The sequence below is a fragment of the Schistocerca cancellata genome, chromosome 6 (assembly GCF_023864275.1).
Source record: "Schistocerca cancellata isolate TAMUIC-IGC-003103 chromosome 6, iqSchCanc2.1, whole genome shotgun sequence".
Taxonomy (NCBI): Eukaryota; Metazoa; Arthropoda; class Insecta; order Orthoptera; family Acrididae; genus Schistocerca; species Schistocerca cancellata.
Window position 1 is genome coordinate 484,507,430 of NC_064631.1, and position 54,089 is coordinate 484,561,518.

Sequence of the window (54,089 nt, forward strand, 5' to 3'; positions counted from 1 at the left end):
ATTCTTATGGTGAAGAGAATACTGCATGTGATTCATGATTCATAAAAGTTCCTATTAGCAACCATCTCTTCTCATAGGTAGAAAAAATTGAGAACATAGAGTTGGCCATATTGACAAACATCCCAAACAGTCTTGCCAGTCGGATTTTCGTAGTACAGTACATTGAAATGTTGCTACATTCGAAGACGAACAATACGGAATTTGTATTTACTGCGTTGGATAATGTATGAAAATGCAGTGGTCGAAACTCGGGGCGGAGAAAAAATTTCGTCTTCCACCGTTTTTTTTTTTTTTTTTTATTTATTTACTGACGCAGAGGTTTTGGCACCAGTATTTATCTTTGTGCCTGAAAAGCATGCATGTTCGACGGCAGAAGTTAGTTGTGGCGGCACCTACCAACATTTTTCAGAACTTCTGCTTGCTTTGCACTCGATTCTAAGCCGCAGGTGGTTTTTTGGATTACAAAAACCGGAAAAAAGTGCGGCTTAGATTCGAGTAAATACGGTACTGTTAAGATATGAAATGTTGTTATGAGTGATATTACTTGCTTAATGATTATGTATAAAATACCGCATGTTCGATCTGAGGGGGAGGGATATGTAGTGATTCGAGACTTTCTGTGTAAATTCTACAACCACTCTGCCTTCTACCATCCCGAACACATGAAATTCTAGATACGAGTGTGGAATGGTAAAATCCTACCTACTGCGCATCACGTTTGTGAGTGCAGGTTTAAAATCAGTCGCAGGAAGAAAGTAGATGTGGCGGTCGAACAACACTGACAAGTACCTGTCAGGCAATCCATACAGGTTTTAGTGTGTGTGTGTGTGTGTGTGTGTGTGTGTGTGTGTGTGTGTGTGTAAGGTAGAACCATGGAGTTTTTATGCGGTGCTCTGTGCTTATTGTGTCATTGAATATTATTATGTGAAACAAGAACAGTTGAAAAAGTACTCTTGTAGACTCTTGACTCGGCCTTGTTAGAGGCAAGACGTTTTTCAGTCTCTTTTTCTGAAAGTCATGGTGTCTAAGCAGACTTTCTTTCAAATGTAAATCAATTTGTTTCTAACATACAACTGTATGAACAACTGTATGAGAGACTTGCTGGAAGTTACATGTTTTTTGAAAGTGAGAATTTTTTATTGTGCTTGAAAGTCAAATACATAGTTGATCGACGAAAAGTAAACTTTGTATGGCTACTTATTTCACAAGTAGAAAAAGGCTTGAAAGTTCCTGTACCTAGCATTATTCGACGGAGAAGAAGTCAAGAGAGATTCCAGCAGCCGGCTATCCAGTAGAAAAGAGTGGCTGCAAACCCCAAGTAAGTCATCTCGTAAAGAAGTGGAATGTGGTTTGGGAAAATAAATCGGTATAACTCAGACCCACACTCACACTAAGTCGTCAAAACGTTAGAAGTGTACCATTTTAACTAGTACATGATTTCACTATCTTTATATATTCCAAACATGCATAATATACACTTTTAGATAATTTGCTAACAGATATTACAGAATTACATTTAAACACTGAAGAATAATGAACATTGATTTATATTCTGTACATCATGAAGAGAATGGCCAAAGCTAGTCAATCTCGTTTTTATTTAGCTTGCTGCTGCCATACTATGCTACTCAAACAGCCACCTCACAGAATGCTTAACTTATTTAATTTAAACAAATTGGAACAATGGGACAAATCTTTTTTTGGTGAACATTCAGAGTTTTTAGCTTTAATGCAGTCAGATCTTAGCCATATTGCTCTGTGTTCAGAGGCATGTGGCGATACAATTCACCTAACCATCATGTGAATTCCAGGTTGCACCCACACGACGACCTGCTGGGCACCACCTGTCACATCCTCTTGCAACTTCTTTTCTAATCTACCCAAACCTCTCTTACCTCCATGAAAAAGTAACTAACAGCTCCAAAAGCTAGAATAGTGTGTGTACTTTCATGTTTATCTTATCAGCAGTTCTATTTATTTTGCTTATTGAAAGTAATAATGGAAGGTGGGTAGATGAAATTAGAGAACACGCAGGAGCAGCATGAATGTACGCCACTGAAGCCCGTAATGTAGGCTCTTCCTTCTGTCCCATGATGTACAGGTGCCCTCAAGACTCCACAGCTCATCCAACAGGCACGTGTAGGTGGTAGGCTGCACACCATGCAACTGTATTTCTGTGTGTTCATGACGCGTTCTGCTGTGTGCACACAGCTGTTCTCCTTCAAGGGAAGGATCTTATGATTATTCACATACGAGACATAATTAATGCTTTCATCTCCACCTATTTGTTAGGCAAGTAGGCACTGGAAACCTAACATTTTCTGGATGTCTTCCACCAGACATGCTTTGTGGTTTACCAACAATAAACAGTGTACAAGTTCATCAGAATTTTGAGCCAAGTTCAGGACCTGCTATGCTTCAAATATGAATTTAAAATGTGTAAGATAAACACAGCACACCATTTTCAATTGCACCAGGCACTTGAAAGCGGTTGCATTATGAAATTGCACTCTGCTCAACAGCAGGTATTACATCAGAATGAACATGATAGTATCAACATACACATATATAAGGTGCTTTCAATAAGTAGGGCAGCACATTTTTTTCTGAAAGCAAGTTTGTTTTCTTCAGGATTCTATTACACCATATTATTCCTCACTATTAGCTACAAAACCTTATTTTTCAACATAACCTCCATTAAATGTGATGGCCTTACTCCACCCTACCAGGAGGGTCCCAAACTCCCCATCATCCATGTACTGTTTCTCACAGAGTGTACCCTTCATTGGGCCAAACAAGTGGAAGTTGCTCTTTATGACCTTCTGTTAGTAGGTGGCACTGATGACTCTACGAATACACTACAATCCCCTTCGTATCATTCCCATATGGTCTGTGAAGAGAAGATTAAATTTATTAGTGTGCACAGACACATTCTTCCCATGCTCAGTACATGAATGAAACGGGAAAAAGCGCTAAATGGGAAGTGCCCTCCGTCATACATTTCACAGTAGCTTGCAAAGTACAGATGTAGACTACCACCTTGGCACAAATTTGTAAGATCCTTATTTCCTTGCAGATAACATCTCTTTTTCAGGCACTTGATAGGACTGAACTCTTGAGTTACTTCTTGTTGCCAAAATACTGACAATACAGAACACACAGTGTGACTTGTGGATCTTGCCAACATAACCAACAGATTATGTGCCAGTCAGTAGATGAAGGTGAGAAACCCAAGGGCAATTATCGTGTCTCTTACATCTCATGAGACAGGACAAAATACAATCCTTTCTTCATGCCAAAGTGAATTTTTGAGATGTCTAGGTTGTATAATTTGAATCTGGATAAAATTGCCCTTACATGCTGCCATATCAGAAGTGTGTACCACGACTACATTTCTTGTGAACAGGATTACTAGCTTTCTTCAGTCAAGTGCATTTTCAATGTAACCTGTAAAAAAAAAATGAATAAACCTGTGTCGATTTCCGCTCATGTGTCGCAAATCACAACTGTGTATATTAATGTAGTCTCTGGCAGAAAGTTTAGGTTTTGAAATCAGAATACCCAAGTAATCTGGTGAAATAATGTAATTTCACAGTATCTGCTACATACAGATATAATACTATTCCAAAAACAAAAAATAATAAATAAAATGTGAAAAGTCACTGGAACCTTGTAATATACAAGAATATTCTCAGTAAATTTACAGGTGCTGTATAAATCTTTGTCATAAAATGGTCACATCACATACTTTCTCTAATTGCATAACAATTTCACTGTCTTTATATAACACCTTTGTAAATGACTCGCACTCCAACAGAAAACTAATGAAATATCTGCAATAGAATCATCTTTCTTTCTTTCTTTGCCATTATCACACAAATGTTCACGTTAAACAAAACTTTCTCTTGGATTTAATCGTAAATAATTTCACTGCCTACCATCAAAGGAAGTGTTCACTGATGAGCAAAATTTAAGTGTTATATATAGTCCGTATTTACATATTGCATCTTGTTTTTCCATGTCACACAGCAAATTAAAACTTATCACAAAGCTTTTAAAACAGTTGTACCAAAATAACATGCTTGAAACTCAACATGCACAGCTATTACTACTCCACATGTATGCATTTCATGCTGTGGAGGAATGTTCACTTGCATGTCAACAATAAGAAAATTTACTCAAAATTAAAAAATATAGATTTCATAACACAATTTAATACAATAGACAACATCAATATATTCAATTTAAAATATGTACTCTAGTTACTGATGCTTTTAGTACCCACACACTATACAAAACTTTTGTGTTTTGCATATAGTCTTGTTTCATCAGAATCACCATTGTAATTTACCTAACACAATAAAACCAGCAGCAAACACTGCTTGAAGTGTTTATTGTCTATTTCATGAACATATTAAAACTTAAATAAGATTCTTCTGGTACCTTTCTGCACACAAGGTCTTAACTAATTTTGATGGCCCCATCTCAAGTTCACACACAATACGATCTTCACACTTGCCAATAAAACTAATAGGATTGTCATTAAAACACATAGTCAGGTCCAGCCATATCAATAGCCCAACGAAACTTGTCACGCTGTGTTCTGTTGTATATCTTCTCAATAGGAACACCAAACTTTTTGCACCTGTGGAAAGAAAACTCACATTGTAAGTTAACTTAATTTCTGAAATAAAAATTTTGCCTTTAATCGAAGTCTGGATACATACCATGCCACACTTATACGCGGATCAAGATAATTAAGCTTGGATGTTCCCAAAGCAATTTCCTTATTTTCTTCCTTGTCTGTTGCCTGAACTTCTAACTTGGACAACTGTTCTTTAATTCTGTCTAGAGCTTTTTTCCTCTTATCCATGTCTCTGGGGTGGAAAAAAAAAAAAACAATCAAATTCAGCAGTATTCCAGAGAAAATTCAAAATGTTCAAATTTTAATATCATAATTAATAATAATGTTGTTCCAGAAGTGATTAGCTCAATGTTACAAACAAAAACTACTAACATCTTGTTTTTGGCCGATTCAAAATTTTTGTACTCTCTTTTTGCCTGCTTATACTGCCTTTCTGCTTCCTCCAATTGTTCCTTTTTGGCTTCAATTTTGTTCTTCAGATTCTCCATACTTTTAGCATGTGTTTTTGGAACAGATCTTTGATGGTTACAAAGTATTGCCACTGCACGGTTTGCACGATTGTATGCCAAAATCTGTTGAAAATATTATCCTGGTTAAAACAACTACTACTTCAGTAAAACATAACAAGAGCAAAACTTTTGCAACTATGAAATTCATAAAACGAAAGGAACTGCACTTTCATCATTTTACATAACATTTTTACTGAAACAATGCAGAACAATAAATTAAATAATGTTCTCAGGATCATATAGGATATAATTTACAAGTGTGACTGTCTAACAAAACATTAATACGTCTGAAGAAAAAAGTTAACTGTGCATAGTTTTATAAGGAGAGTACTTCTTAAAAAAATTTTATGAAGGCATACCTTTTCAGCAACTGTGAAATCAGGATTAGTCAACTGTTTAAGCTGTTCTTGCAATGTGATAGAAGCATTGTATGTTCGGAAAACTTTGGCAGTTAATCCTTCCATTAGCTCATTCAGATGTTTGTTCAATATTGAAGTCTGAAACAAAAACATCAATAGATAGCTTTTCTACAAATAAATATCTGTTGATAAAATACTGTTTAAAACTGTTCTCTTTGCTGATACTTTACAATGCAAGATGGCAGAAAGAAAGCTTACAAATTGACACTAACATTTCCCCATGATAAATGCTGCTGCTCCCCCCCCCCTCCCCCCTTTCGCTCGCCTCAATTAGTACTTTCCTTGGAGGCCCCTAAAGAAAGTTTGAGCATGTCATGAGGTACAGAATTCAAAATCATCAGTGAAAAGGTTGAGAATGATAAGTGGGCAAGCCAACACATACAAAAATCGATGTAGAGTAGTCACAAAACAATCAGTTGCTAAATCAAAGAAACATCTCCTATGTCTTTTTAATCTCTTCAGCATGAGTAGTGACTGGCGTAAAATGAATTACACGAGTGGCCAACCTATCTTTCCAATTTTGGTAATTACCAAGGAAAAAATTACAACTAACCTCCCTAGTCCCTATGTAGCACATATGCTATATACAAATTTTATTTTTTACTAGCTCACGGAATCAATCAAACTTACTGGGGCTAATTGTAGCACTTACTTTACACCATGAGCTTTCACCACATCACTTGTTTTTATCTCTGCATATTCCCAGTAGGTAGCAGCATCTGCTTAAAGAAACTGTTTATCACAGTATCAGTCCATATTTGAAAAATAAAGGGAGTTTCTGTTTGTTTCCAGTAATTTTGGACTACAACGTATTTCGATAATGCTGTAATATGCTAATATAGCCTACACTATTGAATAAGTGATTGTTTATTTCATCACAGCAATATGGCAATATATTGTTTTTGATGTAGCAGTGGGACTACATTTGCCAATTTCTAATATATAAAAGGCAATGTTCTGACTGATGGACTGACTGACTAACTGAGACTCATTATTGCCCAGCCCAAACTGCTAAGGATAGAAACTTAAAGTTTGGAGAAGGAATAGATCTTATACTGTAGGTATCATTTAAGAAGGGATTGTCCAAAATTCCACTCCTAAAGGGGTGAAATATGGGTGTAAGGCTTTCTGAAAGGGACTTTTGATGCCAGAACTACAAAAATTGGTACTTGGTTTCTCTGTCAGAAAATAAAAAAAAAAATGCTTCATCATTTTTGGAAATGCAACCACTAAGGAGGTCAAATATCTTAAAAAAAAAAAAGTAAAAAATTTTTAAGGCTATATCTATGACAATTGGTATTTGACCTATCCGTTAGAAATAAAAAAAATACATGTTCTATTGTTTCTGAAAGATCAACCCCCATGGGACTGCAACAGGGGATGAAAATTTTTAAGAAAATATTTTGTTATATTAAAAAATTTTAAAGTTAAATTTATGAAAACTGGTATCTCACTTCTCGGTTAGAGATAAAGAAATATTTGTTAGGGAGTGAAAATTGCTATGAAAATATCTCTATGAGAATGCAAAAAGCATGATTAACAAAAACTTTGGACTCCAGCCACTAGAATCGCATTTTGGTCAGAAGTACATTCAGAAGACACCACACTTATAAGGCCTTAATTAGCGTGAAAAGCTTCGGTGATGCAATTTGTCAACACACAAAAATTTGATTCAATAAAGACAAAAACAAAAAAAATCTCTGCAGGCCATACAGTCTAAACAAACAAAGCAGCAGGTGCTAAGCTTGTGAATTATATTTTCTCATTCCAGAGACGCTGTTTATATTATTTTTAGGTTTCTGCTACATCTTAGTGCAGCTTATGATCTTACATTTTTCTAAACTTGTGTTCAAAGTGTTTTTTCATGGGCAAATTTTAATAACCTTCACAGAAATTTCCACAAAGATAAATCTACAAGAAGATGACCATAAGAAAAAGAAAATGACCTTAGAAATGAAATGTAAAATCACTGAAAAATGTTAATGTGGTGTGCGAGTTGCTAATTTAGCATGCACACACAGTCGGTCTAAATCAACTATTTGTCCTGTCCTCAAGAACAAGGACAAGATTAAGGAGATAGACGCTTCAAAAGGAGTGACAAGAGAAAACAAAGGTTTCGTATTCTGGATGATGTCGAAATGTTGCTCCTTATATGGGTAAATGAAAAGCAATTACAAGGCAACACTATTAATGAGAACATCATTTGTGAGAAGGTAGAATGATTTTCGCCAACCCTGTTAAGAAGACGCCAGGATCGTCAGCGGCCGAAGAAGTGTTTAAGAGATGTCATGGGTGGTTTGAGAAGATTAAGAGAAGAATCGGCATTCACTGCATTGTGAGGTACGACGAAGCAGCCAGCTCCAACACAAAGGCAGCCGAGAACTTAATCAGCAACTTAAAGATGTTCGTAGATTCTGAGGGTTATCTGCCGCAACACGTTTTTGATTGTGACAAGACGAGTCTGTGCTGGAAAAGAATGCCGAAGCGTACCTTTATAACAGCAGAGGAGAAGGTATTGCCTGGCCATAAGCCAAGTCACAAGCCAATAAAGACAATCTCGCACTGTTATTCTGTGCCAGTGCAAGCAGTGATTTGAAAACTAAACCGTTGCTTGTTTGCCATTCAGACACTCTACGAGCCTTCAAGAAGTGTAATGTGCAGAAGAGCAGGTTATATGTGATGTGTAGGTCCTACAACAAGGCTTGGGGGACATGTGATCTTTTTTGTGATTGAATCAATGAAGTGTTTGGTCCTTCAGTGAAAAAATATTTGTTAGAGATGAATATGTCTTGCTTGTTATCGACAATGCTCCTGTCTATTCTCCAGGCCTACAAGACCACCACCTTGCCAAATTTAAATTCATCAAGATCCAAATTCTGCCTTCCAAAACCACTCCATTACTCCAGTCTATGGACCAGCAGACTGTTTCTTACTTCAAGAAGCTCTACACTAAAGCACTCTTTAAGCATTGCTTTGAGTTGACTGAAGCTACCAATCTCACTCTCAGAGAGTTTTGGAAATAACACTTCAACATCACTGCCTGCATCGATGTGATCGAAAAGGCTTTGGAAGAGGTTACCAAGAGAACTCACTCCCACTTGGAGAAGCTTTGGCCGGAGTGCACTGTCTAATGCGACTCGTTGAGGCATTTGAGTCAGTACCTGCGTAGCCTGTAGTCAACGAGATTGTGTCTTTGACCAAGAGCATGGGACTAGAAGTGAATAACAATTATGTTGATGAGCTTGTGGAAGATCACAGCCAAGAAATGGCCATCAAAGAGCTTATGCAGTTGCAGTGTGTTTCACAACAGGAAGTTGTGGAGAGGAGTTCTTCAGAGGAAGAGGAGGAGGAGGAGGAGGAGGAGAGGGCGGTAACCGCAAAACAGCGATCTTCTGACACAAGAGAAATCCTGAAAGCAAGGGAGTCAGTTATCGTTCACTGAAAATCATCACCCCAATAAAGCAGTGACTACGCGCACTACAAATTTATTTAACAACAATGCTGTGTCACATTTTCACTAAGTGTTGAAGCACCGCCAGAAACAAATGACTATGGATAGCTTTTTTAAAAAAATAATTTGTTATGTATTGTGAACAATAAAGTACATATGTGTAATTGGCATAAATAAGATAATACTTTTGGTACTTTTTCTGCATAGAATGCATTAACGTATTTTAAATTGGATAAATTTTTTCGCCTAACCTGTGTTTCACACTACGGGTAAGAGTCTGGAACAAATTATGCTTGCTATGTGCGATTCCATTGTATTTTGAACATGTTCTAAAATTTTTGTGAACACACTATCTTTTTTTAAAAAATTTGGTATTTCATTCTTATTTTGCCCAAGAACAATGCAATGAGCATTAATATACACTTTTCCTTCATAAGACTCAAGATCAGAACAGAGAAGGTAAATAAAAATCAAATCTTTAAATTTCAATAAGAGGTCAACTTCAATCATCATTATGTGGAACACACTATACTTACGTTAAGTCTATCAAACAAATCATCCCCAGTGGATTTGTTTTCCATGAAGAGTTGCAAATTCTTAAATACTCGTTTCTCAACAGACACTTCATTGTAATATCTTATGGAATCCTTACCGAGGAAATCAAATACTACCACACATTCCTTCCCTGAAATAAAGAAAGCAAATCAAATAACAAGATCCAGAAATGTACGTTATTTTTATATAAAATTTTAGTCGGGATAGCGGACTTTATTTCTGAGACATTGGATAACACAGATACACATTTGCAATCATCATCTCCCAAAACATAATAAAATAATTTTAAGGTGTATTATGCATTACACCATATATGACTTCAGTTTGTGTTAGAAGTTACTTTTATTATTCATTACATTATTTACATAAATGGGTAAATGATCAACAATATTTATGACTGAGTAGTTCACTCCTTTCTGTGCTACATTAAGGCCAAGCTAGTATAGTGTTTATATCCACTTCTAGTATAATATTTATAAATCTTGCTATTGTTTTCAACTGTGATTGACTGTTGAAAGCAAACTTCAAAAGGGATAATACCAAACTGTTTAAAGAGCTGTGTACAAGAGGTTCTTGAGTGGGAATCACCCATTATCCTTATTAAATGTTTCTGCACAGCAAACTCTCTAAATGACATTTTACATCAGAGGATGATGCCATAAGTCATAGTGAATCAAAATAGAAAAGTAATCTTCACACTTTTATCTCCAAATGTGATACCATTCATAACGCTGAAGTTGCAGAACTTAGACCTCGAAGGCCTGTAATGTGTCAGTTCTAGTACAGGCCCTTATCAATAACATAAACAATTAATAATGTGACATTACTTGGTGTTGTGTGTCACAGAGGACAGAATCAACCACTTATGAGCTGAACAATATTGGAAATTAGTCTGTCACCAGAACACCCACCACTCAACTAATAACATTATGCACCATGCTCTTGTAAATCACTGTTGAATGTTTTCCTTGATTACAGGTTAACATTTAGATCTGCAGAACTAAAATGTGTTTGGTGCTCTGTTACAGCTGCATGTTAAATGCTCTCTACACCACAAAAAGAGCACAGAATACTGTCTAATTGCATCTATAATCTAAAAAATTGTGACTAACTTAGAATTATGAGCAGTGCTGGGATGATCATAGCAATCATCATTGCCTGTTACATTATTGGTGCCATAAAGCATGACCAAGTGTTCGCAGCTGGTGACAAAGACAGCACTGTGATGCGTTGCGTATTGCAGAGATGGAGCACACTACTCAGTATCTGTGGTTACTTGAATTCAGTTTTGTGATTTCCTCGAAGCATTTGTCAAATGAAGACAACACTCACCATCCTTCTCTTCATGCAAAGATATGTGTTCAACACGTAGTGAACAGCAACCGACTGTGTCTGCTTGATCTTCATCCTTCTCGTTACCAGCCCTAAGTGCCAGCTGAAATAGTATGCACACATTTTACTAAAAATGGTCACACCTCAGGAGATAAATTTTTGATGAAGTGTGTTACTATACCTTATCAATGAAATATAAAGCAACAGCTCTTTGTCTGATACGCATTTCCTTTGATTTCCAGTCTTCACGATATTCTGCCCGAATCTTCTCAATACTTTTTGCAAGCTTTCGGGCTGTCTCATATTTCTGCCAATCTTTTTCACCTTTCAATTTTGAAGATGGGTTCAGCATGATGTATTTCACTTGTCCTTGTACATTTTCAGTCCAACTTGCGAGCCATGTAACCTAAGACACAATATTGTTATTTAAAATAATGAAATGACCATATCATGCTACACAGATTATGAACCAAAACCAAGAAAAATAAATATATCAACAGAAACAATCAACTTTAAAAATTTGCCGTGATAAGATAGATAAAAACTATACTCACCACATGGCAGCAGGACAACGCACATATAAATTACTTAAATTTGCAAGCTTTTGGAGCCAGTAGCTCTTTCTTCTGGCAGAAGGTTTGAAGGGGAAGTATGACAGATGAAAGAAAAGGACAGGTGATTTAAGACAGGGGAAAGTTGGGAAAAAGACGTTCAGAACCCTTGGTCAGCAGAGACTTACCGGACTAGATGAGAAGGCTGATTGTTGGGGACTGCACCAGACATGACTTGAAAACCTGGGAGCTTAAAAGTGGAAGACAGAGTAATACAAAAGACAGAGATTACTGCCAAAACATCATGCATCAATTAATAACAGCAGAAAGCTACATGAAATGTATGCAACGGAGGTGTGGAGAGGAGAGGAGAGGGGTGGGGTGGGTGGGAAACAGGCAGGTCAGAAAATGAAAGATATAGAAAATTGGAAGTGAGTGAAGAAAGAAATAGTTGCTGTTAAGAAATGTTGGGACAAAAGAAATGAATTAAGATAAATTAAGGCCAGGAGGGTGGTGAGAACCCACGACACGTTATGCCAATTCCCACCTGCGAACTTCTGAGAAACTGGCATCTGAGGGAAGAATCCAGATGGCACATGTGGTGAAACAGGCACCATGATAATGACTGTCATATTGTATAACATGCTCTGCTACAAGATATTGTGGGTTACCAGTATACACTCTCTGCCTATGCCCATCCAGCCTAACTGATAATTTGGTGGTGGTCATGCTGATGTAAAAGGCCAAACAATGTTTACATTACCACTAGTGTATGACGTGTCATTTCAGAGGTGGCTCTCCCTTTGATAGTATATGTTTTGCCAGTTACAGGGCTGGTATACATGGTTGGAGGAGGGTGCCTAGGGCAAGTCCTACAGCAGTAATGGCCACAGTGGCACGAGATATAGGCTAGGGAAATGGGTGTAGAAGCAGCATAGCATCTGACAAGATTATTACAGATGGGGAGGGTGACTAAAAGCTATTCTCGGTGTAGTGGGCAAAATGTCGGACAGAACAGACCTCATTTTAGGGCACGATTTTAGGAAATTATAGCCTCGAAGCTGTTGATTAACACATTCAAGGCCAGGATAAAACAGAGCAACAAGAAGTGTACCCCTAAGTTGTTTTTTGGAGAGTTCAGTAATACCCTGATTGAATGTGATTCCCTGGGAAATCTGCTTTTGAACTAGGCTGGTGGGGTAACTATGTTCAGTGAAGGCTGAAGTGAGAATGTGGTGTGTTGCTGTAAAAGAGGCTGCTTCTGAAAAAACATGTTTGCGTCGAATACCCCAGGGCTGTATAGGTGGGAATGTTTGACAAGGAAAGGATGGGAACTGTCAAAATATAAGTACTACTGTTTGTTCGGAGATTTAATGTGAAAAGTATGTGTAGCTGACTTTTGCTAAGGACGAGATCACCAAAAGAAAAGTGGTATGGGACTCAGAATAGAACTATGCGAAATTTAACTGAAGGTATTTATAGATGCCAGGAATTTTAACAGGTCAGCCTCACCATGAGCCCACATGGCAAAGATGTCCTCAATGTATCTAAACCAAACAACCAAGTCATATACCATCTATTATGTAAATACTGTTTGGCCTTTTACATTGGCATGACTGCCACTAAGTTATCAATTAGGATGAATGGACATAGGCAGAGTGTGTATATTGGCAACACACAACATCCTCTTACAAAGCATGCTCTACAACACAAGTCTTGACCTTGGTGCCTGTTTACTCATTTGCCACCTGGCCTCCTCCCCAGACACCAGTTTCTCAGAACCATGCAGGTGAGAATTGGTGTTCAGTATTCAGTTTATTCACCACTGACCACTTACAGTGGAATAGGTCTGAACATTAAATATGCAACTAACAATAACTTTACGGTAAAGTTTTTACAATTTAATTCCACTTTCTTTAGGAATATTCTTATATACTAATGTCAATGATTATTTCAAAATATTCTGTTATTTTATAAAATGGGTGTTTCAGTAACCAGTCATAAATCTTACATTTGAAAATATTACTGGGCAGTGACTGAGCAGATGCTGGAAGTTTATTGACGACTTTTAAACTCATTATTTTGTGTGAGGCTGCAGTCTTTGTGGGTCTGTGTCTTGGTATGTCGAAGTCCAGTTTGCCTCTAGTGTTGTGGGGATGTATGTTCTCTCCTGGTCTTGAACTCATTTAAGTTGCTTTTGACAAAGCAGTGCTGTGTAGATTCACAACAGTTAATGTCATGTGCTTGATAAAGAGGGAGGCGGCAGTGTTCCTTAGGCTTAACTTTGCTCATTATTCTGATTACTCTTTTTTGAAGTTTCAGAATGTCACTGACAGAGGAAGAATGTCCCCATAACAATATGCCATAGGAAATGAGAGATTGAAACAGGCCAAAATATACCACCTTTAGATACTCATCAGTGACTACACCTGTCAGTCTCCAGATGAGATAACACACTCTTGCTATTCTCTTGCAGATATGGCTAATATGTTCCTCCCAGTTTGATTCTGCATCAATGTGGAATCCCAACAATTTTACTAATTTACTTTCAACAGCTGTAGTTAAACCCAGAATTAGTTCTTGTGTTTTATCACGATTACATAGGAGTTCATTAGAAGAAAACCAATTCATTACTAGTTCTAGTTTTTCCTGTGTTGCCTGATGCAGTTCTGTTGTGTCATGGCGTGTATTGAGCAGTGTTGTGCCATCTGCATAACACACAATTTAATTTGCTCCTAGATGGTAAGGTAAGTCATTAATTGCAATGATGAACAGAAAAGGACCAAGGACCGAGCCCTGAGGCACTCCAGTCTCCACTTCCTTCAGCAAGGAGATGTATTTTTAATTGATACAAACTGTTTCCTGATTCGATTACATCCAAAGATGGTTTGTGAATGCCATAAAATTCCAGTTTTGCAAGTAGGATGTTAAATGGTACGCAGTCGAAGGCTTTGCTAAGATCACAAAGTACAACTGATACTAGATCCTAATTTTCGAATACAGTTAACATCTGATTAACAGCTTCAATGACAGCAGTAGTGGTATTTTTACCATGTTGATATGCAAACTGTCTGTTCGAGAGGAGATCACGCTTTTCAAAATAGTTATTTAGTTGGCTGTACATTAGATATTCAAAAGCTTTAGAGAAAATTGTTACAATAGAAACTGGTTGATAGTTATGGAGCAGATGCTTATCTCCCTTTTTAAAGACTGGTATCACTTTAGGAGTTTTGATTGCATCTGGGGGAAACTCCAGATTCTAAACACATATTAAAAATGAAAGAAAGAGGTTGACAGATAAAGTGTATTATTTTTTCATTACATACTTAGAGAACCAATAACAGTCCATACTTTTAGAGATGGTGAACTTTGCCACAGCTTTTACAATATCCTCTGGGGTGACAACATTCCAGTGGAAAGTATACCTCCTATGAGGCACAGCACCAAGATGGTCTAGTGCACAACTGTCATTTTGCTTGATTTTGTTTTTCAGCTCACTCACTGAGGTTAGGAAGTAATTATTTACTTCTTCTGGGACCAGCATTGCATCTTGTGTGCGGGTTTGTGAATTATATTGGTTGATGATGTCCCATGCTGCTTTACTTTTGTTGGGAGCACTTTCAGTGTTACAATACGCCCTAGGTTCTCGTCACCCAGCTGGCCTTAATTTATGTAAATGCTGTTGGTCTCAACATTCCTCTGCAATACTATTCCTTTCCAGTTTTCTAGATCTTTTATTTTCTGACCTTTCTATCCCCCCCCCCCCCCTCCAGCTCCTCATCCTCCTCCAGGGTCACATAATATATGCATGAGGTTTTGGCAGTAATTTCTGTCTTGTGTATTATACTATCTTTTATCTTTTAAACTCTTAGGTTTTCAAATCTCGTCCAGTGCAATACCCAAAAATCAGTCTTTCCTTTTTGTCCTGTCCAGCAAGTCACCTTTGAACCAGGGTTGTAAATTTAAATTAATTTATATTTATGTACTCCTGCCACCACTTGGTGAATAGATTTTTTATCTATCCAATTACAAGAAAAATAAACACTACCTAACAATTCCAACTAAACAATTACAGAGCAAATGGGGGAAAAAAATTCAGTTTATAAATACTTTAGGATTAAAGGAGGCCATTCACCAAAAAGCAAAAGTGGCGCGCCCACGCACCTAAACCCCTACATGGCTTGACTAACAGTGTCAATGTTATTGAAGATGATGTGGGGATATGAATTGGAAGAGGGTTGCGGAGCAAGGGGAAAGTGTTGGGTGGACGGTGCAGGGACAGTGGGTTATCTGAGACTGAAGCCAGGATGATACAGGGTTTGAGGATTGATGCAAGGATAACTCCCATCTACGTAGCTCAGACAAGCTGGTGTTGGAGGGAAGAATCTGAAATCTCACAAGTTTTCTTTACTGTGTGTGTGCCTATCAAAAAATTCAGTGCTGCTGCTTTTCAATGCATAGTCTCCTTTAATCCTATAGTATTTACATTCTACACGAACTTTCCTACAACATATTCAGTCTACCTCTGTTGGACACAATACTTATATTGTTTATACAGGTTGACTCTTACATAGAAGATTACAGCAATCAGCACTGGAACATAATGGCCTGGATTCCTCATCGTAAGTAACCGAAACATCTCCATTTTAAAATTTATTTACATCACTTAAAATCGTTGTGAGGCACAATTACAGTTAAAAAGACACTGTGTCTCACATCTTGTTTTGGTTGTAGGGCACCACCACCCCAAGGAAATTCCATCAGTTGGTGAAACAAAAGGCAAAATCTAATGTAAAACGTGAACTACCTGTCTGAAAATTACCATGTTGGTTCGAAACCAGTAACGGCGCTGTTTAAATAAATAAATAGCATTGTAAAAAGGGACTGGTTGCTGTAATCTTCTATGTAAGAGTCAACCTGTGTTTCGTACACAGCCACCAGCTCAAAATGTCAGTTTTTGACAAAATAGCACTTACATTGTTGTCGTGTCTTACTTCCTTCCATTTGTGACCCTCTGGAGGCTTTGGCACAACAGCATCCTTACTGCAGTTAATAATTACATCTTCAGGCATTACTCTCCTTTTAAGCATACCCATTTTTGGATGCTCACCCCGTCCTCTGAAAAGCCCTGGAGGCTCAATTTTAAAATTTCCTATCTTTTCCTTATGTCCATCACATACACAGAAACCATAAATCTTTGTAATCTCTTCATTCTGTTCTTTAATTTTCTGCAGGAGAAGAACATGGTTTGATTAAAATAGAAAAAGTATGTAAAAATTTGAACTGTAAACCTTCTAAGATCACTTCAAATATTATGTGAAACAACTTACCTTTTTCTCTTCCTTGCTCATATTTTTTCTTTCCTCAGATTTTGCAACAAAATAAGCATGCATGTGCTTAAAATTGCATTTTGATAAATCTGTTATCTTCGCCCGTTCCTTTTCTGTCATTACCTTACGCCAGTCTTTGAAAAAGTTCTTGTTGAATACTTCTTTGGTAGTATAGTCATGGTCTAACATACGAGCATAGAATGTAGCAACCTCTTCTGCTTCCTCAGAGAGCGCCATTTCTTCACCTGTACCAGAAAGCAAAAACTACTAAGTACCAAATAAGGACAAGAATAATCAAGATTTAAAGACCAGGCAAATGAAACCAAAAAGCTGTGATATCACATACCATCATAATAAAACTTAACATCAGGTGGCAACCTTTCATATGGTGGCGCAAATACAGGTCCTTTGTGTTCCAGGAATGTCCACTTCCTACCATCCGTATGCTTTTCCTCTTCCCACCTAACAAACAATAGCTGGCTTTATGGTTACTGTTGACGTGACATCTTAAATTTACTTTAAAATATATGTTTGCAGAAGATAATGCATGTTGCAAAAAATCTTCACAACAAAAATCACTCCAAAGATGAAAAAACAGGAACTCATTGTTGATATGGATCTCATGTGACTTGCTGCATCTCCATCAATAGCAAATTAAATAAGAACTAGTTTGAATATTAAATTCAGTATAGTAGTGCCAATCAGACTTTCAAAATTCTTTATTATAAAATATGTACTTAAAGAATCTTCCAAATTTCCTTATGCGGCAGAAATGATTATGACATGGAAATGTTCAAGTACCACACAACAGCATGTGCACTTTTAAATTATGTTAACACTGTGACAGCAGAAATAACATTAAAAGACAAGTACGCAATCATCAAAAGCTTGCTGTACACAGTTCAAATGTTTCCACACTAATTCATCTATAAACTTTATATTAGCCTTTTCCTTGAATTAAAAATGTAATATACCATTGTTTCCCCCTGAGATTTGAAATTTAGATTTTAAAAAACATTGCCCTACAAATGATTTCCACTAATTTAATGAATCGGCCAACTACCCATTAAACAGCAGAAAAGCTGAGCTTGTAATAACACAAATCAGCATAATAATATAAGTGTCACAACTGAGAGGAAGAGGGTAGAGAGTTACTGCTTGCTGTTTCATTAATCAACAATAACAAAATCTAAGCCAACACGTTAATTCTTACTCACTCCATTGAATGCTTTGAAAACTAGTCACCACCAGTAACAGAAACATACCACTAACTTCTTAAAGTTAGAATAAACTGTTATATAATCTTTTGCTAGTGATATTCAAAAACAACAGGAAGACTACAGTTTCCTTCACACTCTGATATAGAAGAAATAACAACAAAATATAGAACACAAGACAGTACTGGATTCACTTTAACATACACAGGTGGTACAGAAATTGCTGCTGTCACATGTTTGTATGTCCTCACTACAAGACAAGATATCTTGTGTCTTTTAGAATGTAAACCAATCAAATTTCTTAAAAAATTTGCAGAAAAATTGCAAAATACCATTTTGCAAACAAGAAAAACAGTTCTTCTCATTGTATACAATCAACACACAGTTGAAAACTAGAAGTGATGTGGAATCCATGCTTCTTGGCAGCCATATTAATAACACTTGACTGCACTGCCATCTGGTGGCAAAATTTTCTGAAGATAAAACAGTACTGCCAACTACTGAGCAACATGTCACATACCATTTCCAGACCTCTTGTTGCTCTTCCTCCTTTTTCTTTTTTCTTGGTGACTCAGGAAGCTTGTCTTCTGTTTTAACTTTCGGTTCTTTCACCTTTTTCTTTTTCTTCTGTTCAGGGAATAAAAAATGATGTAGAATTTTAATTCTCGCACACATAATAAACCATAGAACACAAATACACAATCACATAGGACAACACATAAGGGTACAAAATGTTACAGGCTGCAGCCATTTCCTTAAGGTAAGTCGCAGGGTAGAGGTTAAAAACCAATTGACAGGAAGACCACCCACTTAATAACTAGTGTTAAGTGGCATACAGGCAGAAACTACTGAAGACTAATTAACTAATTCATCTTTGGGCACAATAAGTAAGTGAATGAATTTGATAAGTACATTTCCATGGGTCCCAAATCCAGTTTTCTGTGAAGCAATTTTCCAAAACCGTTTCTTGTTGGTCATGCAAATATTCCACTACAGATTTTGGAATTGCAGGTCTGGCTAAGGGTTTTAAGTGCCCATAATTTATATTTGCCTTATGTAAACTATCTAATGTAAAAACATCTTTCAGGTAAATCCCAGAGTGCAGGTCATGGAAAATGTTAACCACTCAAAGTATTATCTTTGTTTGTACCCATTACCTTGTAGAAAATTTAATTTGTCTTAAGGTCTACAAAGTTATATCTTTAAAAAAAAAACTTTGAAGAGCTCATCTATAAAACCATGGTAGTGACCTCAGCTTATGCTGTGTCACTACATTCATCTTGATACTCTGTTCAGAATTGCATCACTGCAAATTGTGTCATCGTAACTAACACTCTCTTAAGTGTTACTTTTGTGAATTGATGCTTAACAGTGATGCCCACACCAATTGCAGACAGAAAACATTTCATTGTTTTAGACCTTTTCACAAAAAACTAAAATTACTTTGTAACAAAAAGCAGTCCAATGGTGAACTTACACAATAAATTGCAACACATTACCCACATACTGTCACTTCATAATGTACACAAAACATGAACTGCAATTAGTTTTTTTTTTTTTTTTAATGAACTTACTGGTTTGAAGTCTTCTTCCTCTTCACTTTCAGCTTCTCGTTTCTTTTTTTCTTTTTTAACCTTTTTGCGGGCTGAAAGTGGCATATCATCTTCCGAGTCCTCAACCTTACGCTTTATAGCTGGAGAAGCGCGTGAAGCCTGAATAATGACAAACAACTTACTTGTAAAACCAATATATCAGAATGATTCATGTAATCCATCCTCAAAAAACTATTTGCACATTTAACATCACCTCATGCAACATATGCAAACACAAACTAGTTAAGTGTTCCTTCATAATGACACACAAAGCAACAAATTAGTTTTGATAACAAAATACTTTCATTCTTCAAAAGCACAAACAAAAACAGTAAAGTTAAAAAATCAAAATGAACCCTAAGAATACACTAACTTTCTATTGTATTTAAACAGGACCCTCTAGATGTTTAGAAAGATTGAACGTTTAAAGTTTTTAAGTTTACAAAATACACAAAATGTTGATGAAAGGAAAGCTATAGAATTAAAAAAAGAAGGTGGAATGAATGGGTGTATTGATGTTTGTAAGATGACTTCAGTAAATAATGATACAAATGGAAATTAATTTAAATTTCATCTGTTATGGCACAAATCTTATGTACTGTTCCTTCTGGTCCCATTTGTACACCACCATCATTGTCTATACAGCTCACGCACTGAACAATTCACAACTCCAAATTTTGTTGTATTCAATGCTGTTATTTAACACAGTTCACAGGTTGTTTCTGTGCCATTAAACAGACAATATACTTTCATAGATCATTTCAGATTTGTTTTCATTAGTAAGTTCAAGCTAAGTACACACGTTTATTTTTAGTGCCTAAGAGCTTTTATATAAATGTTAATAACTTTATAATTGTAATGAATTATCAATGCTTTACAGCTGTCAGTCAAACTGTGAAACAGCCTTCAAACAATCAGGAAAAAACCATTCACTATATATACTCACAATTAATGTCACTACTATGACGTCACTCATCCTACTTGCTCACTGGAGTTGCAAGTTATAGTTTCAAACCTTGTTCAGGCAAGCCAAATCAATGTGTATGATACCTGTTTTTTATTTTAATGCCTTAGATAGACCCCAATATTATTTTTTTTAAGACTGCATATCCTTTTTCTTGTAAACAATCTGCCCAAAATTTAATTAATTCACTTCTGACTTTATTCCTGAAACTGAGCCGAGCTATTAATTGTTTATGAAGCACTTTTTCTTGATTTTTCTCTCGATGAACTTCAAACAGTTTCTTTTGGAATTGCAAAAAAACGAAACAGAAATCTGTTGCCTGGAAATGACTTTTTAGCATGTTCCATTGTTGATATTTTGCACTCCAAAACTGCATTCAGAGAGATTTCAAATTTGTGTCACTACTCCATGTTACGTGTAAGTGACATAGGACCTACACACAGGTTTCCATAAGCAATTACAATGGAGTGTCAGACATATTTTTTCATTGTCTGGTGAGTCGCAGGCCAGATGAGAATGAGATAGCTCACACTGCCACGGTAAACAATATATCAACTGTATTAACGATATTAACTGGCTGGTGGAAGCAACATGGTAGATTGCCTGTGGCACTTTGGAAACTCAACTACCAGGTAAAGGAGCCCAAATGGAAGTCACCCATGGAAAAAAACAAATGTATGTCCATTGTACAATCACCATGGAGTAAAAACGAAAACTCTTTCTCATAACTATACTTGATATGAAGACAAAAAAACTGAACTAAAATAATCCAAGAAATTGAGGAAAAAGCATAATAGTTTAAAAACGAGTTTTGATTCATTAGAACAGGAGGGTCATCAGAGAAACTCTCTTTCTGAAAGTGTTGGTAAAATAAAGGAAAGCTGTATGAAATTAAATTAGCATTTGTGAACACAGCGAAATTAAGTTTCCAACAAAACAGTACATAGATGTTCAAATACAGGCTGGGATACTGAATGGTAGAATACAATAACAAAGGCAGAAAGTTGTGCACATAAATTAGAACAATGTGTATCACAGTGGCTGAGCATGCAAGGCTTTGTCATAAAAAATGTAATTTTAAACATCTGCACAAGCAAGACGTTTTGACACAATTGGCCTAGTCTTTGGTAGTAATTCATTAACAAACCATAAGGTTTAATGTTCCATCATTCAAATACAAATAGTTTAGAGTCATATTTATTAACAATAAACAAAATCTGTGTACACATGTTAACAGTTCTTCACTTTTATTTTCCCTGATAATCATTAAACATTCACAGTCTCATGTTAAATGATTATTGTGTAAGTGCTGCAGAACTCCTTGAGCGAACAGGTACTTAAGGCCATGTAACTACATACCTGCATACAACTCCCTCCAGTGTAATGTCTCTAGTGCTAAAAAATTCTGAAGAGACCCTGTTTATCACTCCTTTAACTCTTACTACAGACTACCCCCCCCCCCCCCATTCCTCTCCAGAATGAAAGCTCAAAAGTTTATCTCCTGTGCCTTAGTTTACTACATGTTACTCAATGAGTCCCAAACTTTTTCCACGAACATTTTACATATTTTTATTCCTGCCAATCATTTTTGCAAGGTGTGCCAACAGTATGTGGCTGGCATGCAATTAGAAAGACACAGAAAGCAAGAAAGAAGTAGAAATAGAAAGAGAGAGAGAGGGGGGGGGGTGGGGTACATAAATATGCTTCAACTATCTCTACAAAACAGAACTCGTACCATGACATGCCATTACACTGACTGTACCTAAACTTTTTACTGTTTGATATTGCTATTTCAGCAATATGATTTTATATTAGCATGTTTAAGTACAGAGATCTCACAATGGTGATCACTGACAGAAACCAGTCACCTTTCACTGTAATTTTGAAATACTTGGTTGCTATCATCCTCAACAGTGACAGTGGTCATCCTGCACAGTCAGAATGTCACATTTTACCATACGTTTTAGCATGTTCATGCGTACCAACAAGGCAAATATGCACAAGTGCATGTAAGCATGCACATATGCAGATGGTATACAGGCTGCATCTTTAATAAAATACGGTTTTACAGTACAGTATTACACTAAAAAAGATCATTTTGCACAAAGTAATACTCCAATTGCTCTGCTTCACAACGCAATAGTCATACCAAGCATACACAACACAGGTTAATTACAATTTATTCCACCCCACAGTGAATAAAATGAAGTAAATGGGAAAAAATATACCTGTACATTACACAAATGAAAGGAATCACAAAACTCTGCAAACAATACATGCAAACTAAACAATCACTTTCTTAAATGGAAATAAAAAGATGGATGCTGAACAAAACTATGGGGAAGTATCTAGTATTACACACACACACACACACACACACACACACACACACACACACACACAAAACAACTAAGAATGACATACCATCCCTGAAAGAGGAGTCTTTCCAGCGCGAGCCCACTGAAACGGGTAAATGGTTGCTCATAAGTTTTTACATCAAAACTGCTCTAAAACTTATCAATATATTTTCATCTGTAGTTTCTAGAAGGTCATAGCAGACCACTATCCACAAATGAACAAATTATGTGAAGTTAAATAAATTCTATCCTTTAATATACAGAGAGGAGGATAAAAAATGTATGACACAAACACCAACTCTAAAGACAACTTCCATATGTTTTTAATTAGACAATGCAAAATACCATAACACAGTATCTCAAAAAAATATAATTTTCAAAGTCCATAACTGTATCAACAAACCTATGTGTCACCCTGAATTCAGTGCCAAGCTGGAAGGCAAATTGTTACTAAATCTGTGTTATGACTCTTGTAAATGACTTGGCGTAAGTGCGAAAGAACTTTTACACAAGATGTTTATCACACTAACCATATACAGAAAATAAGCAGTTCACATAACTTCTTGGTAATTCATACTGTTGTGCCTATGGCTACTCCATTTCTCGTAGAACTAGAATGACGTGTGGGGCTTGCGTTATTTAACAGTTGTCAGATCACTGGTTAACATTAAGATAATTTTTGGGTGGTATATGTATTTTAGCAGTCTAACCTTTAGTATCATTGCAGGTATGTTCAACTAGTTTATTTACAAATGCTGCTGAGCTCCCCAGCACACCAAATACCTTGGTACAAAGGAAGAGAGAGATTACAAAATTCCTTGTCAAGGATATTAAATCAAATTTCAACAAACAATAATTAAAAATCTACATACAAATTGGTAAAAAACAACAACAACAACAACAACAACAACAACAACCACCACCACCACCACCACCACTGCCAGCAAATATTAATGGCTGTCTCAGCTCTCTGCTTTTTTGACGATGCTGTTTACATTAGACGTAACAAAGTGAAAAAATGTTACCCTACAAATGGCATTCTATTTGACCACTACAGTAACTGGATTGTGGCATATTTTCAATTATGATTAAAAAGAAAAATCAGCTGTTCAGTCACCTTTGAATAATCTACTTTGAGATTACTTCAGCAGATCTACAAATCAACATTACTTCACTGTTCACATATTGACAAACACAGTCATATTCTTTTAAAATGAATTTGTATTTTCTTTCGACAACATAAATGATGAAATCCACAAACAGGATACAAGAACTATTTGCCTAGTGTTGCAGATTGGGATTTTTCAGGAAATCAAACAATGGAAAAATCTTTGATAAAATAACAACAATATAAAAAGTATAGATGTCTATTAACAACATACAGGCGTTGAGTGACAGACAGTGACATTGAAAAAAGACCACTAGATATCATCCAGCAAGTCCTTCATCACATGTAGACAGACAGACAGACACACAGGCAGGCAGGCAGGCAGACAAATTCACAACTAGCATACATGAGGCCACTGCCATCTTCAGACCCTAATGTGGTAGCCCCTGGACATTACAATGGTCATTTCTGTATGAGCTGTGAATGTATATTTGTGTTTTATTTTGCCTACGCCTGATGAAGGACTTAAGTCTGATAGCTTAGTAATATCAGACATTTCCTTTTTCAACATGCCTACCTGTTACTCAACACTTCCTCTGAAGTGGTGAGGAGATATAGATATCTTTTTCATATTTTTGAGAAACCAGGAAATATTACTTGATAACTGAGGATGCATCACAAAGTTAAACTGAAAAGAGCTTTACAGACATTGATGATTAAAGAATTTGGCTGTACATTTTTACGAAGAGAATGGCTTTTATAGCACCCCAGACAAACAAAACTGACAGTACTGTACAAGCCAAATGATATAGAGAAGGCTGTATGATTTCAACAGGAAACTGTATACAAAAAGTTAATATTGTAATGAACCAAGAACTTTGACTGGGTAGGACAAACTGGATAAAGCTTAGGCTTGCTGCAGTGACTAATTGGTAGATATTATTATGATGAATAGAGAGTAGTAGACTTCTGCAGCAACATTTGGCAATTTCTCACTGTCACTTTTTTATCATATAATAAAACCATGTCGTGTAATGAGAACAAATTTTCATATGCATCACTGCATATTAGCATAAGAAAGAATTATGGAATTTAATTAAAAAACTAGTTTTTCTGGTGAAAAAGCAATGAGCACAAGAGAAAAAAAGATAGTGCACCAAAACATTAATGCAAATGGGAAAGCATAGTTAGGTTTCAGCATATTTATATTTTGTTGTACATTTACCTCACTGTAGACACAGAATTTAGAAACCAGATGTTTAGCAGTGCCGAGAACTTCAAAATTATAATGCTCATAGGGAGCAATAATTCAAGTGAAATGTATATACATGATTTGAAACAACTAATCCATTCCAATACACTACACTCATGACTTGACTTGGTACTTTTCATGAATGTTGCTGGGAGCAGAGGTATCAACAGAAGTCGTAATGTACTGACTCATTTTCACTCTATGCTGACTTATGTTAGCAGACAGTACCCTTTGCAGTAACATTTTATAGTAGTGTCTCCAGTGGCGACTGCTGTGAAAGAGCACATGAACACCTTAACTTTCGATACTTTTAGATTTATTGGTTATTTTTCTTTGGATGGTGTCAAACATAATGCAGGTGTGGTAATCTGAAACGCATGGCACTAAATCTATCACACTGTGCTACATATTGCTCCTCTAGACCTAGTGAAACTTGGCACCAGGGTCTCAAAGCACACCTTCATTTGTGCCTGTTTTAATGAAGTTCTGCACACGTCCAAATACATACAGATTTAATAAGCAATGTGCATGGTTCACTGCTAACTCTTACCACTCAACTAAAAGTTTATGTCAATACCACCTGGTCGTAGCACATTGCAGCAGACTTTTGTCTACATTCGCTTCACAGATACAGTTAGGCGGTAGCACACTCCACAGGTACACAAATTCACTCACTATGTAGTAAAATTACATCAGACATCAGTATACGTTATAATTATACTGACAGAAAAACCTATTTTGTTGGATTCTAAATGAGAGATAGCACAGTAAGTTCTGGACTTTTATCACAGAGTAATTCATTTGAGGCACTGAGCATTTATTCATGCTTCTGACGTGTTGATCTTATGGTGGGTCAGGTTTATCTGTACTGCAGTTATTGTAGGTCCACATTGTACATATATCTGAACATCCATGAAAAGCTGCCTCACCAGTTTCTCTGATATTCACTTAAATGTGGAGGGTCAAAGATGATGTGCTTTTGGCACTTATGGCTCTCAGTGCCTCATTTGTATCCTAGTCATGTGACCTTGTTGGCAGATAGCACTACTAGAATTTAATCATTTCCACAAAAAAAGTTTGTGTTTGGAGTTGGTTGTCTACTTTGCAGAGCAATGAAAGCTTAAACATTATTTCCATTATTTTGTTCTTGGCGTAAGAGTACTCAATTATGTACAAAACAACAGAATTCCACAAAACAATTCTTCCTTTTTTCAGGCATGTTATGCATATTGTTATTATTATTATTATTATTATTGACAGTGGCCGAAATTGTGTAAGTATGTCGATAAGCATAACTTTTAAATATCAGCTACTATTAATTTTGCACCCTCTTATTTATCTGATTTTAAAAATTTGTGAACAACCAGAACATATATCTACAAGGTGCCACGGAGTATCTGTTTTTCATGCAGCAAAAATGTTCAATTTTGACTACATAAAATACTTCAAATGACTGTTACCTCTGCTTCCATAGAAGCACTGATGAATTTTTGTTTTAAATGCTGCCTTCCTTGCAAGAGTAAGTGTTTGTGGGAGGCAGGGATTACTTTCAGCAACAGTGACGTGCCCAGTTATGTTGTGCTTACAGTAAAATCCAATAAACAGAGAAGATTGCTTCATACCTTTGGGCTTGAACCACTAGCATGCTATTTATAGCTATAGATAAGGTAAGGTATTAGCATACAAGAATGTGTTCATAAATAATGTGTAACTGATACGAGGAACAAAACTAAAGACACAATGCAGTACATAATTTTGAAGTTTTTGATACCAATGAAGACGAACCAAAACTAAGTTGTCAGTATGAATTTTCTACCAAAATGAGCATACCATCCCACAATTATTTCAGAATAGAATATCAAAGCGCAATGTTTTGGTAGAATGGTAGTATCATAAGAAAGAGATGGGGTATTAAGAAAATATTACAAAAATATTGACACACACGGTTAAGAATGGGGGCCCAAATGAAGGAGTCCAGCAATAATAGTGAAAAACAGATTCGTCAAATATTAGCTGCCAAATAGTATGAAGAAGTCTGTTCTCAGCGTCGTCCCTGGAACAACATATTTCCCTTAAACGAATGAAATTTTTAAAATTGTTTGCATCCATTTCAACCTCATGGCAGAATTTTTTCTTAGTAAATCTACCCTCAGCCCAATTGGTTTGAACACAATGGTGGTTTACTAGGAACAGACCTACTGGACTAATTCTTACTTAACACCCTATATTTTCTAGAATAAAAGTTATCAATACAGAAGAACAAGCCACTGGTATGTACAAAAATAACAGAAAAATAGCAAGAAAAACTAATATTTTTCACACCTTCAAGCAACTACTGCAAAAAAGTTATTCATTTCAGTGGCAGAGATTGGTTTGATAAAAAATGTTTCACAACTGTTTCAAGCCAAATGTTTATGCTTTTGGGCACACATTCTTGGGGAGTATGGAAACAGTAAAAATAACAGATAAATTCAAAGAATGTTGCCAGTAACAAAGCGCCTTACCAGTGGCACATCATCCTCTGTATCTTCTTCACTTTTCACAGAGTAATAGCTATTATCCTCAATTTTAATATTATCTAATTCTGTCTTGATATAAGTGTTGCTATGGTCCATATTACTCAATGAAGTCTCTTCAAGCAGGCTGTTTTCATTGGTAATACCATCACCATCACCACCACTAGCTTCACCATCTTCAAATTCGGGTTCCTCTTTAAAATCTTCAACAGGCTGATATTCTGGGACCGATTGATAGCCATCAGTCATTTCAGCTGACTCTTCAGGAACCTCATCCTTAATTTTTACCTCAATTTGTTGTTCTATCCTTTCAACTTTTTCTTTCTTTTCCTTGTGGTGCTCGCCTTCCTTACTTTTAACTGCAAGAAACAATAATAAGAGTACTTAAAAACATCATTTTGTCTTGTTCACATGGTTAAATTTGGAGATAAAAATTCAAAATTAAAGATCAAAGATCTAGTTAGCTGGAAAACTGAATATCATGAAATTTTTAACAGTAAAAAGCATTTCATCAATTATGAAAACCTCAAAATAAAGAAGCCTCCTATATAAAGAAAGAATATATTTGATGTAAGAGTAAACGGAATGGGTTTCCACTGCTCAAATAAATAGGATTCAAATAATGACAAACTTCAACATAATCAATTATATTTCGGCACTGGTCACTAAAACCTACTGAACAGAGTCTCTGTCTATTCTTCTTTGAGTGCAGTAAACTGTGAGAAAAATAAAGTGTATGACCTTTCATGACAAAAAATTTTAACCACTGCCCACTTTTATTGCTTTTTTCACATCTCTCTCTTCATCACAATATGCCCAGTGCTCCATTATGAATTACACCACTTATTCTGTAATTCCCCCCCATGAACCATGGACCTTGCCGCTGGTGGGGAGGCTTGCGTGCCTCAGCGATACAGATGGCCGAACCGTAGGTGCTACCACAACGGAGGGGTATCTGTTGAGAGGCCAGACAAACATGTGGTTCCTGAAGAGGGGCAGCAGCCTTTTCAGTAGTTGCAGGGGCAACAGTCTGGATGATTGACTGATCTGGCCTTGTAACATTAACCAAAACGGCCTTGCTGTGCTGGTACTGCGAACGGCTGAAAGCAAGGGGAAACTACAGCCGTAATTTTTCCCGAGGACATGCAGCTCTACTGTATGATTAAATGATGATGGCGTCCTCTTGGGTAAAATATTCCGGAGGTAAAATAGTCCCCCATTCGGATCTCCGGGCGGGGACTACTCAGGAGGACGTCGTTATCAGGATAAAGAAAACTGGCGTTCTACGGATCGGAGCGTGGAATGTCAGATCCCTTAATCGGGCAGGTAGGTTAGAAAATTTGAAAAGGGAAATGGATAGGTTAAAGTTAGACATAGTGGGAATTAGTGAAGTTCGGTGGCAGGAGGAACAAGACTTTTGGTCAGGTGATTACAGGGTTATAAATACAAAATCAAATAGGGGTAATGCAGGAGTAGGTTTAATAATGAATAAAAAAATAGGAGTGCGGGTTAGCTACTACAAACAGCATAGTGAACGCATTATTGTGGCCAAGATAGACACAAAGCCCATGCCTACTACAGTAGTACAAGTTTATATGCCAACTACCTCTGCAGATGATGAAGAAATAGATGAAATGTATGACGAGATAAAAGAAATTATTCAGGTAGTGAAAGGAGACGAAAATTTAATAGTCATGGGTGACTGGAATTCGTCAGTAGGAAGAGGGAGAGAAGGAAACATAGTAGGTGAATATGGATTGGGGGGAAGGAATGAAAGAGGAAGCCGCCTTGTAGAATTTTGCACAGAGCACAACTTAATCATAGCCAACACTTGGTTCAAGAATCATAAAAGAAGGTTGTATACGTGGAAGAATCCTGGAGATACTAATAGGTATCAGATAGATTATATAATGGTAAGACAGAGATTTAGGAACCAGGTTTTAAATTGTAAGACATTTCCTGGGGCAGATGTGGATTCTGACCACAATCTACTGGTTATGAACTGCAGATTGAAACTGAAGAAACTGCAAAAAGGTGGGAATTTAAGGAGATGGGACCTGGATAAACTGAAAGAACCAGAGGTTGTAGAGAGTTTCAGGGAGAGCATAAGGGAACAATTGACAGGAATGGGGGAAAGAAATACAGTAGAAGAAGAATGGGTAGCTCTGAGAGATGAAGTAGTGAAGGCAGCAGAGGATCAAGTAGGTAAAAAGACGAGGGCTAATAGAAATCCTTGGGTAACAGAAGAAATATTGAATTTAATTGATGAAAGGAGAAAATACAAAAATGCAGTAAATGAAGCAGGCAAAAAGGAATACAGACGTCTCAAAAATGATATCGACAGGAAGTGCAAAATGGCTAAGCAGGGATGGCTAGAGGACAAATGTAAGGATGTAGAGGCTTGTCTCACTAGGGGTAAGATAGATACTGCCTACAGGAAAATTAAAGAGACCTTTGGAGAGAAGAGAACCACTTGTATGAATATCAAGAGCTCAGATGGCAACCCAGTTCTAAGCAAAGAAGGGAAGGCAGAAAGGTGGAAGGAGTATATAGAGGGTTTATACAAGGGCGATGTACTTGAGGACAGTATTATGGAAATGGAAGAGGATGTAGATGAAGACAAAATGGGAGATAAGATACTGCGTGAAGAGTTTGACAGAGCACTGAAAGACCTGAGTCGAAACAAGGCCCCGGGAGTAGACAACATTCCATTTGAACTACTGATGGCCTCGGGAGAGCCATTCATGACAAAACTCTACCATCTGGTGAGCACGATGTATGAGACAGGCGAAATACCCTCAGACTTCAAGAAGAATATAGTAATTCCAATCCCAAAGAAAGCAGGTGTTGACAGATGTGAAAATTACCGAACTATCAGTTTAATAAGTCACAGCTGCAAAATACTAACGCGAATTCTTTACAGACGAATGGAAAAACTGGTAGAAGCCGACTTAGGGGAAGATCAGTTTGGATTCCGTAGAAATGTTGGAACACGTGAGGCAATACTGACCTTACGACTTATCTTGGAAGAAAGATTAAGGAAAGGCAAACCTACGTTTCTAGCATTTGTAGACTTAGAGAAAGCTTTTGACAATGTTAACTGGAATACTCTCTTTCAAATTCTGAAGGTGGCAGGGGTAAAATACAGGGAGCGAAAGGCTATTTACAGTTTGTACAGAAACCAGATGGCAGTTATAAGAGTCGAGGGGCATGAAAGGGAAGCAGTGGTTGGGAAAGGAGTAAGACAGGGTTGTAGCCTCTCCCCGATGTTATTCAATCTGTATATTGAGCAAGCAGTAAAGGAAACAAAAGAAAAATTCGGAGTAGGTATTAAAATTCATGGAGAAGAAGTAAAAACTTTGAGGTTCGCCGATGACATTGTAATTCTGTCAGAGACAGCAAAGGACTTGGAAGAGCAGTTGAACGGAATGGACAGTGTCTTGAAAGGAGGATATAAGATGAACATCAACAAAAGCAAAACGAGGATAATGGAATGTAGTCAAATTAAGTCGGGTGATGCTGAGGGAATTAGATTAGGAAATGAGACACTTAAAGTAGTAAAGGAGTTTTGCTATTTAGGGAGTAAAATAACCGATGATGGTCGAAGTAGAGAGGATATAAAATGTAGACTGGCAATGGCAAGGAAAGCGTTTCTCAAGAAGAGGAATTTGTTAACATCGAGTATAGATTTAAGTGTCAGGAAGTCGTTTCTGAAAGTATTTGTATGGAGTGTAGCCATGTATGGAAGTGAAACATGGACGATAACTAGTTTGGACAAGAAGAGAATAGAAGCTTTCGAAATGTGGTGCTACAGAAGAATGCTGAAGATAAGGTGGGTAGATCACGTAACTAATGAGGAAGTATTGAATAGGATTGGGGAGAAGAGAAGTTTGTGGCACAACTTGACTAGAAGAAGGGATCGGTTGGTAGGACATGTTTTGAGGCATCAAGGGATCACAAATTTAGCATTGGAGGGTAGTGTGGAGGGTAAAAATCGTAGAGGGAGACCAAGAGATGAATACACTAAGCAGATTCAGAAGGATGTAGGTTGCAGTAGATACTGGGAGATGAAGAAGCTTGCACAGGATAGAGTAGCATGGAGAGCTGCATCAAACCAGTCTCAGGACTGAAGACCACAACAACAACAACATTCTGTAATTCACTTACCACACGTTTATGATCAACCAATGGAAAATTGAGAGTGCAATAATGAAAATGTTCACTTTTCACTGTTAAAGGCATAGCTGAACATGTGAGCTTTTGGCCACAAGGCCTTCTTCTACAGTACACACACACACACACACACACACACACACACAAACCACTGTCTCTGGCCACAGACACATTGGGCTATCTCCACTGAAGAAAGAGGAAGGGATGGGGAGATCTGTCAAGACATACTCAACGAGCCATCTACAATGAAATGACAAAAGTCATGGGATGGCAATATACTCATACACAGATGGTGCTAGCATCGTGCACACAAGGGGTAAAAGGGCAGTGCATTGGCAGAGCTGTCATTTGTGATTCATGTGAAAAGGTTTCCGATTATGGGCACACAACAGGAATTAACAGACTCTGAATGCAGAGTAGTAGTTGGAGCTAGACACATGGGACATTCAGTTTGAGAAAGCAGGGAATTCAATATTCCAAGAGAGTGCTGAGAATACTAAATTTCAGGCATCACCTCTCACCATGTAAAACACAATGGTCAACAACTGAGAGCAGCAGTGTTTGAGTACAGTGATCAGTGCAAACAGAGAAGCAACACAGCGTGAAATACCCACAGAGATCAGTGTGGGATGATGAACATATCCATTAGGACAAGTGGTGAAATCTAGCATTAATGGGCTATGGCAGCAGTCAACTGATGTGCATGCTTTTGCCAACAGCACAACATCGTTTGCAGCGCCCCTCCTGGGCTCATGACCATATCATCTGGACCCTAGACGACTGGAAAACTATGACCTGGTCAGATGAGTCCAGATTTCTGTTGGTAAGAGCTGACTGAAGGGTTCAAGTGTTGCACAGACCCCACAAAGCCACGAATCCAAGCTGTCAACTAGGCAATGGGCAAACTGGTAGTGGCTCCATTATGGTGTGGGCTGTGTTTACGTGGAATGGAATGGGTCCACTGATCCAACTGAACTGATCACTGACTGGAAAAGGTTATGTTCAGCTACAAGGAGACCATTTGCAGCCATTCATGGACTTCCATGTTCCCAAACAATGGAGGAATTTTTATGGATGAAAATGCTCCATGTCACTGGGCCACAATCGTTCACGAATGGTTTGAAGAACTGGACAATTCGACCGAATGAATTGGTTACCCTGATACCCGTCATGAAACTCATTGAAAATTTATGGGACATAATCGAGATGTCAGTTTGTTCACAAAATTCTGCACCGGCAACACTTTCACAATTATAGATGGCTATAGAGGCAGCAAGGCTCAAAATTTCTGCAGAAGACTTCGAACGACTTGTTGAATCCATGCCAAACCGAGTTGCTGCACTATACTGGGCAAAAGGATGTCTGACATGATATTAGGATCCATCCCACGACTTTCATCACCTCAGTGTAGATATTTTCTATGGATGTACATAAATCAAAGAAAACCTGATTACAATGGCCATCTGTATTGAACAAGCACACTCCTATAAATAGTAGTGACCGGATAGTGGTCATTTCGCACTTCATTTGACAGTCAACCTATTAACAGGGGCTAGAAAATTTCCCTTTTTTGCGATAAATACTACAACATAGATGTGAATTCTGCCTCAAAATATGGAAATGCAAAATTATCTAATATACATTATTTTAGAACGAATTGTATCCAAATGAACTATTTTACCAGATATAGTTTGATATAGCTTTATTTTCTGCACATAAAATATAAAAAATGCAACCAATTTTCAGTTACTGGTATCATACAACATCTGGCAAAACCCAATTTGGAAATATAATGTGCATAAGAACCTGCTTGCAAAATAAAAAAAATGCACAAACGCAATGATTATCAATGTGCTAGATGATCTGGTGCCACGGCAGCTGTGGATGATTGAAAGGTTTATTTAAGATATACACGGTAATGCTATTAGACAACAAACAAAACAAAAGATGCACACAAATACACTTTATTGCTCTTCAAAATAGTCTCCACCCGCTACAACATGCTTCTGACAATGTTCGTGCAGCTTCTGGAAACTATCAGCAAAGGCCTCCTGTGGAATCGATCACAGAATGGTTGTCACACGATCTTTGATGGCATTCATGCTCGCACAACATTCACCTTTCATGGCCGCCTTCAAGCGGGGAAACAGGAAGAAGTCCGCAGAAGGCAGATCAGGGGAGTACGGAGGGTGTTCGAGAACAGTCACCATTTTCTGCATCAGGAATTGGCACACACGGATCGCACAGTGTACAGGGGCATTGTCATGAAGCAACATTCATTTTCTAGTCCTGTGCAACTCCAAGCGAACCTGCCGGAAACGCTGTAGTGATAAAGTTCGAAACAGACATAAAATGCAGCGTTAATGGTTTGACCTGCATGAACAAATTCCTTGTGGATGATGCCGTTGAAAGAAGGCGATCAACAGTGTTTTACCACAAAATGGTGGTATTTTTGTTTACTCCATCTCCACCAAGAGAAAACACATGTGCTCCATCAAACAAAAACAGGGCACAGAGTAACATCACTACTATGGGTCTAAGTCCAAGAAGCATGCCATTTGTGTTTTCTTTTGGTCATGGTGACGTGTATTTATGAGGTAATAGTGAGTTACGTAGCGCAACTTAATATACCAACACAAAGAGCCCAACATTTACACCACAAAAAACAACTTTAATACCATCAACAACAGAACTCACCAGACACCAAATTCCTTATGAATGACATATCAGTATCATATAACACAGAAAACACAAAAACACTGGAGACTCAGTGGCCAGAGACAGTGGCCGTGTGTGTGTGTGTGTGTGTGTGTGTGTGTGTGTGTGCGTGTGTGTGTGTGCGTGTGTGTGTGTGCGTGTGTGTGTGTGGGCGCGCGCGCGCGCGCGCGCCTTTGAATGTGTGTATATGTTTTCAGTTTTGGAAAAATGACTTTTTTTGCCCCAAAGCTTAAATGATTAGTAGTGTTTTTCATTGTACCTATCTGGGGCCCAACGCCTTCTCTACATGGTTAGTAGCAATCTACCCTTTTCATATTATTGTTATTTCATGCTGGACTTTCCATTGTCAAGTCATATGAATGTGATACTTTCATGACAGTAAATAAAAAAAAACATACTATTCAATAGATAATTACAATTATTCGTGATGTAAAACATAGTCATAATGTTAAACACGTGCAAGATATATACTTTGCCCCACTTTCTCTGTGCAGTGCACTGATAAGACAATCTGAATACTGAAGATAAAAAAGTCCTTCTGCACTGGAAGAGGAGGGAAAAACTAATTCTTCAACATTCAAAAACTTTGAGGTATCCTCCCAAAATGATTCCATGAAATGAGGAGTAGGAAACATCCTTCTGCCAAAAATTTATTATTTGAGAAGGCACCTGAAAAGACGCTGTAGGTTGAGGTTGACGACCTGTAATACTTGTGACCAGATCAGTTCAAAAAGTCACATTTAACTGAAGGGAATGTGTCTGTGAAATGCCACAAGAACAACACTTCGGTATTACTGACACAGGCATATGAATCCAGTAACATTTCCAGTTTTGATGAAATTAGGGCATTTCATAACTTCAATCCCCCATAAATGTACTCTTTTCAAGGACAGAAACTATGTAAGGGAACAGAGAGCAAGAAAAACATTACATATGAGTGTTGTGCGACAATACTGATGAAAATGAAAAGCTGTTTCCATTAAAAACTGTAACCAGGCATTTTAGAAACATAAAAACTCTGTCACAGAGTTAAACAGCAATTTTTCCCACGTGGAATGTTTCCCTCTATTATATTCAATGCCTGGATTATTGTAGACATTTTTGGAATATTAGGATAATTCCATGTCAACTAACCTACGCTTCCCTCCTCAACCATCATGAATTTTGTTGAACATTTACACATGTCCTCATGAATATTAGTGAAGTTTAATGTTCGTCAAACCAATTCTGGCTGAGTAACAGCCACTTTTTTGACTCCACGTGTGAATTCACGCAAAGCGAGCGTGAATTTCTGGCAAATTTGAGTTGTCATCTCTCAAGCAATATTTTGTCGAAAGAAACTAAACATCTTGAAAAACTTTATGCATTTTGTTACAAATAATAATGAAATGAATTTTACAAGCCATATTCAGCCAGAAAATCGTAGGCAAAATTGTCCAAAAAATTCAAAGTTTGGCTTTTAATAACTCAGCGACTGAAGGTATGATGAATGTGAAACTTGGTATCGCGTAACCTAACAATGTAAGGTTCTCAAATATACAGTTTCATTTACGTATCATTTTTCCAATGCTAAATAAATTAAGTGAAAAGTTGAAGATTTTGTAAGGAGGTCAGAATGTAATGTTTTGGACTGATTTTGCAAAAAACTGTGTTCTATAGAACTTATTTCATTATTCAATGTGGGCTATCAATGCTAAATAATTTGAATCAAAGTTGGGCGCAGGAAATGCGATGCAAAAAAAAAAATGTAAACTTCGGATTCTTATATCTCAGAGTTCACACATGTTGAACATGAAAATTAATACACAATAGATCACTAGCACAAATATGTGGAATACAACATTTCATTCATCTACTACTTTCCAATGGTCTACAAATTTGCCAAAAAGATGACTTCTGTGAAATGGTGAAAATAGGACTCATTTGACACTTCTTTTACCAACACAGTTTTTATTAAAGCTACAAAACTAGTCTCATTCTAGACAACATGTTTTAAGGAGCCCCCTCCCCTGATTCATGGGTTTAATTTCAAATATGTGATAACAATGCTACACAAATTTGGGGCAAAGTAACTGGAAAAATCGCACTATGAATAAAGTCTTAACTTCGGTTTTTGATATTTTTTTGATTAACGGCTTGATAAACATGAAGCTGTGGACAACAACAACTTGTGAACATAAAATTTTCCAATATAAAATGTCATTCATGTACTACTATCCACATTTCTACAAAACCAATTCAAACTTAATTTTTGTAAAAATTACAAAAATAGATCACATTTAATTTGCTTCCAGAAAATTTGTTTTCCATACCTGTTTTTTTCAAACTAATCACAGTCAGAAAGAGCATGCTTTCAAGCAGCCGGAAAATCATGCTCGATTTTTCAATGTATGCTAACAATACCTGAAAATGACCGACAAATTCGAGAGTTGTACGTCGTTTTTATTTTTAAGTTGATAAGTAACAGCTCACTATATAGTGCTGGTCCATGGTGAAGTTTTCACTACCATTTCACAAATGTGAATCAGCAAACTCATCACCATAGGGGTCATGCCCAATAGCTGTGCAGTACCAGCCACGGGTGTGTTTCTTCATCCGCATTCCCAAGCCTGTAATCTGCTTTCTTAATTTAGGTTCCAAAGCCTTATGGTACCTGGCCTATTTACAAAGCCATTTGCTGAGTACCTGAAATCCTCTGTTCATTGTCTGACGACTACTGATAATTTACTCCAGCCGTTTCCATGGTAGACAGCATGTGAAATACGATCACGGCATTATCTCTAAACAATGTCATCACGGACCAATGCAATACAGTAAGATACCACTCGTCAATAATACACAGCAGAACATGGTCAACAGGTTGTTGAAATGTAGCCTGTTATTTTGGTTCATTCCCTCAAATTTGTCCATCATTTTCTAAAAGCAAGTTGAATTTTACTTACTTTTATTTTTAGAAAAATTAAGTTTGAACTGATCTTTTGGAAATTTGGAAAGAAGTATGTGAATGATATTTTATACTGGGTAACCTTACATTGCAAAGTTGTTGAGTCTAAAGTTTCATGTTTATGATTACTTTAATCAGTAAGCTATAAGAAGCCAAAGATAAAACTTTATTCACAGCATGGTTTTTCTGGCTACTTTGCCTCAATTTACGGAGCATTATTAGGCCTGGATGTAAAAATTAATCCCATTGTTTGGGGGGGGGGGGCGCTTGAAAGACATTAGTTAGAAGGACATTAGTTTTGACGCTTTAATAGAAAATTGTATTTATAAATTTATAAATGAAGTGTGGAATGTATCCCATTTTAATCATTTCATACAGATCATCATCTTGTTGATGAATTTGTAGATCATTAGACAAAAGTAACTAAATGAAATTTTGTATCCCAAATCCTCCTGCTTCTGACCTATTGGATATTAAGTTTCATGATCAGCACGTGTTTACTCTATGAGATGTAAAAATTCAAAATTTATATTTCTTCCGTGCCACAATTTGCGTGTCCATGATTCAAATTATCTAGCATTGATAGCTCACACTGGGTAAGCAAAAATTTTTTTGGTCTTTTTTTTTTTTGTTAAAACAATGGTCTTTTAACGAGTCCAGTTTGGAAAGAGTAATAGAACACAGTTCTTTTGCAAAATCAGATCAAAAAGACCACATTTTTCACCTACTTACCAAATCTACTTTCCATTTAATTTATTCCATACTGGAAAGTGGTACAAAAAGAAAACTTTATTTCTGACAACCTTGTGTTGTTGGATTACATACCAAGTTTCATGTTCATCATACCTTTAGTCCCTGAGATATATATGAAGCCAAACATTGAAATTTTCTGGGCAATTTTGCCTACAATTTTCTGGCTGAACATGACTCGCAAAATTCTTTACATTATTTTTTATGAGAATGCATAAAGTGGTACAAGAGGGCCTAATTTCATTTCATCAACAAAATTTTGCCCGAGATAACAGCTCAAATCCACCAGAAATTTACATTCACTCTGCACATGGAGTAAAACAAGCGGCTGTATCTCAGCCAGTATTGCTGCGACAAATGTTAAACTATATCAGTGTTCATGGGAGACGTGTGAATGTTCAATAAAATTTCAGTGAAATCTGTGATAGACAAGCAGGAAAAGGTTCTGAAATTAATGGAATGACCTACTGTATAGTAGTTTATTGTAAAGTTGAAGCAGAGACAGACACATTGTTCTTATTACTGACAGTTAATCTGCACATCCAAACGCAACATCATTTGCTCTTTCCCTTGCAAACTGCCCAAGTCACTTATACTTCTGGACCTCAGCATAATTCACCCCATGAAAGCAAGAGTATGGCTGCTGTGCAGAAATCAATTTCATTCCTCAAAAGAAAGACAGACCTGAAAAATTAACATTTTACAGACCACACACGTTACTGCGTGGAATGCTTTGATTCAACACATGGCATTGAACTGTTTCTCTTGAAGACTACATGTCCAATAAGTTCTGCTGTAACCGTGCATGGACTTGATACTGTTACCAGCTATTTTTACTTATTTCGGTCAGTTTTTGCAGCATTACGTGATTACATATACTCCATAGCTCTGAAAAATGATTTGTCCAAAATCCAGAAAAGTTTTCTTGTTAATATGCTTTCCATGTCTCAGCATGTGTAATACTATTTGAGTTACCTTGACTCCTTAAATTATTTTCATTCTGTCAACGGTTGAGGTTTTCGTAACCACATAAGAAGTGTTGCCTGTTAGCACTCGTATCAGGGTCTTGGTCTGATAGTCATTTAATAATTTTTCTGGTGGTTTACCACATGGGCATAGTCAAAGATTCACCCTCTATTGGCAGTGAACTAAAGTTGAGCCACTTGTGCTGGCAAAACATCAAACAATCCACTAAACAACCAACAGCCAAATACCCTAAGATGGCATCAACAGGCAACAAGTCAATATCTGCATACCATTATCTTCATCCTAGTGTTATCTTCAAATCAAGATACTGGTAGTGACTTTACATGCAACAAAATAGTTGTCCCCAGATACGTGTTAGAAAGGCTTTCACTGTAAATGAACCCACCCTCAATGAATCCTCTCATATATATTGTAGATTTTTTAAATACTAATCAAAATTATGTGTCAGTAATAAAAAGTTTTTGCAATAAATACCTTTGTCCTTTTGGTCCTTTTCTTTACTTCTGTGTTTCTCCTTGTCACTGTGCTTCTTATCAGAGCTAGAGCTAACTTTTTCCTTACTTGAACTACTGTGCCTTTCTTTATCCTTGCTAGAGGAGGAACTGTGCTTATCTCTGTCCTTCTCCTTGTCGCGATGAGAAGAACTGCTATGCCGATCCTTGTCCTTATCTTTACTCGAGCTGTTGCTGCTGTGTTTGTCTTTGTCTTTGCTGTGTTATCAAACATATGAAATCAGTATTAAAATAATGCGCTATTTGCAAATAATCTGTAAGAGATCAGCATACAATATATGTTGATCATTAAGTTGAAAATGAAACTTAAGTTAGTAAGTAAACACACTGAAAATCCTGATTTTCAAAAGGTGGCTTTTCTTGGTATAACTGTTGAAGCAAAAGCAGTCTGCAAGACCCTGTGGGCGGTTTCTACATTTAGTATCCAGAGGGGATGGAATTTGACTTTTAATTTAAAATATCTCATAACAGCATTTCAAAACAGTTTTGTCACAGTCTCAGAGAAACCAATATTGAGAAAATAGAGGCCTTCAGGGTTTCCAATTAAAATCTGTTAAATACAAGAACAGTCTAGAACATAAATCAAACATACAAATACATACAACCCCCATTAAAAATACCCACATTTATAATTAGTAATATTTATCTTCTACCTTGTCACCATGTAATAACCGCATAGCTAAAAATTAAATACCATTATATGTTCATAAAAGTATTCATATTGATTATAAAATATGAAACTTGCCCCAAAATAGTACTTACATCAATCATTACCTGGAGTCACAAATAATAAAAAAGAAACCAAAGACTTTGACTTATGGTCATTATATGTAATTAGAAATTTATATTTCTTAAGAAATATGTCTCCCCCCATGAACAATGGACCTTGCCACTGGTGGGGAGGCTTGCATGCCTCAACGATACAGGTAGCTGTACCACAGGTGCAAACACAACAGAAGGGTGTCTGTTGAGAGGCCAGACGAACATATGGTTCCTGAAGAAGGGCAGCAGCCTTTTCAGTAGTTGCAAAAGCAATAGTCTGGATGATTGACTGATCTGGCCTTGTAACATTAACCAAAACAGCCTTGCTGTGCTGGTACTGTCAGCAGCTGAAAGCAATGGGAAACTACAGCCATAATTTTTCCCGAGGGCATGCAGCTTTGTTGTATGGTTAAATGATGATAGCATCCTCTTGGGTAAAATATTCTGGAGATAAAATAGTCCCCCATTCGTATCTCCAGATGGGTACTACTCAGGATGATGATATCAGGAGAAACAAAACTGGCGTTCCATGGATCGAAGAATGGAATGTCAGATCCCTTAATTGCAAGTTAGGTTAGAAAATTTAAAAAGGGAAATGCATATGTTACAGTTAGATCTAGTGAGAATTTGTGAAGTTCAGTGACAACAGGAACAAGACTTTAGGTCAGGTGAACACATGGTTATAAATACAAAATCAAATAGCGGTAATGCAGAAAAAGGTTTAATAACAAATGAAAAAAATAGGAGCACGGCTAAGCTACTATGAACAGCATAGTCAATGCAATATCGTAGCCAAGATAGACACGAAGCCCACGCCTAGCACAGTAGTACAAGTTTATATGCCTACTAGCTCTGCAGATGAAGAGATTAAAGACATGGATAATGAGATAAAATAAATCATTCAGATAGTGAGCGGAGACGGAAATTTAATAGTCATAGTGGACTGGAATTCAATAGCAGGAAAAGAAAGAGAAAGAAAGAGAAGGAAAAATAGTAGATGAATATGGAATGGGGTTATGGAATCAAAGAGGAAGCCGCCTGGTAGAATTTTGCTCAGAGTATAACTTAATCATAGCTAACACTTGGTTTAAGAATCATGAAAGGAGGTTGTATGTGAGGAAGAGAATTGGAGACACTGGAAGGTTTTAGATAGATTATATAATGGTAAGACAGAGTTAGGAACCAGGTTTGTAAGATATTTCCAGGGGCACTCGGACCACAATTTATTGGTTATGAACTGTAGACTAAAACTGAAGAAACTGCAAAAAGGTAGGAATTTAAGGAGATGGGAACTGCGTAAACTGAAAGAACCAAAGGTTGTAGGGAGTTTCAGAGAGAGCATTTGAGAACGATTGACAAGAACAGGGGAAGGAAACACAGTAGAAGAAGAATGGGTAGCTGTTGTTGTCGTTGTTGTGGTCTTCAGTCCTGAGACTGGTTTGATGCAGATCTCCATGCTACTATATCCTGTGCAAGCTTCTTCATCTCCCAGTACCTACTGCAACCTACATCCTTCTGAATCTGCTTAGTGTATTCATCTCTTGGTCTCCCCCTACGATTTTTACCCTCCACGCTGCCCTCCAATACTAAATTGGTGATCCCTTGATGCCTCAGAACATGTCCTACCAGCTGATCCCTTCTTCTGGTCAAGTTGTGCCACAAACTTCTCTTCTCCCCAATCCTATTCAATACTTCCTCATTAGTTATGTGATCTACCCATCTAATCTTCAGCATTCTTCTGTAGCACCACATTTCCAAAGCTTCTATTCTCTTCTTGTCCAAACTAGTTATCGTCCATGTTTCACTTCCATACATGGCTACACTCCATACAAATACTTTCAGAAATGACTTCCTGACACTTAAATCTATACTCGATGTTAACAAATTTCTCTTCTTCAGAAACGCTTTCCTTGCCATTGCCAGTCTACATTTTATATCCTCTCTACTTCGTCCATCATCAGTTATTTTGCTCCCCAAATAGCAAAACTCCTTTACTACTTTAAGCTTTCAGAGATGAAATAGTGGAAGGCGGTAGGGGATCAAGCAGGTAAAAAGACGTCAGATAGTTGAAATCCTTGGGTAACAGAAGAGATACTGAATTTAATTGATGAAAGGAGAAAATATAAAAATGCAGTAAATAAAGCAGGCAAAAAGGAATATAAATGTCTCAAAAATTAGATAGACAGGAAGTCAAAATCACTAATCAGGGATGGCTAGAGGACAAATGTAAAGATGTAGAGGCATATTTCACTATGGGTAAAATAGATACTGCCTACAGGAAAATTAAAGAGACCTTTGGAGAAACAAGAACCACTTGTATGAATACCAAGAGCTCAGATGGAAAACCAGTTCTAAGCCACGAAGGGAAAGCAGAAAGGTGAAAGGAGTACATAGATGGCCTATACAAGGGTGATGGCTTCAACTTTTGTAGCCTGTCTTCCTCAGTTGCGTGTAATATTACGTATATTGATAATTTTTACTTATGGATCGTCTGACAGCAACTGAAGAAAACACAATTTTAGTGCCATGCGCGTTTCGCCTTTATTTTCTGCAAGGCATCATCAGTGGCAGGTTGTGCGGACAATTTCTTACATATTACACTCCTGTTGCATTTTTGGTGTTGTTCTTCTTCTAATAAATGCCAGTTTGTGGTGTTTTCCACACATTCCACAGCACTATGAACTAAACGCTTGTTTCAATGCAATGATGAAAATGAAATGGGAGATATGACACAGTGTGACGAGTTTGACAGAGCAGTGAAAGACCTGAGTCGAAACAAGGCCCCGGGAGTACACAACATTCCATTAGAACTACTGATAGCCTTGGGAGAGCCAGCCCTGACAAAACTCTACCATCTGGTGAGAAAAATTTATGAGACAGGTAAAATACCCTCTAACTTCAAGAAGAATATAATAATTCCAATCTAAAAAAAAAAAAAAAAGCAGGTGTTGACAGTTGTGAAAATTATTGAACTATCAGTTTAATAAGCCACAGCTGCAAAATACTAACATGAATTCTTTACAGACGAATGGAGAAACTGGTAGAAGCAGACCTCGGGGAAGATCAGTTTGGATTTCGTAGAAATGTTGGAACATGTGAGGCAATACTGGCCCTACAACTTATCTTAGAAGATACATTAAGGAAAGACAAACCCACATTTCTAGCATTTGTAGACTTAGAGAAAGCTTTTGACAATATTGACTGGCACACTCTCTGCCTCTTCTGAAGGTGGCAGGGGTCAAATACAAGGAACAAAACACTACTTACAATTTGTACAGAAACCAGATGGCAGTTATAACAGTCAAGGGGCATGAAAGGGAAGCAGAGGTTGGGAAGGGAGTGAGACATGGTTGTGGGCTATCCCTAATGTTATTCAATCTGTATATTGAGCAAGCAGTAAGGGGAAAAAAAATTTTTTTTTCAGTAGGAAATAAAATCCATGGACAAGATATAAAAACTGTGAGGTTTGGGGGATGACATTGTAATTCTGTCAGAGATAGCAAAGGACCTCGAAGAGCAGTTGAATGGAAAAGACAGTGTCTTGAAAAGAGGTTATAAGATGAACATCAACAACACAAAATGAGGATAATGGAATGTAGTCAAATTAAATCAGGTGATGCTGAGGGAATTACATTAGGAAATAAAGCACTTAAAGTAGTAGACGAGTATTGCTATTTAGGGAGCAAAATAACTGACGATGGTCGAAGTAGAGAGGATATAAAATGTAGACTGGCCATGGCAAGGAATGCGTTTCTGACAAAGAGAAATTTTTTAACATCGAGTATAGATTAAAGTGTCAGGAAGTCTTTTCTGAAAATATTTGTATGGAGTGTAGCAATGTATGGAAGTGAAACGTGAACGATAAGTAGTTTAGACAAGAAGAAAACAGATGCTTTCAAAACGTGGTGCTGCAGAAGAATGCTGAAGATTAGATGGATAGATCACATAACTAATGAGGAGGTACTGAATAGAATTGGGGAGAAGAGGAATTCGTGGCACAACTTGACTAGACGAATGGATCAGTTGGTAGGACATGTTCTGAGGCATCAAGTGAGCACCAGTTTAGTATTGGTGGGAAGCATGGAGGGTAAAAATTGTAGAGGGGGACCAACAGATGAATACACTAAGCAGATTCTGAAGGATGTATGTTGCAGTAGGTACTTGGAGATGATGAAGCTTGCACAAGATACGGTAGCATGGAGAGCTGCATCAAACCAGTCTTTGAACTGAAGACCACCACCACCACCACCACCACCACCACCACCACCACCACCAACAACAACAACAACAACAACAACAAGATATATTTTTGACAGTACATCAGAGAAATTCATTTGGCAAGCAGAAGGAGGGAATATATCTTTAGGTGATTTTTCTTTCTAAATCCGGCAACCCGCGAGCAATTTTCCAATTCACAGATAATTTTATTTGTTACGATTGTTTAAGCGAATGTAACAAGAAAAACAAAAATTGAACTTACAAGTAATTTTTAATTGATATTTAACACACATAATGTGGTAAATGCAAAAATCCTATTCAATATTATAAATGCAGGAGAAACTTATCAACAATTTTTCTGTGTGTGGTATATCCTAAAAGGAAGGTTGCATACACAAGCTAATGTAAATGGTTACAAAATTGCTGGAGCAAGAAGATATATTTGTAGGCTGTCATTGAGACTTGCAAATGAGTAAAATGCGATTCCCGATGTTCCAGAGCAACAAAAAAAAGATTCAATGGGGAAATACTGACTTCTGATGTACAAGTAGTCCAGAAATTATATCGGGCACAATAACAATGTGCTCTGTAGATTTGTATGGAAAGAGATGAATGCACTGTTTGTATAACCACAGCTGATCGGGTAAAGCTTACTTTGTGTGCCTGTGACTGTTTTAACAATAAATTAGTTCTTATACATTATGCCTTGAGAAAAACAAATATTCGTTTTTGCCTCACCAATCGAGATTTCAGTGATGTTTCGTCATCTTCAGTGAGTTCCCTTAATTTTTCTACCTACCAGTTAGCAGAAGTAACATGAGAAAACCTATAGTTTGGGAATGTCTGAAAAGCATTAGACTCAGTATCACACCCACACTTAATGTCAAAATTATGATCATATGAGGTACCAAGTGAAATTTGTGACTACAATAAGGACTTTTTGGCAGGGAGGACACAGCATGTTATTTTGGATGGAGTGTCATTGTCAAATGCAGGTAAAAGTAACTTCAGACGTATCCACGGAAGTGTGTTGGGGCCCTTGCTGTTCAAGTTACACATTAATGACCTTGCAGACAATAGTAATTGTAGCAACAGGCAATATTAATTGTAACCTCAGACATTTGAAGATGATGCGTCATCTATAATGTAGCACTGTCTAAAAGAAGCTGCATAAACATTCAGTGAAATGTTAATAAGATTTCAAAGTGGTGCAACGATTGGTAACTTGCTTTAATTGTGCAAAAAACATAGTATCCTATGACTATAATGTAAATGAGTCACAGCTGGAATTGGCCAACTCATACAAATATCTGGGTGTAACCTTTGTAGGGATATAAAATGGAATGATCACGTAGGATCAGTTGTGGGTAAAGCAAGTGGTAAACTTCATTTTATTGGTAGAATACTAGGGAAGTGCAATCAGTCTACAAACGCGACTACCTACAAATCACTCGTGTGACCCATTCTGGACTATTGCTCGATTGAGGATGCAACCTGTACCAATTGCAGACGGCCACTGAAAAACAGAAGATTAGAGTTAAAAGCTCCAAAACTAATTGAATACCTAAATTTGGATAGTTAGATGGGGATTTAAACAATTGTCCTCATAACTGCGAGTCCGGTGTGCTAACAATGGCGTCATGTCACTTGGCAACAGTCACTGAAGTTGCAGGTTAAAAGCATTTTGCTGGGATATTATGTGGAGAAGAAGTCACATATTATGCTTTTTTGAGGGCCAAAAATATATCAATTCGACCTGTGAACTGTTTGTTCTATTAATTTCATAATTTCTACTGATAAAACAAATTAACTGAGTGAAGAAAAAAAAATTGCACAAAACCACATACGAAACAAACCTTGTTCCAGGCAGTTGCCTAGTAGACTGCTGAGCTAAAAGTGCATTACACTACAGTTGCCACCATTTAGGTACACCTTGCTGGTCTTGACTCCACATCATAAAATCAAGTGCCTAGTGTAGGTCTACAATAAATGCTACAAAAGTCGCAGCAGGGTCGGTCGGTCGGTCTCTCTCCTTAGGCTAAGTGTCAAAAAGGTGTCAATCCTTCTACTAAACTCACAGTTACAAGAGTTCTTTATTTTTATGAGCAGGTCTGGGACTGCCTCCTGCATAACATGATGGTTAGTTCACACGGCAGAAACAGCCATTTTTTGGGCTGTCATGTGTACAATGTAGTGGGAGGAAGCAAGAGCACCTGTAAAGTAAAATAGTTCTGGGGGGGGGGGGGGGGGCTAGAACTGGGGTTATGGAGTATTTTGCAAGATGAATGGTGACCTACAAGTACCCACAAAAAATTTCCACTTCTGACCCTGTTAAAAATCTGCATAATGCTGACTTTTAAATCATTTTCTTGACAGAAAAACACCTGATGACTAATTTTTTTCCTTTTCCTATGACCTGGGGCCCAGGTATGGGCAGACTTGTGAAGGAGCATAAAACAATTCTAAGTGAAGAAGCATAATGTCAAGTTATAACATCACGAACATGGCACAGTATCTGCATACCTTTGTCAAGAAATGGACAGTGTGCTTTCATTACATGCCAAAATATTATCACGGTGTTTGGTAAGGGAAATGAAATTGGCCTTGATCATTTCAAGAAATTATGCAAAAATAGGTGCCCAAACAGTCACCTTTCTTGATCTGAGCTTTTAAAACAACACTGCTTAAATCTACTTTGAATTAAAAGACATACAATACATTACTGGAATATCTGATACATTTTAACCAGTTGCTACTCACCGTATAGCAGAGATGCTGAGTTACAGAGAGGGGGGAAGAAAATAAAAAAACCTGTCACACAATAAGCTTCGGCCAACAAGGCCTTTGTCAAAAAGAGGAAAAAAGAGAGAGAGAGAGAGAGAGAGAGAGAGAGAGAGAGAGAGAGATAAGTTGCAAAATAAAAGATGGCAGGAAGACTAAAGGGCACTTTGTACTAAAATTAAAATTTACCTCCCCAGGCATCATATGGCAGTAAGATAAGAGAGAAAGAGTAATCAGGTGTTACGAAAAATACACACGTCTTGTTCGAGGGAGTAGGATGTCAGCAGCATAAGAAGGAAAAGACCATGGGGGAATATTTTTACTTTGTCCTACAACTCTTAATTTGACCCGTGGTACTGGGAGAAATTCCTAATTAATTTCTGTTTTCGCAGTTGCTTCAACACTTTTCCTCTCTCCACCCTTTTACCACTTTGATAATCTACTTCAAACCTTTTCTTGTTGTGGGTGCATATTTACACAATAAGAAGACCTTTATTCATATTTTTACAGTATCTGAGAGTGGTTAAAATGTAAAATCAAGCAACTGAAATCCAGAATGGAATGTAGCAATGAAAAGAATAGTTGCTACTCATCATACAGCAGAGAAATTGTGTCACAGACAAGCACAACAAAAAGACTGTCACACAATAAGCTTTTGTGGAACAAGGTCTTTGTCAAACACAACCCCCCCCCCCCACACACACACACACAACCACTATCTCTATCAGCTGAAGCAGTGTATGATGGGAGAGGCAATTGGGTGGATGTAAGGAAGAGGTGGGGGGCAGGGAGGGAGAGGGATAGCAGGGTAATGGTGGGGGACATTCAAGTGCTGTTGCGGAGCTTGCAGGGATAAGATGGAGAGAGGGTAGGCCAGCTAAGTGCAGTCGGGAGGTTAGACGGAGGGCAGGAAAAATAAAGGGTATTATAAAAGGAGATAAGTTCCCCTAACCCTATTGGTGTCAACCTTTGTTAGGTCATTTTCCTTACTTCCCTGTTCCCGTTGCAGCCCAGCACTACATAAGCCCTCTATTCCACCAATGCACCCCGTCTTTATACTTCTCTTCTTTTCCACTAACCCCTCTTGCCCCTGCCCCCCCCCCCACCGTCTAACCTCCCGACCGCACCTACCTGGCCTACTCTCTCCCCACCTCGTCCCTGCACTTTACCATCCCCCATCCTAACCCTGTTATCCCTCCCCCTCCCATCCCAGCCTCTTTCGTACTCCCACACAATTGCAATCTCCCACTTCCAGACTGCTGTTCATAGTCTGGTTTCAGCTGCTATGGACTGTGGTCATGTGTGTGTGTGTGTGTGTGTGTGTGTGTGTGTGTGTGTGTGTGTGTAAGGGGGTAGGGGGGAAGAGCATGCACGTGTGCAGGGACTTGTGGTGGTGGTGGTGGTGGTGGTGGTGGTGGACAAAATGCGGGTTCTATAGCTTGTCCAGTGCAAATGTGGTATTTAGTAATGTGTCATTTAAATATCAATATCTGGGTGTAATGTTGCAAAGCGATATACATGGAACAAGCATCTGAGAAAAGTGTGATAGGGAAGGCGAATGGTCAACTTTGGTTTATTGGAAGGATTACAGGAAAGTGTGGATCACCTGTAAAGCAGACGGCATATAGGACACTGGTGTAACCCACCCTTGAGTACTACTCGGGGGTTTGGGATCCGTGCCACAGCAGACTGAAGAAAGATATTGAAACAATTCAGTGGTGGGCTGCTAGATTTGTTACCAGTAGGTTCGAACAACACGTGTCAAGGAGATGCTACAGGAACTCACCTGAGAATCTCTGGAGGGTAGGCGACCTTCTTTTTCAGAGACATTATTGAGAAAATTTAGAGAATAGCTTCTAAAGCTGACTGATGAAAGATTTTACTGCCGCCAACATACATTGCGCATTAAGGACCACAAAGACGAGAGTCACGAAAACAGGCCTCATACGGAGGAATATGGATAGTATTTTTTCCCTCACTGTATTTGCAAATGAAACAGGAAAGGAAATTACTAGTACTGGTACAGGGTACCCTCCGCTATGCACTGTATGGTGGCTTCTGGAGTATCTCTGCACATGTAGAGAAGGAAGTGCGGGGAAGGGAGAAGTGGAAGGGAGAAGTGGAAGAGGAGAGAGAGAGAGAGAGAGAGAGAGAGAGAGAGAGAGAGATATGATTTTCTCCTTATGGCATATTACTTTACCTTCACTAAATATACGTATGCTGATATTTATACATAATCACTCTTTAACCATCGACAATGAATTTGAGAAAAACTGCTATAATTTAGCTTCCTGCAATATTAGAACGCATTGGGCAAAACAATCAGCTGTCAAGTAGTTCTGTAATCATTACACAAGAAGATAAATTACCTGGAACTGGAACTTTTATGTTCTTTTTCTGAACTTGAGCTCTTGTGTTCCTTGTCTTTACTTGAAGAACTACTTTTATGTTCTCTGTCCTTATCCTTTCTTTCATCTTTGTGTTTCTTCTCTTTATCCTTGTCTCGCTCTTTTTCCTTCTCTCTCACTTTATCCTTGTCCCTTTCTCTGTCTTTATCCTTATCCTTTTCCCTTTCTTTGTCCTTCTCTCTATCCCTGTCTCTGTCCTTATCTTTGCTACTGCTACTGCTATGTTTTTCTTTATCCTGCACAGAAAGAAGACAGTAAAGTAAGTAATAAAACAATGAAAATGTGAAACAAATAATTTCTTCCTTCAACACACATCTAATAACATCAGAGTTTAAATGAAACATTTGGATTTAGACTGGGTTTTCATTTATCTTCATGTAAAAAATGCAGACTTATTATTTAATGAATTACTATTTTATGTGGTAATGTGAAAGCCTTACAGCTCGTATACATAATTTTTATCATTAATACAACTAAACAACAAAATCTTTGTATTACTTTAAACATAATAATTTATCGATCATATTTCTTATCACATATTTCATGAAAACAATGGATAAAAGTTAATTTTTCCTTGTTGCTGAGACCGACAGTTTCATTTTAGGCGTAATTTTTGACACCTGATACTCTCATAGCTGGTGCTACAAGCATGTTCATTGATGGATTACAAACATGTTGATATAAAGAAACCTGTGCTCCAAGATTCACTTCGACTGCATTCTTGATTTAATGGATCATTAATTATGGATTAAAACCGGCCTACATCATGGAAGTCTCTGAAGATTTAAATGACAATGACTTTTTTTCCTTTTTTACTCCCTTTTTCCTCTTTACACATACATATAGAAAAACCACTTGACAGCAATATTTGCAGTATGGCAGAAACTAAATTTCCACTTAAGTGGTTAAATCTATTCTAGGTTTTAATGAGTTCAATATGTTAAGTACTGGCAAATGGTCAATCCTTTCACGACCTATATATTCTCAATAAAAAACACCATATTTTCAACTTTTACAACATTTCTTCGGCCTGATACTGAACTCAATAACATTTCGATTTTGAGATGACAATTCAAATTCGAAAATTTTAACCATAAATGACATTTAACATTTAAAATTCATTCTAAGCTAACCAGCTGTTGCCATACTGTTAGTTTTTAACACATCTGCAACGAATTTTGCAGGGGTAACAAAGAAAACTGAAGTATTAACAATAGCATGAAATATGACAAGAGTACTTGCAACCTGTAAAATCTTAGTAATTGAACATTATCACAAACCTTTCCACTTGAACTTTTGTCTCTATGCTTCTCCTTGTCTCTGTCTTTGTCCCGATGCTCCTTGTGCTTGTCTTTGTGCCTTTCTTTGTCTCTGTGTTTCTCCTTATGTTCAGACTTGTGTTCCTTTTTGGAATGCTTCTCTTGGTAGCCATTAGAAATGCCATTAACGACAAGCTGTCCCACTAAAAAAGTTACATAAAATGTCGTAAACATATGGTACAGGCTCATTCTACATGAAAAGACTGACTCCCAAGAATTTAAAGATCCATGAACTAGCATACTTACCTTCAGGCACATTTCCTGGTGGACTCCGGTTTTCCTTTGCATTTCTTTCCTTTTTGAAAAAAAACGGGAGGTTTATTAAAATGATAGGCCACAGCTGTTTTATGCAACAAATTTCTTAATTACACAGCAAAAACAGTTATGAAAAGTGACACTATTTATCACTACGTGGGACTTAGTCTCCGTACGCCATTTTGCGGACTTAGAAAATTTCTACTCAATTGCTGGCCCTCGGTATAAATATACATACTTATGCACAGAAGTCTCTAATTTATGAAAGTAGAAACTTAAGAGTTGTAGATTTATTAAAGGAAACAGTACTTACAGACTCTAAAGAAAGTTCATCGCCAGGTACTTCAAGGTTCATTTTACAAATATGCTAGCCTACTGCTCCGCTGTGCTGTCCGCAGTTGGGAGACCTGTGAACGACCAGACGCCGAACACCGTTCGGAATCAAAGTCCCGAAATTCCGGTGTGCGCATGCGCTAGCTTGTAGCGGCAATGCCCTTCTTCGTGACGAAATGTTCGACGAGAGAGGGAGATTCGTGAGGATTAGTGCGAAAGATGGATGTAATATTTTTGTGGCTATGAGCGATTAAAAGTTGACGAAAGGCTCCTTGCGAAATCATATCCCATTTGGTATTGAACTGTTTTTGTAATTACTCTGCCTTTAGAAGCAATGAGCGTGTTTCCTAGAAATGGTTGCCTAACAAGAAAAATTACGTTTGTGATGTCTCATCTTCACCAGTAATAACAACTACGAGAAATACATATACAAAGTCCAGTTCGTGTCAGTAATGTAAAATAACGAACGAAAATTAGTCTCGTGCATACTTCTCATGGAAATATGAATTATACATTTCGATTTCGTTTCAACCATGCTTTGCATTGCTCGTATTTCTAGAGCTTCACTTCATGTAACTTCGATCGAAAAAAACTACTTTTTATTCGCGAGGTCACACAAGGAATACTTTTTATCAGCCCGTCAGCGAACACATGAATGCCGGTTTGATAATAAATCGTAATTCTAAAGTGTGGTAGCGTTTATTCAGGAAGTGTTTTTCATACACCAAAGTGACATTTACGGTGCGCATGTCTGTGTAATCAACATAGATTAGGTGTGCAAGCGCATACTTCTTGAAATGCAATTTTTTTTTTTTTTTTTTTTTTTTTTTTTTGATGATTGGAGAAGGTCAATCGTAATTGTGCAGCAGAATATTTGTTTAATGTACGAGAGGTTTTTATAACAAGCTGTTATCGTATATGTTTCATTTTTCCTCATTTTTTAAAAAAAATAAATATTTGCAATATACGATAGTTTAGAAATAGCACGCGTAGTATTGATATTACCAAAATATTCACAGCCATAACTCACTTGTTAAACTAGTAGTTGGCAATTTGGCAGAAACATTTTGGGAAAATAAGGTTATGTAGTCTTAGTCGCAAAATATGCAATGGTCTCTTCAAGGACCTTTAAAATTTTATATTTCCATCCCAGTTCACGTTCTCTCTAATATTATTCATGCCAAATTATAGAAGTCAAATTCAAGATACGCATTACACACATGATCCCAGGAATATTGCCATGGATTTTGCATTGCTACTTAGCTTACTCTAATGCATTTTTAACAACTGTCCACATTTCATGTTCCAGAACTTCTAGGATATTGGACACTTGTTTAAATTAACTGACTCCCAATTGGTTCTCTGGGAATCAATGTACATGAAAGTAGACCTCGGCCCATATTATCTATTATTAGTTGTCAACAGCAATCTGTGTACTATGAAAACTACTCAGTGTCTGGTAGGTGTAATAAAAGAACAGTAGCTGAATAGCATGAATGGAAGAGCAGTGTCTTTTCTGTTGATTATGTAAAATGCTAATGTGCAACATGTTTAATAAAAAAAATCAACCTGGTAGACATACTGACAGTCACCATTATCTGCATGCCATTTATGATACAAAGTAATTGATATAAGCTACAAAAGCGGCATAGTTGGCATTTTATATAGCCCTTGTGGTTTTACACTCATGATCTGACCTACTGAACATGATTTGTAAAGGAATAAATTTTTCATCCCGTTACGTTAAAATCTTACATGATTGGAGTCATCCACTGGTTAACATAGTCCATTGTATTAATGTTTTCAAATACATTATGTATGCACGTGGGAGGAGTGCAATTCAGATCACCATCTGGAATTAGGTTTTTTGTCTTTTCTTTAAATCAGTCAGGTAAATGCTGAAGTGGTTCATTTCTTCCTCCACTCGTATAAAACATGACAACATGCTGTTCAGCTAAAATGACATAAAAAAAATTTCTATCCAGTAAAGTCTTCTTACAAATGACACTTTTGCACTGATAAGCATTCCCATGCTCAGTATGCCAAAGGCCTAGCTAAAATACATTCTAACAATCAGCCACATCCATTTACCAGTTGCAAAGCAGCAACAAATACCACCCTAAAATGGGAC

The 54,089-nt window shown here is 37.3% G+C and overlaps 1 protein-coding gene across 1 annotated transcript; it reads right to left on the reverse strand.

Moving 5' to 3' along the window:
- Positions 1-3,566: 3,566 nt before the first annotated feature.
- LOC126088544 (DNA topoisomerase I, mitochondrial) lies at positions 3,567-52,088 on the reverse strand. The gene is made up of 18 exons (XM_049906722.1): positions 51,939-52,088; positions 51,617-51,665; positions 51,332-51,513; positions 50,013-50,287; positions 39,845-40,080; positions 27,787-28,157; positions 19,584-19,721; positions 18,530-18,636; positions 17,139-17,254; positions 16,793-17,037; positions 16,439-16,690; positions 11,093-11,317; positions 10,912-11,014; positions 9,561-9,709; positions 5,514-5,651; positions 5,018-5,217; positions 4,728-4,877; positions 3,567-4,645 (listed from the first exon to the last, which is right to left on the reverse strand). The coding sequence occupies exons 1-18, from the start codon at positions 51,978-51,980 to the stop codon at positions 4,543-4,545; spliced, it is 3,081 nt and encodes a 1,026-aa protein (XP_049762679.1). The 5' UTR covers positions 51,981-52,088; the 3' UTR covers positions 3,567-4,542.
- Between the last annotated feature and the right edge of the window lie 2,001 nt (positions 52,089-54,089).

Excerpts from the sequence above, each read along its gene's own strand:
- LOC126088544 (XM_049906722.1), bottom strand. The coding sequence starts at position 51,980 with ATGAACCTTGAAGTACCTGGCGATGAACTTTCTTTAGAGTCT. Across the intron at positions 50,288-51,331 it reads ACAAAAGTTCAAGTGGAAAG|GATAAAGAAAAACATAGCAG; the intron begins GTTTGTGATAAT and ends CTTTCTGTGCAG. Across the intron at positions 17,255-18,529 it reads CAACAAGAGGTCTGGAAATG|GTGGGAAGAGGAAAAGCATA; the intron begins GTATGTGACATG and ends ATTGTTTGTTAG.